General features: G+C 42.2%; 3 protein-coding genes across 5 annotated transcripts; 1 reads left to right on the plus strand and 2 right to left on the minus strand.

The window, feature by feature from the left end:
- Nucleotides 1-1,285: 1,285 nt before the first annotated feature.
- Nucleotides 1,286-19,450, minus strand: zdhhc2 (zDHHC palmitoyltransferase 2). Of its 2 annotated transcripts, none has more exons than XM_028008707.1 (13): nucleotides 19,130-19,450; nucleotides 14,735-14,761; nucleotides 13,686-13,780; nucleotides 13,184-13,304; nucleotides 12,965-13,034; nucleotides 12,818-12,850; nucleotides 8,912-9,032; nucleotides 6,993-7,125; nucleotides 5,794-5,920; nucleotides 2,947-3,039; nucleotides 2,709-2,800; nucleotides 2,336-2,400; nucleotides 1,286-2,259 (listed from the first exon to the last, which is right to left on the minus strand). In XM_028008707.1, the coding sequence occupies exons 1-12, from the start codon at nucleotides 19,254-19,256 to the stop codon at nucleotides 2,360-2,362; spliced, it is 1,080 nt and encodes a 359-aa protein (XP_027864508.1). In that variant the 5' UTR covers nucleotides 19,257-19,450; the 3' UTR covers nucleotides 1,286-2,259; nucleotides 2,336-2,359. The 2 variants fall into 2 exon arrangements, with proteins under 2 accessions (XP_027864508.1, XP_027864507.1); XM_028008706.1 differs by having other exon boundaries at nucleotides 2,685-2,800; nucleotides 19,130-19,448.
- Nucleotides 19,451-22,652: 3,202 nt separating this feature from the next.
- On the minus strand, nucleotides 22,653-44,602 carry micu3b (mitochondrial calcium uptake family, member 3b). 2 transcript variants are annotated; one of them, XM_028009011.1, is made up of 14 exons: nucleotides 44,224-44,602; nucleotides 40,009-40,156; nucleotides 37,519-37,550; nucleotides 37,315-37,393; nucleotides 34,596-34,643; nucleotides 34,427-34,509; nucleotides 33,996-34,067; nucleotides 32,919-32,960; nucleotides 28,796-28,884; nucleotides 28,513-28,684; nucleotides 26,650-26,758; nucleotides 24,862-25,019; nucleotides 24,603-24,671; nucleotides 22,653-23,569 (listed from the first exon to the last, which is right to left on the minus strand). In XM_028009011.1, exons 1-13 carry the CDS (start codon nucleotides 44,455-44,457, stop codon nucleotides 24,603-24,605), a joined length of 1,335 nt encoding a protein of 444 aa, XP_027864812.1. In that variant the 5' UTR covers nucleotides 44,458-44,602; the 3' UTR covers nucleotides 22,653-23,569. The 2 variants fall into 2 exon arrangements, with proteins under 2 accessions (XP_027864812.1, XP_027864813.1); XM_028009012.1 differs by lacking the exon at nucleotides 32,919-32,960.
- A 165-nt stretch (nucleotides 44,603-44,767) lies between these two features.
- Nucleotides 44,768-49,517, plus strand: fgf20b (fibroblast growth factor 20b). The gene is made up of 3 exons (XM_028009014.1): nucleotides 44,768-46,608; nucleotides 46,891-46,994; nucleotides 48,312-49,517. The coding sequence occupies exons 1-3, from the start codon at nucleotides 46,323-46,325 to the stop codon at nucleotides 48,555-48,557; spliced, it is 636 nt and encodes a 211-aa protein (XP_027864815.1). The 5' UTR covers nucleotides 44,768-46,322; the 3' UTR covers nucleotides 48,558-49,517.
- The last annotated feature ends 21,816 nt before the right edge of the window (nucleotides 49,518-71,333 follow it).

Consider the following 71,333-nt stretch of genomic DNA (forward strand, 5'->3'; position numbering starts at 1 on the left):
CCAAACCATGGACTGGAGCTGATGTCAGAGCACACAGACATCGGTCTTTTATAAAACCATTTTATACAATAACAGAATATTAATGTGCTTAACAGAACTTAAAAATAAAGAATTGAAACCAAAAGGGCTAAACATTTATAACCCAATTGTGTGATAATTCATGTAACTCATTGCATGGTTTCTATAGTAACAAAGATTATTATTACGTGGATCAAATTGTTGGTACGTCTCTATTAATGACAGAAAAGCCCACAAAGGTCCCTGAAATAACTTTGAAACAGACAAAAATAATCAATGACAATTTGCTGGAAATTGACCAATAAAAATGAGACGTTACTTTTCTTTATCATCCATTCTGACTCGTTTCTTATCATGATATGAAGTTTGGATTCATCCTTTTAATGATAAATTCCAAGTAATGTTTGAGAAACCCAAATGCTGTCCGACGAGTCTGAATTAATTTGACTGTTTTCTCCGCCGTTTGTTCAGCGAGCATCAGTAAATATCAATACATTATAGAGATGCATATCAGGCTTTACGTGTAAAGAATCACATTGCAAACGGAAATGTTTTATTACTGTTCAGTCACAGCCGTACAGTCAATAAATACTCCTTATCACAACAGCACCAAAAAATGTGGTGATACAACTGCAGAGTCCAAATCTCCTACTCTACTTATAATTTTTTTTATAAATATTAAGGAATTGTTGACTTAAAACAATTTTGGTCAATAGTTTGGTCTTATTTCGAGTGCAGTAAGGTGTTTGGGTAAGACTTTATTTGTTCTTAACACTGACATAAACATAACACTTATGAACACAAAGGACTTTTTATGAATGTTCATGACTGTTGTCATGGAGTGTCATAAATAATGACACGTTTAATGCAAAGTTGGCACTTTTAATGGACTTTTAAAGCAACTTTGCATTAAACGTGTCATTATTTACCGAATGACACTCCATGACGACAGTCATGAACATGAAGACGCCTTCGTGTTCATAACAGGGGCTATGTTGAAGCGTTAAGAACACCTCGTCAAAAAAACTGTTACTGTCGTTTGTTCTAGAAACCAAAAATACTCAATGTTTAATATTTCTGCAGTGTGTTTTAGGTGTTTTCTCACAGGACCTGGCGGGTCAAGATGGGCTCATACGGCAAAGGATTAAAGCTGCAGTCGCCAATCGTTGCTTTGGTGTAAAAGGAGCCCAGACCAAGAACCGAGTGCATGTACTGTAATGTTCAGTACATTTCTGATGAAAACCTTGAAATCTTCAAAACACGCCGACACAGAGGATGAGCTCATTTTATTCCCATAAGGCATCTCAACTGTTACGTCGCCTCACAGACAGAAAGATAGAAAAATAGAAGTCACAACGAAGCTTTTCAAAGTGTACATTCTTGAAAGCACTATTGAGTTACAGTTTAATAATGTAGTCATTTCCAGCCTAAAGTGACTGTACAAGACATGTTTTTTTGTTTGTCTGTTTTGTTTTTCAATAATTCAGCCAAACGCTGAACAGTCTCTCCTTGTCAACGGCGGTCGGTTGTCGCCGGTTGCAGAAACTCCGCGTCCAGGAGGGGAAACAGTCGGGAAGCGTCTGGGCAGCAGTTAGACGTGAGCTCCAGCAGATGTTTCAGTGACATCCTCACTCAGGCCACTCAGAGTCAAAAGAGCCCTTTTCTAACAACAACAAAGATTTTTTTTTACTAATTACTACAACTTCTTCTTCTTCTTTTTTATGTCGTTACCAGCATTGTGTTTGCGTCGACATCCTGAGATGAGAGCATGCGACTCTTTCACGTTTACAATACTCACCATGATGCGTGTGGAAACGAACAGAACAAACATTTCACAAGAGAAAGGAATGTCAGAGAGAGAGAGCGAGTCGATATCGCTCAGCAATTTTTAATTTTTTTTTTCTTGATGTGCCAAAGAATCAGGTAAAAACCAGCAGCAGGTGGTTCTTGAACGCAACAGAAAAGAAAAAAAGCTGAGTTGGAAAAGAAAATGCAGCCCTCTCTCGACTGCATCTCTGTGCTTATTTACATCCAAAGAAGAGCAGATGACTGGAATGCAATCTCCATTTTTTTTCAATTAATAATTTTTTTTTTCCACTCCACTTGACTTTCTGACGGCAGCGGTAAATCCCGGACTGCTCGTCGGTCGAGTCGCGTTGCGTGACGGCAGACGTCAGAGGACGTCGCCGCCAGTCACGCCGAGTTCTGATAGGCACAAACACGGAGGAGGGCAGCATTGACCTGGAGGATGAAAACAGTTACTGATGATGATGATGATCTGGGTTTAATCCTGGCTGTTGGGATTATGTTTACCTACATTTCTGGTCATGTGTGATGATTGTTACGCCTCGTTCTCAATGGTCATCACCGGGTTACTGGCACCTGAACACACACACACACACACACATAAACACACGTAAAACACTCCAGTGAGGTAAAACAAGTAGAAAAAGTTGCAGAAGTATTCATCCCCCTTGAACATTTCTGCATTTTTTCACTTAAAAAAAAAAGTTTAAAAATCAGACGAGCAGCTAAGATGTATCATTTTTGTGTTGGATTATAAAAATCACAATTTATTGAAATCTTGAGCTGCAACGTCACAAAATGTGGAAGTGTTAAAGGGGTGCAAAGAATACTTTCGAAAAAATCAGTGCCCGTGGCCTTGCCCTTCTTGTCCTTGTCTCCTGCACCTTCACTCTCTGGCCAGGAGGAGGTGCTGATGAGCAGTCGACTCTGGCTCTCTCGGAGCGGTTTGGACGGGAACTGGCGGCCCTCTGCTGCACTACAAAAAACAAACAGATGCCAACTAATAAAACTGTGTTTATAAGAAAATAGTTCTGTATGCTGGGATGAAACCTAAAGTCAGTTTTATTTCGTTATTTGTCTTTTTTCTCTTGCATTTTAAGTGAAAGAGGATAAAACAGTCACCTCTTGCTGGCTGAGCTGGATCCAGAGGGCGACGACAACTGTTCAGGGTCCAGATTCACCAGGCAGGTCGGGAATGAGCATCCGTCACCTAAACTGTAGAGACAACACAGGAAGGAGAGCTGCTGACACTGTACATAAAAATCAAATGATCTATTTTAACTCTGGTCTTATATTTATTACTTTCTCCCTCCTGGGCCGAACTCTCAAAAGAGCTCATAGGGGCAGCAGCAAGTTTTTAGGGAAGCACCAAAGACTTTGAATTTTTTGTAATGAATGTATGCTTTACATTGTAACTTATATGAAACTCGGCATACCATTATACGATGTTGTTCATGTATACAAACTCTCAGATATTTGAAAGTTCTGAACTTAAATTAGATCTTTATGGGACCAACATGGCGCCATCAGACACGGGACGTTTTAAACCTGCTTATGTGTTGTGGGCCAACCTATTAATGTACTGTAATTTGCATGAGTTAAACGCTTCCCCCCCCCCTTCTTTTCGGATAGGGCACCAAAACAGACTCTAGCCCAGGGACCCTTATCTTTGTGAATCCGGCCCTGTTCACTGCACAAACACACATAGATTGTGTTCTCTTCTCATTGCATATAAAGAAGCAAAGAGAGAAGTAGAAAATAAAAATGTCCAGATTTATATAATGAACAGAAGATAGTAAGAAAACTCTGAAAAAAGTAGGTAGCATTAATGATAAACAAAAGAAGAAACTCCCGTTTCCTGCAGCTTACATGTGCATGAAAGTGACAACAGGGTTCAGTATTTCGTCTGCAGCGTTGTTTTCACTTGCGAGAAGTTCCCCAGCACACTCAAATCATAGATTTTTACAGCCGAAGGGAAATCTAGACCTCCTGTCCGTCAGCAGTGATACAATCAGAGTGTTTCTCGTTCTGTCAGCAGGAATTAGTGAGATTGTGGAGCTGCAGCCTCTGTATTGATTTACAGCGGCGATGCTGCTGATGTGGCCGCAGCGCTCCGCCGGGACCTTCAGTCGGTTGAAGCACTTTGTTAGACAGGAAGTGGCCGGGCTCAGATAGCTCCAGGTTGAACACCGACTCCATTCATGCATGTATAAAATATACATCAGTTAGACTGTGTTCGACTTCCTGAAGGCGGAACTTCAGAACGAGGAGGTGCTTCTTAAAGAGACAGAGACCCAATTTCAAAGTGTTAAAATACAATATCAAATTTTATTTAAGTCATACTTGATATATACCAGTGACGTGCGGTCAGGGGAGGCAAGTGAGGCAGAGCCTCACCTGTCATAATAGAAAAATATGATAAAATAATTTATATTGCTATTTTCACCCTGGGGTTTGTACTATAAAGTATTTATTTTTTATTTACCTTAACCAATTCTGATTATTGTTTTCTTCAAAATCGCTGAATTTTCTTCATTTCCCATTCAAAAGCTTGGAAGAGCAGCAGGTGAGGCAGCAGCAAGCTGAGCCTCACCTGGGATTGATCAACCTCTCGCTAACTGCGCTGGCTGCCATTCTATGGGAGCATGATCCTCCTGTCTGTACATCTCCAATAAAATGGCTAAAAAACATTTATTATATGAACCGATTTTCCATAATTTAGCGTATGTATATAATGTACAGTGTTTTTTTGTCACCAACTGTGTGTGTCACGTGACTCATAAACGGCAGAGAACAGATTCGAGTTGAGGTAGGCAGTTCTCTCGCCTCATGGCAGGGGGCGCTCATGATCCCAGACATTGTGACTCCACAACTGCAGAGTAAGAGACAGTAACAGCGAGCTAGCCGCGGAGCTAGCCATACAGTAAAGTCAAGTGCAGCGATATATTTATAGTTTTCTCCTCTTACCACAGTAGACACTTGATAATCGCAAAATAAACATTAAGCCTAAAACCATACTACTGCAACAGACTGAAAGTTCTGCTCTTTGTGTGGGAAATATTTTAGTGTTTTTTTTTTTGTTTTTTTTTTAGGGGCGTTGTTGTCACTTGCCATGGCAACGAGTCTGTGTGTAGCCTGGCCAATGCAGAGAGCGAGAAAGACGGTTTTGAGTTGCACTTTAACGGTTTTTCCCTTTGCTGTGGAGCCCAGCACGAAATTATTCACATCTACATGTCCAAGTTTGATTGAGTTAACGGAGTTATTCTACGGCGGCAGCGCGGCTATGCATGACATGTTAAAGAATTGTCTATTTGCCCTCCAGCGTTGTCCGCATGCGCGACATTTCCTTATGTAAACAATAAGATGCAGGGGATCTATAATTGTAAATATGATTATCATTAAGTCAGCGCCTCACCAGCTTTGCACCTCACCGCACGTCACTGATATTTAGAGCATTTTTAAAGCAACTGAAGCTACTGTACTTGATTGTGTTGTAAAATGACACCGTGAGCCTCTAAAAAAACATAATAGTGCTATTAATAATAACAGTTGATGTTTCTCGAAGTGTAACAGTGTAAACTGTTTTATTTTTTATGTATGTTATTTGACCGTTGTGCACGGAAATGTTAGTCGTCTTCAAACTATAGTATACATTGGTGTAATTTGTTTTAATTGCATGTATTTGTGTTGTTTACTTTTATTCTTTGTGCCATGTGCGTTTATATTATTATTCTAGTTACTTTCATTTTTCTTTAAAATGATGCGTGGCGCACGTTGGCCCAGGGCACCAAGCAGGTTAGAGTCTGCACTCACACAGACTTAAAGACAAAAACAAACAATTCACTTAGCATTGTGGTTTTGTACTTTGGTTGGAAGCCAGAGTACCCGGGGGGGGGGGGGGGGGGGGGGAAGCATCACAAACACTTTTAAAACCGTTTGGCGTCAACCGGCTGTGACGGGTGATCTCACCTGGAGGAAACGGGAACAGGCCAGTATTTGGCCTCATCCCCAAACACCTGGAGGAAGTTCTTGGTGAAACCGAGGCTGAAGCCGTTCTTGTCCGTGCCGTGACGAAACACGGGAGCACGCACTGCCTCTGAAGCGATACAGACAGAGGAGAAAAGATGAGCGAACGCATCCCGGTGTTCTGACTGTCGGTGCTGCCTCGTCGGGTTTTCCTACCGTAGCACGGATAGACAGACGAGTCTGTCTGTCAGTGCTACGCGTCCAAAACGGCATCGAAACAATTTACATGTGACGAAACCACAAGAATATCACTTCTTTCATCTGAATATCCAACCTTTTAAGAATATTTTAAATACAGAGGTGTTTGTAAGAATAAAACAGTATCAGACAGGGAAACAGGTTTTTATTTTATCTAAATACAGATCACCGCAACTATTATTTTGCGCATTAATCCGTTGTATGATTATCTGATGCAGCGCAGCCACAATGTGTCCATCGAACTGCGCAGGTCACTGTCATTGTACGTTTATTCGGTTGTCAGGTTAAACAGGCATAAATTAATGAAGTTTGACTAACTTAATTCGATTGCACATGATATATTTTAATGTTGGCGCGACTTCCTCTTTCTTTTCAATACGCTGTAGCTCAGAGAATTAATAGACTTTGAAATACTTTTGTTATTTTATAAATCACTCAAATGCTCAGCACTAAAATACATTAAAGATCTGCTGTTGCTGTTTGAACCTTCCAGACCCTTCAGGTCTTCTGGTTCTGGTTCTGGTTCTGGTTCTGGTTCTGGTTCTGGTTCTGCTCTGCGTCCCCAGAACCAGAACCAGACATGGAGAAGCAGCTTTCAGCTTCTATGCACCACAAATCTGGAACAAACTTCAAAACACAGAGATCCTTGAAATCAACCCCTTATTTATTTAGAGCTGGTCTTTGATTAATAACTGAATCACTGATTAATATACTTAACATATATTTTCTGATTATTCTTGATTTTGATGATGGCATTTGACAAATTGCAATGTTTGTTTCTGGTTTCATAACAGGTTTTTGTGTAATATTTTTATCATGGAAAAACACAAATAAATAAATAAATAATAAAATAAAAAAGTGCCCCCCGCCCCAAAACCTGCGGCTCTGGGTGACCGCCCCGGTGTTAGGCTCAGATGGTGACTGTGGCTGGAAACAACACTCACCCAACGTGGATCTGTTCTTGCAGACGAGCCAGCAGTGATAAATGAAGAGGGAAGCCAGGCTGACGGAAAACATGGAGGCCGAGAAGAAGAGGAACAGGATGTGGAACTTCGCCTGGGTGTCCGGGAGGCCCTTCTAGGGAGGAAGACGGAGAACGTTACCATAAACCCGCTGGTTCTGAGGGGCAGAGGACTGGCTGGACCTACGGGAATTACAGATTCAGTGTCCTACAGAGTCCCTGTGGAAGCCCAGCTCCAAAAGGAAAAACTTTAATTAGGAGATATTATCTTTTTAAATATGAGCAACGAAGCCATAATTAAAAGTGCTGTTATTAAAGATTTCATAGTGATTACAAACTGACTGTCATGTTGCTGAGTCAAAGAGTTCCCATTGAGGAGTTTACATACAACCATGCTCCTTCTTCTGTGTAGAAGAATTCAATACAATTACTTCACTGAAACATAAAACAAGAATTGCATAAATAAGTTTGAAACCATAGCGCACTTTCATATTATACATACGGATTCAAATAAATACAAATTTTATACCAATGTCAAGCTAAATATGTGGTGTTTTTTTTTTGTTTTGTTTGGGGTTTGTTGCCCATCAATGAGTTTCTGGTAAAATTCTCACAAGACATTTGAACTCTCCTCTTGGCAGAAATGGTAGAGATGTCCTGTCAATGCTAAATACCTTAGAATTCAAGGTATTTAGCAAATGGCTAATTAGCTTAGCATATCTTGTGTTTAGTGCAGCAGTCCTGTTAGCCGTACGCTGGTTAGCATCCAGCAAAAGCTAAAGTTAGCTTTAAGCCACCGCAGCTTTAGCTTTTGGCTAACGTTGTGACTGAAGATGTTCGGCTCTGTCCTTTATTCTTCAATTTAAGGCAAACTACATCAGCATCACTGACCAGTAAGACCAGTGAGACTTAGAGAAGCAAATAGCATCATGTTAAACTCACGGCATCATTCACTACAAGCTAAATAAGGCTAGCATGCATTTGCTCACCAGCAAGCTACTACTTAGCATGTGCTAATTAGCCATCCGGATGACATTAGTTTTAAATTACTGCCTACTTATGTAAAAAAAAAAAAAAAAAAATCAACATGTAATATGCTAGTCTTCTTCTTACCACTTCCAAGCTCATTGTTAATAATTATGACTGATTACTGTCTTAAAACAGTCATTAATAATATCGTAACAGACTGTGATATCTAAAGCGTATGTTTATGATTAGAGCTCAGCATCTGAGAGCTTTGACAGTGTTTAATAAAAACGATCAGTAATAATTGTGAGATGCAGTCTCATAGTTATGGCATACTTAATAACTAGGTTGTTTTTTCTTTTAATTCCTTTAAATTGCTGTTGAAAATGGGCTTCCATAGAGCTCTTCACACAGTGACAGACAAGTTCGGTTCCCCTGAACAGAATCTCTTTCGCCGTCGAGCAGAACCATGCGCTGTTTCTGACGGGCCGTCCTGCCCTTTACTGTCAGCTGAAACAGGCGCCTCCATCTGTTTTCCAGATGGCGTGGCGCTCCCTTCCAAACTCGGCAGGTATTCGGTGAAAACCCCCCGTCTTCCTCTAGCAGAGAGACGTTCTCAATGTCACCGGCTGCAGCACAGCAACCGAAACGCAGCTCAAACAGGAAGCTTTAAAAAAAAAAGAAAAGAAAAAAAAGCAAGCTAAATATTTCAGGGGGAGCTCAAACTTTTGCGTGCCACTGTTTCTAGTTTCTAATTTAGTGCATCGCTAACCAGCCGCGTGGTTCGTACCAGGTACTCTCTCAGACGGAAATGTGCTCTACCTCCAGCCTTGTTAGAAAGATCAAACGTCACAATATGAAAAAAACAAACAAACAAACAAACAGTACATGCTTGTACGTTTTACAGGATGAATGTGCCGATTTATCTGTACTTACTGTCCAGAACTTGATGAAGTACCGGAGATCTGTGGCGGTAATAAAAAGGCAGTAAAGTAGCGAGTAGGCCAGGAAGAGCATGAAGAACTTGTAGTTGGAGAATCCCACGCAGTTGTTTACCCTGCAGACAGACGATGAAGAAAGGTCGTTAGAGTTAACCCCCCGAACGAGACGCTAAGCAACACATTTGCTATCCTGTTGTCGTTTTAGTTCATCCTGCTGGATTATTTGCTGGTTGGTGAGCAAACAGGGTGTCATCTGAACAATTGTTTTTGGTTAAAACTCAGCAGAGAGCAGATCACGTTCAGGTTGAACGATGACTCAGCTTGGACTTCTTCAGCAGACAGTCGATTCTCTGGCTGCGCTTGAATTATTATAATAATAGCGTGTTTACAAAAGTACCGATACGCCTTTTCCACATGTTGTCACAAGACAAGTCAGGTTCTTGTCACAGATTCTCATTTGAATTCAGGTGTGGACTTTGACTGGGCCATTTTGTGGCTTTATCGCAGGTGTTGTTGTCCTGCTGCTCGCTTGCTTCCAGGGTCGCCCTGCATTTGACTCCATCTTTATTCCTTTCAACTCCGAGGAAACGTCTTACCACAACACGTTTTCAGATTTGGGGATGTCGTATTCAGGTTTTAGCGTTTTTGGCCAAAAAGTTATTTTCTGAACACAGAAAATAACTTCTTCTTCCACATGTTTCCTCCCACTTGTGGCTCGCTGAAAACTGTGATTCTTCTGACTGTCTTCTTGCTAAAAGTGAGATTTTTGGGGTTCTGTTACCTTTTCACAACTTGTGGAGGTTTTTTTTCTCTCTCTAACAAATCTTTAAGAAGAGCTGGATTTACACTGAGGTGAAATTATTAGACTCCATTTTGGTTTAATATTGTTTAATGGTGTCAGAGAGCAGGGTTTTGGATACAAAAGCACCTCACAATTTAGAGTTTTATGAATTTTATTTTTTAAGAAAAGGAATAATGCATCTTTTCCTCACAGATTACAGCTATGTACTATTTTGTGCTTTTCTTTCACATACAAACACCAACAACATATATTGAAGTTTGTAGTTGCCAGTGGCGCCCACAAGTGAGGGGCAAAGGGGGGGCCGTCGCCCCTTCTTGAAAAATGTCAGCCACCCCGCTGGGCACTGCCAAAGGAATCATAGAAAGGCATGCAGAGTTATAATTGAGTAGTTTTTGGAAAATATTAAAAAACACAAAATATGGGGAAAAAATATATGGATTTTGGACTGAAACAAATTTTCCGATAGGGTGAAGACAAGGGGAATGAGGCAGTGGGAAGTAGCAGTGCAAGTAGATCGATATTATGCAGGTGTCTCAATTTAGCCAAAATACGACATGAGCAATTATGCTGTGAGGTAAAAATGAAAACGAAACATAAAACCCGATAAATAAATCCATAAAATAAATAAAAAATATAACTGTATATGTGCACACATATATTTATATATATATTTTGTTTTCTTTTTAGCCTTTCCCTCCCTAAATATTTTTCTGGCTCGGTCTCGTCACCGATATAAAAATTTCCTAGAACTGCCACTGGCAGCTGCAATGTGACAAACTGGAAATGCTCAAGGGGTGCGAACACTTTCACGAGGCTCTGCACACGGCGTTACGGAAAACTCCTGCTAGTCCGAACGCAAACGGAAAGTGACGTACCATAAATAGTGTCAAGAAAATCCGAGCTCATCCCACTTCCCCATGCTGGAGATTTTAGTTTAACAGTAATAATAAATAAAGTTATCTTTAAAATGAATCACTTAAGTGACATCAGGGCCCAACAGTAGACTTAAGTGTCAATAAAGTTGGTTTAACAGTAATAATAAATAAAGTTATCTTTAAAATGAATCACTCAAGTGATATCAAGGCCCAACAGTAGACTTAAGTGTCAATAAAATAAATCTGGTTGTGTGTGTTGTTTTTGTCTCATGCAAACTTTGCTTTAATTCTACTTTTTTCTATCTAATCATAAAAAATCATAGTCAGAGAGAGTCATTAAACAGGAAAAGCAGGTTTCCTGGAAAAAGAGGAAGTATGTTTCCAGCCTGCAGATTTATAAAAATAGCTGAGACTATTTTAAAGCATGAAAGTTTTAAAAAAATTAAATCTAAACATTTTGAGTAATTTGATAAGATTCAAAGTAAAATACTTATATTAATATTGATTTACTTGTAATAATACTTACACTTATATTTGTGAGAACACTTATAAGAAAAACAAGCAAATGTAACTTTGGTATCAAATAATTAGAATAATAGATTATTCTTGGTTTCTTTTCAGAAAACATCTGTAATAACTCACATTAAGATCATAATAAGAGTAACTAATAAGTTATGGTTATAAAATCATAAATGAATGATAGATCAGAGAAGCTGAAGAAAATAAATGTGATATAAGTTATGGTTATAAAATTATAAATGAATGCTAAATCAGAGAAGCTAAAGAAAATAAATGTGATATAAATGTGATTTTGACATTGAACTTGAAATGGTGTAAAAGGTTGTAAAACTGCAATTAAACATCACTGATATGTTGGAGGTAGATGGTAGGTGAAAGGTGACAGGCTAAGGGAAACAGGGGAACTAACAGGAGAGCAGAGATGATCAGCACCTTATTTGGACATAGGAGGTTGAGCAGCCCTGAGACATTGGCACAGACATCATGACATGATGTCTCTTAAGACAGTGACGGATATGAGATCATCTGTCTAAGCAGACAGATGAACCCTATATAAGGTGGGTGCAAAAGAGGAACCGTTCGTTGGATCCTCCGGGCAGCTTCGAGCCAAGAGATGGACAAAGAACTCTGCAGCTGAAGAAGAGCCGGGGCCACGGAGCCGGAGACTGTCCTGCACATGGAGACCAACCCGTCTGGCCCACAATCTGTGGCTTCGAATCGCACTTCTCTCATCGGCTGGGTTCTGACCCCAAAGACAAAGATGAAGACAAAGACAAGGAAGAAGAACTGGTGCCTTTTTTCCTGCCAGCACCAAGTCCTGTGTGACCTCACCATCCATGCGGAGAAGAAGTTCATCGGACCTACAGAGATCCCTGCCTTCGTCGATCAACTTCCTCCTCCTGCTGCCGCACCTTCTTCGTCGTCGTGCCAGGTCTGGGGTTCGAGGCGCCAAACTCCGTCCGTCTCGCTCTAAGGTTCCTTTTTTAGTTCTCAGTGTCAGCAGTAGGGAAAGATAGACTAGATGATTGATTGTACTTATTTGATTATTTCTGCTACTGAATTAAGCTGTACTGACCCTTGCAAAAATGCCTTACTAATAAAATATTTAGCATAAAGAAAATCTAAAAGATGTTGTGGACATTCAGTTAATGAGTCGCCTTAAAGTTCTTTGATGGTTGTAAAATAGCTGTGATGTTTGATTCTGGAGAGGAAAAAGTGGAAAATGTTTTTAGGTTGCTGGTAGCCCATATGTAAAACAACATCCTTGGGACTCGCCCGAGTTACTAAAACCTACTTGGTTCAATAACAAATGCAAGTTGCAAAATAGAGAACGAGCGACCGTTAACAGGTGTGCTCTGTGAAACTAGTTGGCTGTAGGCTGCTCAGTCTGGCTAATTCACAGGGGGAAGAAGGGTGGGACACCTGGATGTAGGCCGTCAGATAACCAGGCGAATCGTTTCTCGAAACCAGCTTAAACAGAGTTTACTTCAGTTCTGGACAGGGTAAATCCCAGCAGATTTAGGAAACTCAACGGACCCGTTAGACGGAGAGCTGGTAGCACATCTCCCCTCTCAGAAGAGGAAGTACGAGAGTGAGAGAGTAGAGACAGAAAGGAGGGGGGGGGGTGTTGCGCAACAACAAGTGGCGCCCGAACAGGGATTTTATTTACATTGCCGTCGGGGCGACGGTGCGGTGCGGTACGTACCAGGGGCAGTGGTGATCCATCTTCAGGATGCATCTGCAACACAGCACGAGTCAACATCACTGTAATTAAATTGGACTCCTCCTGTCAGCATGCTATCGTGCTATATTGTTATATGATCTGTGCTGCGGCGGTGCGGGGGAGGCGTACTTATCGCAGACTGAACAATGGTGGCATCGATCAGGCTTCAGCAGCTGGCAGCGGTCACAGAAACGGATCGCTGAGGAGACACAGTCAGTTCAATCACTCAGTAATCAGCCGCCGCGGCCTCTCTTAGCACTTGACCCAAAGAGGCCGAGCCGGGCCGGACTGAGTACTTTTTGGCAGTTACAGAACCCCGTAAGGCTTGTTCGTGGAGCGTGTCGTTACCTCCGGAGTTGGTGGTCGTGTAGATGGGAAGATCCTTGGCTATTCTCCTCAGGATCTCCTGCTGGGACTCTCCGCAATCTTCGCGCTCCAGTAGCTCCTTGTCAGAGTGGGACAGCTGGAACTACGCGGGGCAGAGGGGAGAGAGAACGCTCAGCCCGCTTGTGCCACAAGCGCAGAGCTGGCTGGACATTGCTGACAACCCCCCCCAAAAACTATGCGATTGAACAGTGGAAGCAAATAACCCAGATGATAATAACAGGCAGCGTGGAGAGAATTTATTAAGTTGGATGAAACCTCCACTGATCAATCCATTACGTCTCATAAGGAGGGATCTCATATGTGAGCCAATGCAGAGGTGAAATGTGTTCATGTGATCACTCTGCGGTCAAAATCACAGCCGTTAAACTGCAGCAGCTTTAGGCGCTTCTACCAGGAAGCATTATTAGTCTAAGCTGTAGCCCGCTTCCTGTAGCGTTTCATCATCCCGACCGGACGCACTCACCTCCTTCAGGGGGTTCATGGGTTTGGTGAAGATGGTCTGCCAGTACGCCCACACGAACATGATGAAGATGGCGTGGTAGGCCAGCAGGTAGACGACTGCAAGCAGACCGACAGGAACAACAGTCTGTGTGTGTGTGGGCGTGCGTGTGTAGGCGTGTGCATGTGTGTGTGTGTGTGTGGGTGTGTGTGTGTGTGTGGCTGTGTTCATAGTGGGAATTTCTACAGTGTTACCACGCCTTCTCCTTCATAGGAGAAACCTCAGTTATTACACTGTTATTAGCATTCAATGCCTGGTATTCATGGTGGCTGTTCACTGAAGAACTCACCGGTAACTCTTATAGATGGCTAATAAATAGTTTATATGTTATCCATGCCTCTATAAACACTTTATAAATCATTAATGACTGTTTATTATGCATTAATTAAGGGTGAGAAGGAGAGTATATGCTAAAGAATTATGTTTACAGGGTAATCCAAAATGTTTAACAACTCTATATAAATTATATTAGTGAACTATATATTGGCTCACAATTACCTTGGCAAGAAATGGGTAGATTTTGTCTCCTTCTCAATTTTCAATTCCAATCACATCTTCAATCAAATCAGGATTATAGTTTGAGCAAAACTAATAAAATTAGCCATAACAAACTAGAGAGATTTTTTTAAAGTTCTTTCAAAGAATTTTTTTTTTTCAGTGCATGATGCTGTTTGTTCTATGAAGTCCTCACAGAAATCGCTGTAACATGACAAAACGAGGAGATGTGAACAGGGTGTGAATACTTTGGGAAAGCTTCATACCTAAAGCTTTGTCGTGGCTAAACAACCGAAAAAAGAAAACAGGTGATCCAACCTAAATATGTTGTGTTAACTGGTCACAAGTGACAAAATTACGTTAATCCAAGTCAATTTATTAAACTGTCATGTTAGATAAATGTAAATAAAGTACGTTTGATCAATTTAATTAGTTGTGACTAACTATCACATTATTTTTGAAGTTGGAGCTCCGTTCTCTTTGTTCGAATGGAAGAATAGATCTCATAGATCTCTTACCCTTTTCTCCTGTGTCCTCGATGGATTCTGGAAAACAAACCATTGAAGAAAGACAGTCAGCGTGAGGAAATATGCTGTGGGTGAGCGCAGCGCAGCTGTAGGAAAAAAGTCAAGCGTTTTGACTTCAGAGCGGTGGAAGTGAATACGCGCTGAGCTGGTGGAGCCTTCGGTTCCTGAGCTCAGTGCGGTCAGACGCAAAATCAATATGCATTCGGTTTGACTCACTGAGTCTGTCGGAAAATGTGCCTCTGATATCATTCCCTGAGAAAACCCGGCGCAGACGCGCGAACGCCTCATTTGGTGGAGAGCTGCAGGAAGGAATAGTGGACGCGGTTAATCGAATACATCGGCGGAACCTCCGCAGCGAACATGTGGAAACGAAAGAAAACGTGTGTGAGGCTGAAGGGGTCAGTATCATCTAAAATCAACTCTTTTCTTAAGCTTTAAATCATGTTCTAATGTTATTCCCTGAAATGTTGCCTTCATTCTTTCCTGCTAGTTTGAGAAAGCCTTTAATCTCCATGGCAACCACTCAGCTGTGCAAAAAACGCCTGGTTGGACCTAGGCCCGCCTTCGAAGACGAAGCTCCTCCTCCTTCAGAGTTTCCCCTTCAACAGAGGAGCCCTCTCACGTGACTCTCCCACTCAGCTCCTTCAGACTAGCCAGCAGAAATTAGCAAACACCTGGTGGAACTGCTGAGCTCATCATAGAAGCTACTTCTCAATGCAACACCAGTAAAAACGTTTCATAAAGGGTTAATAGAGGAGCCATGTTGTGACGACTTCCTGAAGGCGGAGTTTCAGAAAGAGCAGGAGCTTCTTAAAGAAACAGAAGCCCAATTTCAAGGTGCTAAATTACAAAGCCAAATTTCATTTAAGCAATATTTGAGATAGCAGTTTTATAACAAGTGAAGTTAACATACTTGATTGCGCTATAAAGTGGCACCATGTGCCTGGTAAAACATACAATGCCGCTCCTGTAAAGGCAGTTGCAGGGATGTTACATTGACATGTCTGCAGGAGCGATACAAACGCGTTCTGTTTTTGGTCTCCGACAACCAAACTGCCACCTGATCTAGGCGCCCGGTTCAAAGGCTGATGCTGTTTGGTATCGCTATGGCGGAAAATGGGTCGACCGCAGATTTCTGGAGGCGAGTTATGCAAGCCAGACAATGGGATTAAGTGATCGGACGAGCATCAGCTGATGATACTTTCACACAACCGACTCTGTGTGTCCTGTCTGCTGCTGAGTGAGGGGGGGGGGGCGGAGCAGCTGCTTGTTGTTTTCATCTGTGTGACCTGAATGCATCACAATTTCAGTCTTGTGACGAGGCATGCGAAGGAACACGGTTTACAGAAGAAGAAGAAGAAGAAGAAGGGGGAAAAGAAGCCTGCTGATGGAGGGTTTATTTTGGATTTTCCTCCAGCGCTCACTGATCTGTAATAAAGGGTTGATTCTGTGAAGAAGGTTAATATTTCGGGAACAAGCTGTCAGAACATCCTCTCCTCTCTCATTAGACCGTCTCCATTTCATCCCCCCCAGTCCACTTTTTTCCTTTTTTTTTCTCTTTTGACTCTCCTTCCACGCGCTCTGACTTCTTGCTGCCAAATGGAGCGCGAGCGAGACATCCTAGAAAACCATTACTATCCGGGTCAACTCCGTAAACTCAGGAAGCCCGGTCCGAGCGCGTGCAGAAAAGCCATTAGGGGTCCGGCTTTTTGCCAGCAGATAATGCTGATTGTGTCTGTGCTGGTGGATATAAATTTGGACGGCGGGTGCGGGGTGAGCACACGAGCCTTGAAGCTTTCACTGTAAGACTTTAAGCTGGTGATGATGAAGTGGCAGAGGGAGAATCAGATGGTCTAATCTGTTTCTTATATCCTGTCACGCTGCACCGGTCGACAGGACACACTGGTTTATTGTCCTGCGGTTTATGTTTTTGCAACAGCATGTAAAACCGCAGATGCTAGCATATGACCGTCGTCGTGTAATGAAGGCGGTAACTGAATGTTGGGGATTTTTAGCTAACATTAAGCACTACCGATGAACTATTAATCGAAAGTACGCTGTCCAACAACCGTTAAAACCATTAAAAAGTTAAATAAATATCACCCCGCTCATTTTGATCATTGTTGGGGAAAACTAACAAGTCTTTCTGTTCCACATTACTTTTTTTTTCTTTTTGAAAAATCGGGATTTTGTTTTTTTTTTCGCCATTGAAATTCTTGGGTTTCCATAGTCAAGAATGACATCAGCACACCCAGAACCGCCATCTTGTTTTACAGATTCTATTTGTATTTGGACTTGAATATTAGGGTCAGGCTAAGATTTTCTTCTTTTTTTTTTAATTACAAGAAAGAAAGGCGTGACATTACAAGAATACAGTCGTAATATCGCCTGAATAAATTCGCAATTTTATGAGAACTCCAACATGAAAAATAACAAACTATTAAAATGAGGAATTAGGCATTTTGTGAAGTTATACTTTGGTATAAGTATACATATATGTACTTATACTTTGGTTCATATGATCCTTAATAGAACTACCTAACCTTTTAACCCATTAGCATCTAATTATAGCTAATAATTTGGAGTTTCAAACATCTGAGCAAACAATTGAGTCTGTTTTGAGCAAAGAACCACATGGACTGATGTCAGATGTTGACTGATGTATCTAAGCGTTTTTCCCTCAGAACATTCTGATAATTTTGTCGTTTGACTATATTATTGTAATTAATCAACAACAAAAAAAATTGTCCGACCTTAATACACCTTCAAACAACTCTCAGAAGAGATGATTTTTCAAAAAAAGCCACATTTTGAAACTATTCTCTGACATTTTCTTCTTTTAGGAACGAAAGCGAGAAAAGAAACACAGACTAAAATCGGACGCCAGACCTCGCCGAACAGCTTCGCGTTTTGTCACATCACAACTACGTACAAACTCGAGCGGACGGAGCTGGCCTTCATCTGAACCACGAGCCTCGCACAGTGTGAAGCTTGGTGGTGGCAGCGTCATGCTGTGGTGCGGCTTTTCTGCAGACGCGACAACTGATCGTGATGCGCTCTACGAGTGTGAACTTCATGGGATGGTGGAAAGAAAAAGTCCATTGTTGAGAGGAGCTGCATCATGGGGTTAGCCTTAGGGTTAAGGTTACCCTAACCTCTAATTGTACATTAGTATTCAATACAGACTAAACTACATTTTCCTCATTCTTTCTCCTTCCTCTATCAAAATGTCCCATACCCAACCTGAAAGTGAGCATGTGGTTTGAGGGCGGTAACAGGCACAAAGAAACATTGTCATGCGGAATATAAATGCAAAGCTCTGGAAATATATTCCATGAAAGATAGCATCAAGCTAGTTCTTTATGGGTGTGATAATAGAACTATGACATCTGAGATTTGCTATTTTGTCTCAAGCTATGCAGTAAGCAACATGTGGAGGAAGGTGAGAGAGAGAGAGATAGCTTGAAAGTAAGCAAAGCGGTGGCTGTATCATGCTGTGGGGACGTTTCAGGAGCGCTGGTAAGAGCTAAGAGGTAAATGCTGCAAAAGGTGCAGGTCCACCTTAAAGTTCACCGTCCAGTAGAACAACACCAACCATACAGTCGGACACACTACAAAAGGGATCTGTTATGAGAGAAAAAAAAATCCTGGCCACACTTTTCAGATTTTTTTCCTACAAACGTTTTGGATAACATTTAATCCCTTCCCTTACACGCCGCTGTCAGACACTACTTTCTGTCGGTCAATGAAAGTAAAAACCGCAGTAAAGCACATTGAAGGTTGTGGTTGAAATGCGACAAACAGCTCAAAGGGGCTGAAACGTTTTTCCAGGCGCAATTCTTAAGCCTTGAACTTAATATTCATTTCAAATATTCATTTCGAGGCTTAAGAAAAGACTAAAGATGGACCAGAATTGTACTCATTTTAAAATATTGTTTATTTTACTGTTGATCTTAACTTTAACGGTTCATTTTAATGAGGAGTGTAGTGAATTAGCTACGCCTATGTTCACTGTGACATACTTTCATATCTGTCAATATCAAATAAACAACGAAATAATTAAAACACTAAACTCTAATAAAAGGACATTTTAAATGTCAATTGACTGACTTTCATTACAGTATTATTGCTATTAAGACCCATCCCCTGTTGGGCTCCAGGGGACCTAAGCAGCTTTGTTTGCTTATGCCTTGGCCCCAGTTTGCGTCTGCACCATTAAAAGAGGAAAAACAAAACAGTTTTTGTCTCGGACCTAAAACAAAAATGAAACCCGTTTTTTCCTCCTCAATAACAAAAGAGACAAAATACCAGACAGAGGTATTCCTCCTTCTATATCCCCCACAGACACACACACACCCTCATAGTACCCAGACAGCCGGCTCTTACCTATGCAAAGCTGCAAGACATAGGCGTAGTAGGACCACGCCACTATGAGGGCGATGAACAGGACCGGGATCCAGTAGAGGACTCTCTGACAGCCCCGCTTGATGCTCCGTGGACCCGACGGCGCCATGGTCTACGACGAGCCGATCATCGTATCGTGCGCATTCGAGTGCTGCTCCTCTTCTCCCGCGGCGCGTGTCTCCTGCTTCTTCTCGTAGGAGCCGTCACTGCATCGTGTGGCTCCGAGTGCGATCATCAGCCTCACCGGGAGCTCAGTCGCAACATCCCCGCCGGGCTCCTCTGATGCCTCTCTGCCGCACCGCCCCCCCCTTCCTCTCTCTCTCTCTCTCTCTCTCTCCAACTATTAATAAGACGACATCAGACGGCTTGCCGCGCGCATTCTCACACATAAACACGCGCGCACACAGACGCAAGTCTGACTGAGAGCCAGAGCCGCGCGACACGTTGCCATGACGTCCACGGGATGCTGCAAGCCTGGCACATTTTTCTGCGCGCGCAGGAGATGGGTTCAGTGAGTTCAGACTGGATATATACGCACACACACACTCACATGTACTGGACCAGTTCGTCCAGTCGTAGTGAAGGCAGCCGCCTCCCATCATGCCCCGCGTTTTCACCGTTTAATATTTATTAGAAGCAGTCTCCTTCCTACGTTATCAAATGTCTGTTTTAATTACAATGTCCGTGTTTGCTCAATATTATGCGGTCAAGATATTTAGCCGGACTCTGGCCTTTGCTCTTCCGACCCAGAACGTTCGTCTCGCAATCGGCAGGTTACTGGTTCGAGTCCCACTCCGTCCGACGCTGTTGGCGCTCAAACATCCTATAATTCACCAGTATGTAAATAACTACAATTTACCACGTGGAATCAGTTGTCATCCACTAGCTATGCACTGTAAGTTTGTAGTTTGTCTCAACAGAAAGTGCTACGGGACACAGCATTGAGAAATTATTCTAACTAAAAACACTTTAGACATATTGAAACATATTTTGCTCAACCAGTGTTCGTTTCTGTTTTTATCCTTTAAATAAAGAAAATGTTGTTTATTATGTGTAGTTTCGATCAGTGGCAGTGTCTGATATAGTCGGCCTTGGCGACTACCCAGGGCGACATCTCATCAGCGGGCGGCATGAGACCCACTCACATGGCTATACTGAGTAAATGAACAGAAAATCAGATTAAATGTTTTACAATGTCATCAGATAGGCTAAAACTACAAAACTATGCTCTAATTCTTGTGTTTTAAAAACTAAAACAAAAGCATTACTGTGAATAAATAACACATTGACACATTTATGAGAGAAGGAAAACACCCAGGACTCATTTATCTGAAATGAAAATTATTTTATTGTGGCACTGATGGCTCTAATGCATGTTTCTAAAGGAGGAGAAATTTTTTTTTCTAAAATGAATCAATATTTGAGTTTGTTGCCAGTTATGCAGCTGAAATACCTGAAAAAAGACGTCCTATTGGTGTTTTTAAAAAGTTTATGGATTTAATTATTTACAAAGTTACAGATTTTTTTTGTAGCTCAAATTATTTGACATAACCCAACAAAGTGAAAGTCCTACAGCTGCTTCAAAATAAAAATGTCTGTCAGTATGGTGATTTTTGGAAAACAAAGTATTTACTGTGATAATAATAAAAAAAACTTCAGATCCACTGTCACAGAACATTATGTCTGTTGTTATATGACATATTCTACATCCCAATGTCACCAGTCCATCAGAGTGACAAACCAGAATAATGATTACAAGCCCTCCTAGGTTTAATTTAGAGCCGACAATTAATATATAAACCAGCAGTTCCTGGAGAATCCCCAAATACACAAAGAGGAAACACAGAGTACACTCAGAAAAACGTGCATAAAAATCAAATCAGAAACATTTTGGAGGTTTTATCCCCTTCAAGGATATTCATATAGATCCATAGTGATGTTTAAAATGGCTTTCATCGTGGAAAAGTGCTAAAAATATTACTACATGCCAATTCTGACTGCTTGTAAACCCCTGTAAATCATTACACATTTTTTTTCAAATCTCTGCAGTGGATTTTAACTCGGTCAACGGGACTTTATCCTGAAAGCAGCAACCTATTAATTCACGGTTTTTTTATTTTGTTTTTCTTAAGCAAACAAGTCTTTTTGAGCCACTCAGTCCCAGAGACCTACTTTATCTGCTGCGCAGCAAACAGTGTGGGCTGAAACCATCACTTTTGACAATTTCAGGTCAGCCGAAAGTGTGGCGTTTCTCCTAAAGCTCATTGACTCGAATGTTATTTTTAGCTTTGTGTGGTTGTCTGTCTCGGCAGGGTTTCTGTAGGTTTTATTAACTCAAATTTAAGACCTTTATGAGTGGAAGTTAATACGTTTATCCTTAAGTAAACGTACGAACTTCGTCCAGCCAACTGGCAATGAGTGCTAGCTGTTTGCTAGCTGGCTAGCTAGGTCATATTAGCATTGAGTGGCAGTGTGTGGGGTCGCAGTGAAGATGTCCGAGTGTCTGGCAGAAAGGTCCCATGACAAACAAAAATACACCAACAAAATGAAATAGTCACGTCAAGACAAAATTGAACACCTGTGATTAACGTATCTAAAGTCAACACTGCAAAACACAAATAATTTTGGTTTAGTTGCCAGTGCATATTTTTTAGTACACCAGAAATAATATAAAAACCAACTTGCAAATAACTTGTCAGCAAAATATATGAGCTTGTACCAAGTGAATAATTCCTTAAAACATCAGAAAAAAATTACATATTATTCCATTGGCAGATTATTTCTCTTACAAGACATTTTTCCCATGGTGTAAGTGAAATAATTTCCCAATGGAATAAATATTTTGTTTCTGAAATTTTAAGGAATTATTGACTTAAAACAAGCTCCTATATTTTACTGAAAAGTTAATTATAAAGTTAGCTTTGCGTTATTTTAAAAGTGTTGTAGAAACTGGACTAAAATTACTTGGTAAGATTTTGTGTTTTTTCAGTTAACCTTTAACTTTTTTAAAAATTAATTTAAGACTTTTTAATGCCGTAATTTCATATAAATGGATTTAAAACTTTATAAGGGTGCGTGTACAGAGCAAACACAAACTTTTAAAGATACAGTTACTGCTACTAACTATAAAATGCTCCCACTTATGCTAAAGGACTACCTACAATCGTTGTAGCATGTAAAATCTCTTCTTCTAGTGTTTGCACGTTGGGTGGGGAACCAGGTTGTGGGGAAATGATTATCCCCGCTGGATTAATCATTTAAAGATAAAAACAAGTTTCTGGTAAGTCTCGAGCGACCACCCAAAAACCCGAGTTTCCATGTGATTAATAACGTTAATGATTTTCCTTCAGGCTGAAGCTGAAACACACACACACACACACACACACACACACACACACACACACACACACACACACACACACACACACACACACAGAGGTAAAAACGTGCCAGTTTGTCACCCGACCTGTGTGAAAGTAACAAAGGAGAGGAGAAAAACCAGGAGTACAGTACGTCAGATTTATTGAAACGCATCAGTGGAAAAGCGTAACAGTCAAAGCCAGGCTTTACAGGAAACGAGGTAGAGCAACCAGTCGTCTCGGATACAGTCCATTTACTCTGAGTGACACTGTAGTGTTTTATTGTCCAACAAAGATCCTCAGATGTATACAGAGGGATCACTCCTCATCCAGAATCTCATTTAGATGTATTCCTTTGAAAACAATAATTTAAACGTGAAACACATTCTGGTTTTTTTTGTTTTTTTTCTGCTCATGCCATTTCTCTGTGTCAGCTGAGAAATGATTAACGGCGCTGGCTGCCCGCGGTTAAACAGTGAGCGAGCCTCGGATCGAGCGAGTGTGCGCAGGTCTGCTTCCTCTGGAGGATTCCAGCTGCGGCGCTCCAGAGGAAGTACAAGGACTCGGGGCGGGGGGTGGACAAAGGTAATTTTGCAGGGGCGGCGGGGGAGTAAGGGGGTTCTGCAGATAACCAAGGAACAAAGAATATGAGCATTCTGCGTCTGAAACAGAATCAGGGTTAGGATTCAATTGGAGCAAAGGAAGCTGACGGAGCAGGAAACTGACATTTTTATAATAATTGTCTCATCAATAAGCTAAATTGTTGGTTTTCTTTTTCAAAATATGTGTAGTTAGATAAATGAATAAATAAATAAGTATGTATGGTAATAAATAATTCCTATAAACACTTAAAATCTAACACGCAGTAAAGTTGTTGGGTGTTCCTTAATTTAGTTTCTGTGAAGAGTCGGTGAAGCTTCCCAGAGCTCGAGATGCTGCAGCATGCATAAACTTCTGCGTCGGCACGCACACACACACACACACACACACACACACACACACACGAAAGGGAAGGCACGACTCATCCGTACTGTAAGACATGCAGCGGCGACTGGCTCTCCACCTGGCGACGACACAAACACAATTATTACATCTTCCAGAAGTCAGACGTCCTCATCGTCAAAGTAAAATGATGCAAATAGTTTGAATTTCTGAAACATCCCTTCAAGCATAAGCTTCGGACTGGACAATGTTTGTCCAGTTTACCTCATAAGAGGTTTCTACATCTAACAGACGGAGTTGTCCACAGTGACATTGTTCTTTTGTTTTGCATTAATGCTTAAACTTTGTGGTTGTGCTGAAAAATCTAATCTATTGTTTCTTTGCAGACGGCCGGCAGATTCAGTGAGAAACTGGCTAATATTCTAATACGATATTTCTTTCTCTCGCTCTCTTTCTGTCTTTTATGGTTTATCAGATTCTTTGAAGCTCATGGGAGGAGTTGACTAAAGAACACTGGAGAAAAGGTTGAATTGTACAGGACAGACCTCACACTGAAAAGCGTTTGAAACTACCTTGGTCTCATTTATTTCTAACAGAAATAAAAAACCTGCCATTTAAACATCAACGTGTGCCCCTTGAAGAGCCACTGTACATTCACGTCTTCAAATGCAAGTACAACTAAAACATTTTCTTCTATTAAATCATCAAAGTGAAAATGTCAAATCTTATCTCCATTTTTTCTTCTCTAAAAATGATTTTGATTTCACTGAGCCTGTTTTTTTTTTGTTCTTTTTTCCCCCAAAAGGCATCAACCTCTTCCTCGTTCCTCACTACTGAGGGTGATTATTAAGCCTCCCCCCTGTGAGGTGCCTTCTCTTTGAAACACTTATACAGCTTTAAACCGCGCTGCTCGCTGCTCTCGTATGCAGACCTAAGCCGGTGTCCAGTGGCAGCTGTTCAGGCGTTAATATTACAGTGTAACTTAATGCTTCAGGCCAGGAGAGCGTGGGCCTCATCTCCAAACTACCTGGAGCTTTAGAAAACTGAGTCGGCCTTTTTTTTTACATTTTTTGTTTAAACAAGTTATTCTTATTTGTTTTACTTTCACTGCTTCGTTCGAATAAAAGTGGCAAAAATGTGAAAATTTTTCCTACCTATTTGCTTGACAGCTCCTTCTTCATGCAGGATTTGAAGGAGATGAACTTCTCCTCCGCTTTAACGCCCTGAGGACGTGTGAGATGAGAGTGAGCGAGCAGGAAGTAATGACATTTTGCCCCAACAGATGGCAGTAGAACCTCAAATCAACATCTAGCCGGTGGCGGCGTGATCCAGTAGCAAACACGCCACCGGCAGCTCCTCGAGGGAGGAGAGTGTCCCGTTTCGGCTTTGGGAGGAACATGGAGGGCGTCTCACCCCGTCTCCGCGGTGCAGGCGGTCCTTCATGACTCCGATGAACTCCTTGTGGCTCAGTTTGCCGTCGTGGTCCTCGTCGAAGATCTTGAAGACGGTGTTGACCAAGTGGTGGCTCAGCTTGATCCCAGTGGCAACGTAAACCGCCCGGGTGAATTCATCTGAGAAAAAGAAAAGAGAGCCATCATCAAGCGTTTGTTAAAAAGCAAAGAGGCATTAACACCACAAAATAAGTTACTAGAACAAAACAAAACTTCAAATTTGAGTTTTTATTTATTTATTTTTGCATAATGCCTATTTCTGAGGCACACTGAAACATTTTAGACGTTTCTCAGGATTTCTGAGACTTTTAAATTCTACTACTACTTTTGAATTCAGTCTGCAGAATGCTAATCATTCCTGGATGTTTTTTCCTGTTTTGTGGGGACATTTGAGGCCTCTTCGCCGGCCTGTCTGTCTCCCAGAAGTGGCTGATGTGGGTCTGACCAGCAGTCATATTGCAGGGGTGCCAGACTCATTTTCTATTTGGGCCTTATAAAGATCATAAATCTCCTCGAATGGCCGGTTTTGGTAGGATGTAACAATAAAATCACCCATTGATGAGCTGTTAAAATATGAGTATATGTCTCTGCATTCAATGAGAAGTTCTTGAAAATTCATTTCTAAAATTGTCTCACACTTTTGTAATTTGGCAGTGTATATACAAAAATGGCATTGATTTGATTATTCTTCAAAACAACGTAAGATTTGATGCAAACTGCCACCAGAACTGAAGCAGTTAAGTTAAAACTCCGTAAGTTCAAAATGTGTTTTTGTTTGACTGATGTGACGACTCCCATCTTCCCCTGATTAACTGTCTCTTTGTTTCCCAGGTAAAGTGGGCGTGGCTTGGAGTCAGTCCCTGACTGGGAGCACCTGGGCCAGCCTGGATGCTCCTCACACCAGGAGCTGCTCCTGCTTCCCACATAGCAAACAGTCCTGGTATTTTTGTTGGGTTTGTCATGTCTAATTTGTTTGCTTTTCTTGAACTAGTTAGGTCCTTGTGTTGGTTAGTGTCTCAGTTCTCATTTGGTTTGTTTTAGGTTGGCATTCTGCCATACTTTAGATCAGTTTGGTCTTTTTTTTGTTTAAAACTTACGTTAATGTCATAAACATTTGTAATTTTTTCCTTTAACATCGGTGGGTCTCCCTTTCTTTTCTTGTCCTTGTGGACCAGGTTGTGACAAATGATACCGGACGAGCCCCCATTTGTCAAACTCAATTTGAGAACATGAAGAAAAAAAAATCTGCACTGCGAAATCAAGTATTTAATATAAACTTATTTTTATAAACACTTATTTTTGCACAGTTTCCGGTGCAAATATCTTGGCAAACTTGAAATAAGACTAAACTAACTTACAAGTTACTTTTTAGAAAGATATAGGAGGTTGTTTAAGTCGATAATTGTTTAATATTCATGAGAGTTACACTGGCAGATTATTTCATTTTTAACAAGAGATTTTCCCATATTATAAGTGAAATAATTTGCCAGTGAAACCAGTAAATTGTCATAATTATTTATTTAAAACAAGCTCCTATATTTTGCTGAAAAGTTTGTCATTTTGTTCTCATTTTAAGCATACTAAAAGGTTTGCACAAGAATCTAGACTGAAATACTTGTTTTTGCAGACTGATCAATCAGTCGCATCGTTGCTACAGAAGCTGTATTTAAATTAAAAGAAAACTTCTAAAACTTTCAAACACATTTTCCTTAAAAACTGGCATTAAAATGACGATGCTGTGATCGTTTACCTTGACCGACAGAGCGGTGGGCGAAGTTGTACATCTGCATGGCGATGGTGAAATCCTCCAGGTTGTTCAGGAACTGAAAGAAGGATCTGAACTCCTCGAAGCTGATCCCCTAAAAAACAGTAAGACTCGGAAATTTTACCTGCGATTTTTTTTATCCGGGATGCAGATGATGGAGCGGACGAGCTCCACGTGTCAACACTCCTGCGAGAGGTCAGTGCCAAAATTCACACAAAACATAATCGGGCTCCTTTCATCTCTCCAAAGGAATCCCTTTAGTGTGTGTGTGTGTGTGTGAGGGACGTTTGAGGTCGTCAGATAACACACCCAAACAGACAAAGTATACATTGCTGGATTTTCCCAGCGCAGTATGGACACGCCGAGCTGTCAGCAGCGTGTTGATGCGGTGCGGGGGGGGAGAGGTCAGGCAGCTTGCAGACTTTTCTAAGGCAGATTAACCTGATACTTGAGTAAACAAAAACAAAAGTGATGAATCCCCAAACATCTCAGGCTCGGCTGATGACTCAAACGCTGAGCCCATTGATGTCCACTCAACCATCCTGCAGCTACTAGCCGTTTCTTACCGCCGGGGGCTCAGAGGGGTGGAGGCGCAACAGACGACACACAGCGCCTAACAAATGGAGTAATGACTAATCTGTGACGCTTTGCTGTTCTAACAATGCGGGGAAACATAAAATATCACTTAGCGTGACGACGAGTTCCACTTGATTGTCAATGGAGATCTAGCAACAGGCTACTCGAGGCGGCTGAGGGGCTGCCGGCAGCTTTTTCACGGAGGTCAGCGGTGCTGAGAGGAGAGGCGCATTAAGGCGGGAAATGAGGCCGCTTCACTCAACAGCCAATTCATGTTATCCAAAGAGACGGTGTTAAACGTTTCCACGTCCAGCAACACTAACACCTTTAGGAAACATTCAAATTAAAAAGGCAGAACGGAAGGAAATGCATCGCTTGTGTCTGATGAACGAAGTGGTCGGAGGTCGTTAGACTTAAATAAAAAAAAAAAAAAGCCGGGTGTTTTTTTTATGCAAAGATTTCACAGGAGTTCAGAATAAAATTTATTATCTAATAATTAGGGAAGCTGCTATGGTTTTTCAGCACTTAGATTTAGCCAGAGAAGGACAATAAATCAACAACAACATGTATAGCAACAGACACGTGATCAATATCAATAAATCTGATAGAATGTTGAATGACTTCACTGAACTCTGGTCCAGAGCAGCACAGCATTCTGGGAGATGTAGGCAGAGGAAAGGATTCAGCTGTTCAACTTCGCGTTGCCAGGCTAAGCAAAGATGGTGGCATCAGCAGCAGCGTGCGTCCCTTATGCGGCTTGTGGTAATCTGCAAAAACGACATCTTTTTCTCCCGCTTTTCCATAAATGCCAGATTCTTAGAGTTCATGTAAAATAGTTGAGGCTGAAGTACGCGCAGCTAGACTCTAATTACTGCTGACTTACGGTGGCAAACGGTTGCACTTGATTTTATTTAGAGATATCAGAGTGGAGAGGGTGGAATACATAACAGTGCCATTTTCCTTCTACTTCACAATTATGCAAATCTTTTTATTGGTCTATCACATAAAATCCCACTAAAATACACTGACGTTTACGATTGCGGTGTGACAATATGCGGAGAAGTTCACGGGTGAAAAGCACTGTAGTTGGAAATAGAACTAAGCCAGATATTGATTTTTAAAAATAATTTCTAAAACACATTAGTTGATATGATGGAGCCCCACAGAAGAGAGAAAACTCTGCTTATTACCTTGGATCTAATTTTTCACTTCTAAATTTGAGCGAATGAGGACCAGCAAAGTGAGTCTTGAAGAAACACAAAAAAGTCCCACCTTTTCATCCGGTATGCTGTTGCGTACGTTCTCCATGTACCCGCTGACGTCGTCCACGTTTGTGTAGCGAAGAAGAATGCGAGCAAAGTCTTCCTCCCTGATGGTGGGCATGCCTTTGGAGTAAGAGAGGAACTCTGTCTCGAGCACCTCTGTCTGCAGGTTGTCCATGAACCTGAATGAGCGCGACAAGTACTTAACAGAGACCGATTTATGGCCTTAGAGTGGATAAGTAGATAATTATTCTATCGAAGAAACGTTGAAGATTAAAGGTTTCTTAACTCACTTGTAGAAATCCTCAAATTTTAACTCGGCTTTGCCCTTTTTTCCAAAGAAGTGCACAAGCAGCGTCGTCTCCGTTTTCTCATCCACGTGCTACAAGAGGGAGTAGAAATGGTTTCCGCCAAGTATGGGTTTTAGATCTGGCAAAGCTTCGATTTAAAAATACAGCAGACCCTCACAGCTTTCAGCAAAGTCAACACCAAAAGAAACAGAGAGACTTTCTATACGGAACACACAAAATGAAGTATCATTTAACCTCGTAGATAGCCTAAGCATGTTCAGGTTTCACCAACTCAGGCTTTTTAAGATCATCATAAATTCAATTTAAGGCCCGAATCACAACAGAAATGTACAAAATAAAATTACATATTTTATATAGCACGGAAAAGCTTTTGCAGAGAATGTACGCGACATTGTATGCTTTGGCAACAGAAGAGAGGCAGTGAGAAAGATGAACTGACAACAAATCTACAATTAACCCTGATAGATGTACAAAAGCTAGTTAGCTAGCAAGGGTACAATAGCAGTTAGCAGTAGCTTCAAACGCCTCAGAACACAGTGAAGATGTCTGCATGTATGGAAGGCCAGAATGGACACAAATCATCACTTTTACCGGAGTATGACCTGGGGCGCTGCAAAATACAGCAGAAATCCTGTCAAAACGGCACTTTTTACGCCATTGTAAGATTAACTACTGAATGTCAAAAAACACCTAATTTATTCAGGTCAATGAACAGCACTTTTTTTTTGACAGAGTTCAAAGCAGTGTTCAATGACCCAAATAAACGCCATCATTTTCAGCCTTCACCACATAATCTTATGACGGTGTAAAAAGTGGAATTTTGATTTTTGCTGGATTTTATGGCATCCATCCATCCATCCATCCATCTTCTTCCGCTTATCCGAGGTCGGGTCGCGGGGGTAGCAGCTTCAGAAGGGAGGCCCAGACTTCCCTCTCCCCGGCCACTTCTTCCAGCTCTTCCGGGGGAATCCCGAGGCGTTCCCAGGCCAGCCGAGAGACATAGTCCCTCCAGCGTGTCCTGGGTCTTCCCCAGGGCCTCCTCCCGGTGGGACGTGCCCGGAACACCTCACCAGGGAGGCGTCCAGGAGGCATCCTGACCAGATGCCCAAGCCACCTCAACTGGCTCCTCTCGATGTGAAGGAGCAGCGGCTCTACTCTGAGTCCCTCCCGGATGACTGAGCTTCTCACCCTATCTCTAAGGGAGAGCCCAGCCACCCTACGGAGAAAACCCATTTCGGCCGCTTGTATCCGCGATCTCGTTCTTTCGGTCATGACCCAAAGCTCATGACCATAGATGAGGGTGGGGACGTAGATCGACCGGTAAATCGAGAGCTTCGCTTTTTGGCTCAGCTCTCTCTTCACCACGACGGACCGGTACAGCGCCCGCTTGACAGTAGACGCTGCGCCAATCCGCCTGTCGATCTCCCGCTCCCTTCTTCCCCCATTCGTGAACAAGATCCCGAGATACTTAAACTCCTCCACTTGGGGCAGGACACCCCCCCTGACCCGGAGAAGGCACTCTACCCTTTTCCAGCATTTTATGGCATCCTGAGTCATAAATCAGAATGTTTTTGCGTGATTTTTCTTAGCCATATGTGCAGCAGAAGTAGCGATTTGTGGCAATTTTGCAGTTCCATATGCTTGCCCTGACGGACAAGTTGTGCAAGAAAAATAAACGACATAGTGTGAGATCAAATAGTCATAATACAACAAATTTAAGAGCAGTGGTTAACATATTTAAGATCAACTTACATTTTTAAAAATTATTTCTCAGGGCCTTAATTTTGGATTAATGGATTTAAGACTTTTTAAGGATATGCAGACGCCTCTAGGCATGTCGAGTTCCTCATGCTGAACAATATAGTTAATAATTCAGAAATCAATCACTTGTGGCATTTTTTTTCTCATTTCATGATCCAAACACATGCCATGCAGCTGAACGTGCCACGCCCTGTGTGGATCCTGACTCAGCTAGGGAAACAATAATCTGCTTTCAGTATTAACTTTTACTCACAGAGCAGAAACATGAATTAGTCCAGTTTCTCTATGTGTTCATTGAATCTTAAAGAGACACCAGCTACCTCAGTGAGACCAGAGAACAGAACTGGACTCGTGGCGCGCCTGAGAACATCCCACATGCCCGGGGTCCCCACATGCTGGGCGTCTTTTTTTACAAACCTGTGACCGCAGTTGAAGCACAGCGGGTTAGGAGGACAAAACATGTCTAGTACATGTTAGCACTTTAGAGGAGGCAAGAGCAAAATCTGACGGAGCACAAAGTGAGACGCAGGAGAGATGAGGAGAGTGTTATTTAGCAATTTGCTAACAGTTAGCAATGACAACCTCCAATGTTTAATTCTGGGTTTTTACAAATCAGACCAACAAATAAATAAATAAATAAAAATAAGACATTAAGTTAAACCGACTGTCTGGACAGCCACCATGTTTCACTTTGTCTTCGGTTTTATGATGGCGCTCTATTTTATTTCAGGGCACCAGAGTAAGTGGAGATGCTTTGTCACACTTTAGCAGATTGTTTTATCTGTAAAAATGAGAAAAACACTGCATCATTTTTCCTCCCACTTTACAATGATCCGCAACGTTTTGGGAACCATTCGAGTTTGTAACAGTAGAAAAAATAATTCAAATACAAACAATTTTTGCATACGTTGTCGAGGGAGTGCGGGCTGCCTGTTCTCGGGGCACAGACGCATGCAGGAGCAGCGTGGGTCTGACACGAGCCTGTTCTGCAGCGATGCGTGCAGCCTTTTGGCCAGGCGCCGCAGCGCTAGCCTGGCTTAACACATGTCCGCACCAGACCTGAGCGAGGCTTCGTGCAGCTGAGCCCCGTCAGAGTCGCGATTGGATGCCGAGCTGCGAAGTAAATGCAGGTTGCAAAAAAGCCTTTCCATCTGGAGCGTAGCTGTGTGAAACGGGGTTATACTTGGAACCGCCGCATTGTTTTTGCTCTCTCGTCTGCGCCACAAGCCACTATGTTTTCCTCAGTGAAGTCATGAGAAATCACCTGGTTATTATGATTATCATTACAGTTCACTCGCTGTCAAACACAACTGCTGAAAAATAATTTGCCTGTTATTGTTATGTTGTAGAGTAGCTAATTGGTATCTGTGATCACAAAACTGTGATTTCCACACCAAAACAGTGTGTTTTGGATTCCCCCCCCCCCCCAACTCAACACGCACACACAGAAATCAGAACATTCAGCTGCGGCTTCCTTGATCTCGTAATTAATTATATTTGCGCATCCGGTTTGGATTCGAGTCCCTCGGAGCCCGAGGCGCGGTGCTGATCCAAACTAGCTCTTCCTCTGCGCCTCACAGCTTTTTAGCAGAGATTTACGGCGCAATCCCGCAACTAATTACGTCGCAACTCACTCTGTTGCCCCGATGTTGCCCCACTCCAACTCACCTAGCCCGACCCGAAACAGCTGTAATTAGAATATGCTGAGGGGAAAAACCCAACCGCAGCACCGGAGGCGGGCCTGTCACAGTTCTGGAAAAGACCTGACTGAACTCTGGAGAAGTGCCTAAAATAAAGCAGCAAGAATTAAAACCAAAGCCTGCATGTGCTGCTGATGCTTCCTCTTCTGACTTACTGGCAGCTTCGTGGTCAAACCCATCTGAAAAGGTAACCTGAACCCGAATGCCACGGTAACTGTGGAACATGTGGGTCCAGACAGAAACGATGTCAGTCTTCAGCAAGGGGTGAGGGGAGGTGGGGGGGGGGGGGGGTTGAAGTGGAATCTGTTGCCCAATGTTGTCGAAAGGTGAGAGCATAATTCATCTATATTGTATCTCCTGCTCTACCACACACACACACACACACACACACACACACACACACACACACACACACATAGAGGCGATATGTCAGGTAATATTGATGTGTAGGGTGTGACATATTTTAATTTCAGCATACGCAGCTGAGGTTGCCTTGTGTTAAAAGGGAGAAGTGCGAGTGGTGTCAGCTCGAGTGTTTTCTATCATTCGTTCAGATTGGGAAGAATGAATCCAAAAAAGTAAAAAAAAGCCATGCAACAAGCATAACGGTTCATTTTCCTTCACGGGAAAAGAACAATACATACACTGTTTGTCTGGGATTTGCGGTGACCGTAGAGCTGCCGGCTCTAAAATGCAAAGGAGAGAAGCAAAGTAAATACATTTGTCAAAACGCAAAAGGATGAGTTTACGACGCCGTCGGACCAATTTGACGGGACTTTAAACGTGAGCCGAGGTTAGAAACGGTCCCGAGTTTTCCTGAATCCACCAAAACCCTTCCGCTCTCTTGTTCCCAAATCTAAAGTACCCTTTCTAATGATCTTTTTGATACTTATACGGGTGTAAGATTCATTCTAGGCCGTCCAGAGATGCTAACGTTTGCCCTGGAGGAGTGAGCTCCGCGGCGTTGTTTGTTTAGCGCGATAAGACCTCAAAGAGTATCTCTTATCGCTCTGCTCAGCCCGTCTGTTTACATCCACCTGCATGTAGCATAAGAAGGCCTAAGGAGATGAAAGCCTCAGGCATGTTTTACCCTGTATGACCACAGTCACCCCAGTGCAGCCGCCGTTCCCTCCAAGACTGCTGCAAGTTGATGAAAGAACTGTTTCGGCGTGGGACCGTGATAGGATGCTACCTGTGCTATAAGTCAATTTTTCTGCAATGGTCTTGCACCTCAACAGTCAACTATTGTAACGTGGAAGCAGATAGGAAGCACAGCAACTCAGTCAGAGGATGGTAGCAGGGCCAGCCCAAGTCTTTTTGGGGCCCTAAGCCTCACCCCAGGCCCCCCATACCAACACCAGATGTTTTATCATTCCTAAGCTACTCAATGTGTGCAGCATACCTGCTATCATTAGCGTCATTTGTAATTAGCTTACATCATACCAGTGTATAAGTATGGCTATTGATTTTAACTTTACAGGAGTAGCAAACTAAAATAAAAAAATTCAAAATAAAAAGATTTTGGGATTTTTAAATACCGAAGGGTATTTAAGTGACAAACACTGAGTTTACAGTAAACACGTTTGAGATCTTATATTTCCCCAACAGTAGCAGCAGGCAATAAGAGGAAGAGATCAACCCATTATTTGTGTCCTGCCTTTAAAATCATTGTAGAAATTATTTTTCCATGTGTAATGGCACCAAAATGGACAAAAACTTACTTGCTCCTCCTGTCTTTGAACGTCATCAGCAACGTCTTTTCTATCCTTTTTCTTACGGAAAATTTCCTCCAGCTAAGAAAGGAAACAAACATCAAGGAGAAGTCGGTACAGAAGAGTTTGCCGTCAAGGTGAGGTCTATATGGAGCTACATTGGGGCCATAAAGTTTGTTAAAAAGAATAAAAAAGCTGAAACTACAAAACTTAAAATAAGATTTGAAACTGAAAAATTATTTTGAAAATTAAAAAAAGTTTGAAACAAAAATATTGAAACGGGGGGAGAAAAACATTGAATTTGAAAAGTTATTTTTGAATATTTTCTCTAGTTTCACATCTTTTTTCAATCAAGTATCTTCTTATTTCAGCTGTTTTGAGTGTTTTTTGTCCCTTTTTAACAAATGTTATGGCCCCAATGTAGCTCCATAGATTCATACCACCAAGAACTCCCGTTTGTCCACCATTTCGTTGCCATCTGCATCGAACATGTTGAAAGCGATCCGAAATCCTGCGTGGGGCTCTGCCATTGAAAAGAAACAAACACCTTAAAGCATCGAGAGCTTTGTCAGCATCATTGTGTTGGACTCGGTTTGGGTGAATACTGACTTGTTAAAATGCAGAGCAGAAACAGATACTCTGTGTAACTGATGGCACCTGGAACAAAGAGAGAGAGAGAGGGGGGAAATGAGGCTAGGCATGAAACAAAAGCCAGAATGTTCCCCCTTATTTTGCACCCGGGGCGGCATCGGGTGGCATTAATCGGTTAGCTCAAGGTGTTTACAGATGTTCAAAGTGAGTAAGCCGTCCACAGAAACAAGGGCACACCTCCAGACGTAAGTAATCTCCTGATAACATCTTAAAAGGTGCCTTTTACCTCACGCTCGGCGTTCCCCTCGCACAAACAGGAGGCTTTTTACAACCGAGTCGACCCGTCGTCACGGCAAAAAGAAAATCCCCAAACAGGTTCTGTTGGGCGACGCGGTGCGATACATTCTCGGGTGATCAGTCACCGATTGAGAATGGCCGATTCGGGCCTTTGTTGCGCGACACGGAGGCTGGAAGAGTGAAGTGTCTGGGAGACATCTCAGCCGACTCGGGGAGGCTTCTCCCTCCTGCCTCTGAAAGCATTCCCAAGCTTTTGTTTGCTGGGGATGATAGAGAATCGAGCGCAGATAGTTCCGGGTGACTGGCCGGGGTGTTCTGGGAAAAGAGCTCGGGAACGGGGAAAGACAGAACACCCAAGAGAAGAAACGACAATACAAACAAAATATGTCATTTGGGGGAAAAACAGTGTTGCTGTCAGACGCTTTTATAAAAGGTTTTCAGCTTTTAATTAGGCAAATTTTAGTTTATTTTTTAAAACTCTATTATAGTTCCTCTAATTCAACTGTCACAGGCTTTGGAGCTTAAACTTCAGGAGAAATCTTTTAAGATTCCTGCCATGTCTCCATACCACACACCTTCACTCCGCCTCTCAGCTCAAGTAGATGTTTTCAGACAATACAAAGACAGAATTCCTCAGAAACACTTCATACGGAGTGGCAGTCCCGGAGATGTAATCCAATGCTATTCCCTGGCTTCGTAATGTCCGCGGTGGCCGACGGGACGTGTCTTGACACAGCAGGGTTCAAACAGCGAACCTCATTCTCTAAAGCAGCGCTTTGTGCGCAGATCAATCCAATTTTTTCTTTTTTTTTTTTTTTCTTTTTTGGCCTGACAAAGCTGTAGTGTTTAACAGCAGCAGGATTAAACGTCCCAAATCCCGGCATCGGCACTTAGCTAAAGCAACAAGGGAGAGAGCGGAACAGTTCACCTGAGACACGGAGGATGACGGGGGGGGAGTGCTTAAAAGGAGTTTCGCTCCTTTTACTGCTGAGTTCATGCAAAGATACTGTGACAACCTGCATGGAGGGGAAACTGGCTTCTTTCCTGTGTTACAGAAATGCCTTTGAAAGCCATGAAACCAGATTACCGAGGACGTTTATTGACCCAAAACAATCGAAATCCAGAGACATCATGGCTGCCAATGTCAATGAGCAGAGCTGGGTAGTAAATGACTTGCATTAACTCAATTACATTAACTTTTTTGGAAAAAATTTACTTCTATAAGTATATTTAATGTACACTGAACTTTTTTACTGTTACTTGAGTAATTTTATGAAGTATTGTAACTTTTACTTGAGTAAAATCTCTTAATTTTCTATCCGCTGCATGAAAAAAACAAACATGTTTTAACCAAAAATTCCAATTCAAAAATTTAGTTTTTGTTATTTTTTTCAATAAATAAGAAGAAAAAAAAAATCCTTTGCCCGCTTGTTTTTTGGGGGGTTTTTTTGGTCCTATAAATACAAAAATTGTCTCTTAACTTTATATTTTGATCTGTCTGATGATGTAATATTTAAATATGAAATGTTTGATCATTTGATCAGTTATTCAGTACGCTAGTGCAGCAACATTTTAGGGTCAATGTTGACAGAAGGGGAAAAAAAGGAGTTAATTTTCACCAAAAAACTCAGAAATTCCAAGACTCGCCACTCGTCAGATTATCAATTGAATTTCGTTTTTGATTTTGCCTGGGCTCTTCTATCGCTGTCCAGGGCCGTCGTGTCCTGAAAGATGAACCTCCGCGAAGGCAGTTCCATTTATTATATTTAGTGGCATCAAAGCAAAAGGGGCCGAAACAAACGCAAACACCATGTTTTTCACACCTTTATGCTGAAACTCATGTTTCAGTTATTTTTCTTCCTCTTCACTATGCTACATGTTAGCAACCCCAGGTGGCGCATACTGAAAATGTGAAACAGGTCGAGGAGTATTAATACCTTTCCCAGTTGCTGTGGTAACGTAGCAGGTGGGTAAAATGAACAAAATTCATCATCATAACAGTGAAATATAGTCTACACGCTCAATTGACGAGGTGTTCTCTTGTCTTTTCCATTTTGAAGAGAGAACTCTTCCTCTGTTATTTCATCTTTAGACTCCTGGGAAACAGAAAAGTCCTTGATTACAAATTAAAACCTCTCAGTCTAATTAACCTAAAAAGAGAAACCATGTTTAAGGACTCTTCGGTTGATTTGGTTTATTTCAGTTTTTCTATACTTCATTGTTGTGCATCTTAACATTAAACCCTTTGCTTCTTTCATTCAAGAAAGAACTGATGGAGAAATAAGACAACGTTCTGCTGTGGATCCCAGTCATGTACGACAGCAGAGACATCCTCTGAATGAGGCGACCCCGAGAGCTTGAAAAAAGTGCAAACGGGAATTATTTACATTGGAGGGATTTGTCTCTGTAGTAAATCAAGCGAGAGGGGTGGGGGGTCTACCTCTTTCTCGTAGGTTTCTGAACAAATTGGATGATCCTTTCCAAACAGGCGGAGTATCCAACAGCACCTTGTCTAACTCCTGGGGAAATAGAAGAAAATCCCGGATCCCTGAGTAATCCCGACGTTTGTCTGCATTACAGTAATTACAGCTGCTTTGCACAAATAAAGAGGAGATTCAGAAGCTTTGATAGAGTGAAAACTCACCTTTTTAGTGAGGGACTTCCATCCTCTCCTACCTGAACAAAGAAAGAGTCAAAGTTAATGTTTCGGGTTGCAGAGGAGGGGAGGAAAAAAAGTGAGGGTTATAAAGAAATCTGTGAAGCAAAAGTGAAAACAGGTGTTTGCATGGACAGAAACCTATGCTGCAGATCACGATGAACACATTCCAGTGGCCTGTAAAAGCAGCAGATAAGAGAGGTGTGTCGCTATTAAAAAAAAAAAAAAATCTGACTGGGAGGTAACTTTTAATAACATTAACAACAACCTTCCAGGGAAACATTTCAGAGACGGAGTCGATTTCTATCCTTGTTTCCTAAGCTGAAAAACATTATGAATGTGAAGAATTTAGCGACAAAGGTTTCAAAAGTTGTCTTGTGATTTTCCTTTCCCTCCGTCTGCTTCGCCTTCCTGAACACCCGCCGCAACACCGCCGTGAAGCGCCAGAACTCTCCTTTTACGACAAATGAGCAATTAGCGACGTGACGATAATGGGGCCTTACGTGTTATAGTGCTGTTTGCTGTTCGCCGGGGAAAAGCCACGCCCAGCACATTATGGCCGGCCACACACCATACATCACAGGGCAACACTGTCTTATTGTGACATTTACGGCATCCGCGCAGAGTAATTCGGTCTCTGTGGGTCCCTGCAAGTTTGTTGCCACATAAATGAGCCATAAAAGTAGGGTTGCTGGTAAAGATGTCTATCTTTATGCAGGTGTTGTGACTGAAGCACTTCAAGCCCTGACTTATTGTCCGACGACACTTCAGAGGCTCTCAGCAGCAAGAATGTTCCAGGAAGCAGCGTTTGGTAAAACTGTTATTAAAGCGTTGCATAACTAAGCAGGGTTGGGATCTGTTGATAGAGATATAATTAGGCAAACGGGAGTTGACAGTGGATACTTTACAGCGCCCTGCTGCAGTATCCATGCCTCTTGAACTTTTAGAACATATTTTAAAGAGGCAGTGTTGCGTAAAATTGACTTTTTTTTTTTAGCTTTACATCATGTTATAATGTTGTTCTCTCATCCAAAACATTCCTGGACGGTTGCTTTGATTCTTTCGTGCATGTTTGAGAAATCCTTTAATCTCCATGGCAACCATTCAAAAGCATTGGTGGGACAGATCAGCCCTCCCCCGCACCTCCCTCACTCAGCACCTTCAGACTAGCCAGTAGCAATTAGCTGAGCATCAGCTGAGCTCGTTATAGGAGCTACTTCTCAGTGAGATGCTGGTAAAACATTTGACAGGATTAATAGAGGAGCCATGTTGTTCTGCTCTTTCTGCTCTTCAGAAAGAGCAGGAGCTTCTTAAAGAGACAGAAGCCCAATTTCAAGGAGTTAAATTACAAAGTCAAATTTCTTTTACATTATGTTTGATATACAGTACAGACCAAAAGTTTGGACACACCTTTTAATTCAATGAGTTTCCTTTATTTTCATGACTATTGACATTGTAGATTCACACTGAAGGCATCAAAACTATGAATAACACATGTGGAAATATGCACTAAACAAAAAAGTGTAAAACAACTGAAAATAGCCCTTATATTCTAGTTTCTTCAAAGTAGCAACCTTTTGCTGTGATTACTGCTTTGCACACACTCTGCATTTTCTTGATGAGCTTCAAGAGGTCGTCACCTGAAATGGTTTTCACTTCATAGGTCAACCTGCCCTGTCAGGTTAATAAGTGGGATTTCTTGCCTTATAAATAGTCATGAAAATAAAGCAAACCCATTGAATTAGAAGGTCTGTCCAAACTTTTGGTCTGTACTGTATATAACATTGTTTTTAATAACAGAAGGTAACATAATTGTGCTACAAAATGGCACTATATATGTGGCTGGAAAACACTGAATACTGCCCCTTTAAAAAAATTTTTAAATAATTTTCAATTACATAAACTGTTGCAATCATTGCTTTGGTGTTCAGCAACAAGTACTGTTGCTTAATATTCAGTATCAATGTAAAACTTACCCTCCACTTTGACAGTTGTGTAATGCAGGATTTACATCCTTAGACATGCAGTAAGATATGAAATAACACTGATTTGCACATGGATAAGTCTGGCAATCTTTTAAGCCATACTTGATATATGCAGCATTTTTGTAACAACTGAAAGTGACACAGTTACTTGATTGTGCTACAAAAAGCGTTATGTGGCTGGAAAACGCTAACAGCCCCGTTAGCATTACAACCAACAGAAACAATGTATTTTAATTGAGATTTTTGCTAAGGCTAACCTACAGTAGTGCTTGATTGGATGCCAGCCAAACAGTTCAACTTCTTTTTAATTTTTGAACTCTGTATATGAAATGCTACCACCACGTTGTGTTAAATGAGAAGAAGAGTTTACTATCAGTGAACAGAATCTCTATATTTGACTGAGGGCTAGATGAGTCCACATCATTTACATTTTAGCTGACTCCTGTATTTAGTTTATCAGTGGGGATGAACTGAGTGCTACAGGTTTACTCACTCCTTGGTTCGTTCAGAGTGACGGACTCAATGAAGTTTAGAGGAGTCATGTAGAGCTGGCCTTCACACTCCACCGAGCTGAAGAGCCGGAATCTGTTTTCATAGGTCGACATGTAAACGTCCCCATCGTCGAGGTCGTAGGTCTTCGCCTGGAAACACACACACAGTGGGGAACATAAGTACCTGATAGGCTGCTGGTTTTTTAAAACTTCTCTCCTTACAAAGAATGGAGAGGTTTGTGGTTTTCATTGTATGTACACAGAAAATGTCGTGCATTTTATTGCATGAAATATGTATTTGATCTCCTACCAACCAGAAAAACGTCTGGTTCACACAGACCTGCCCACACTCTCAGTCAGTCAGACTCCGACCTCTACACCAGGTGTCTCCAACCCTAGTCCTTGAAATCTACTGTCCTGCAGATTTTAAACAGAACCCTGCTCCAACACATCTCAATCAAATGAATGACTCGTTTGACTTCGCCAAAGTTGATTCCATTCTGAAGACATAATTCAATTGTCTGATTCAGTTGGATTAGAGCAGGTATACATCTAAAACCTGTGGGACAGGAGATCTTAAGAATAAGGGTTGGAGAACCCTGCTCGACTTTAAGGGCAACATCAACGAGTTGCCTAAGGAAAAGCTGTAGACCTGCACAAGGCTGGGATGGTCTACAGGACAATGAGCCAACAGCTTGATGAGAAGGCAACAACTGATGGCACAATTATTAGAAAATGGAAGAAACTCAAGAAGACTGTCATCAGTGTCCCTTGGACTTGAGGTCCATGTAAGATGACCTCCCATCTTGGATACAGAAAAGACTCATCTTTCCTGTGTCAACAACCACAGGAAAGATGAGGGATCAGCCCAGAACTACATGGTAGGACCTGGTTAATGACCTGCAGAGAGCTGACCCCTCAGTCTGATAGGTTACCATAGTAACACACTACAACGTTATGGACTAAAATGCTACAGTGTGCGCAAGGTTCCCCTGCTCAAGCTGGCACATGTCCAGATATGTCTGAAGTTTACCAATGACAACTTGGATGATCCAAATGAGACCAAAGTAGAGCTTTCTGGTATAAACTTCACTCGCCATGTTTGGAGGAAGAAGAAGAAGAAGAAGAAGAATGAGTACAGTCTCAAGACCACCATCCCCAACGTGAAGCATTGAAAAGTCACTTCTGAAGCATGACTGTTCTGATAGATGGGAGCGTGTACCATAACATTCTGGGCAACAACCTCCTTCCCTCATTGCAGATGGGTTGTGGCTCAGTCTTCCAGCATGACCCAAAACACACAGCCAGGGTAACTCTGGAGTGGCTCCGTAAGACAAAGGTCCCGGAGTGACCTAGCCAGTCTCCAGACCTGAACCCAACAGAAAGTAAGTCTTTGGAGGGAACTGAAACTCTGGTTTGCCCTGAACGCTAAAAGATCTGGAGGAGATGTGCAGGAATGAGCCACAATCCCTGCTGCCGAGTGAAACCTGGTCAAGAACTACTGGATATACCTAACCTCTGTAAGTTAGTATTTACTGCCAGCAATAAATACTAAGTTCTATTTCTCCATTGTACCACATTCAAACTAACTATTCAAAAATTATGCATTATTTTCACGTTTTTTTCCCCAACATTCTGTCTCTCAAAGTTGTCGTATATCTACAATAGAAATGACAGACCTCCATTCTTTGTATGTGGGGAAACTTGACGCATTCCATAGTGTTTCAAATATTTATTTTCCCCACTGTACATAGAAACACTGACTCGTTTCAGTGATAATGCTGTCTGAAAGATCCACCTTGCAAAATCCCCTGAAGCTTTCCTTGTCACAAAATGCCTCTCTTGGTCCAGTAATGGGCAGCATGCCTTCTTTTTCATCCCAGTACAGTAGATAATGTCCCTACAACTGCTCCGACCCAGCCAGATCAGACGGCTGGATTGGTGAAGACAGAGTGGATCTCTCTGTCAGGTGGCCCACCGCCAGGTCCACTGGCAACACCTAGGGAATGTGTGCCCCCCTCTGCTTAACCATTAAACCCCCTTCTCTAACCACCACCCACCCCGCCTCTTCAAATATCAGGCCCTCTGCCAAGCCAGAGTGTCCAGTTTCTTGTGTCCCTGGATAGCTTCTGTGTAAGGACACCGGGCAGCAATCCCCGGCTCATACCGACTAACATCCAACAAGGAAACTGTTCCTCTGCAGGGAATTAAGTGTGCATGCTTTGTTATTCCCCGAGCATTTTCAGCATGTGCCAGAGCTATAGAGACTTGGTGGATCTTATCTAATTACGCAGCTACATGAGTTTGGGGAAATAGTGCAAAGAGTTCAAATAGAGCTGGGGAGCGCTGTGTAACGGTTTTAAAGATGGCCGAAACAGACTGTACGGCTGATGTCACCACTATTTTCTTCCGTTCATGTGTGCATAAAAGGCATTTTCTGAAAAATCTGGCTTTCAGCATAAAGTTAGGTTTGTATATTGGGAGGAAGGACGCTGGGTTTACTTTGTTACTGAATCAAGGTCAGTTTTTTCATGACATTTTTGCTTACTTTTCCTACACAATGATAATACCAGGACCGTCTTAGGCTGAAATCATTACGCTGTAAAACAACAACCACCTGATGACCATCTAGCAAACACTTGATTGGACTCAGATTTAGGATATTTGGAGATTAACCCCACACTTCAAACCTGTCGTTTTGACCCTCTAAGCATTGCTAAAGCCATTTTTCTCTCCACTGTGGCAGGTTGTATAATCCTACTGAAAGAGACCACAGCCTCTAGAGATCAGTATGATCGGTCTGGAACTACGCAGACCTATATGGAGCGAAACTCCATGTGCTGTGTATTCTGATTAGGCCTGTCACAATAAATCATAAATCAGTTAGTCGCATGATAAATTAAAACAAGTTCAGTCATTTGCATAATTTATCGTTTTCCTCTTTCTACTAAAAACTGGATGATAAGAGTCTTCAATCTAACTAGCCCCCCCTTTTTTTTGAAGGACCATTTTGTTTACACAGACTTCATAATGCACTTATTTGTTTTTTTCCCCCCTGTTGTTTATTTTGGTTATTTGAAATGTCTGCCAGATGCAGTATTACATGTTCATTAAAATTTAAAGTTTATCCGTCTTTGAGAATATGTTCTTGTATTATTTTACCATTATATTGCTTGAAAATTGTCTCAAAGCAACAACATTATCGTTTATCGCAATAACTTCAGGGACTATTTATCGTCCAGTGAAATTCGGGCCTAATTCTGATGTTGTTTTGACATATGCCGCACTAGGTTTGTCAGTGTCCACCTTCTTACAGACACAGTTTGTCTGCTTCTGAAACACCAACTTTGAGGACAGAATTTTCACTTCCTGCCAAAATTATCCCGTATACCATCATGTAAGGAGACAAACCCGTCAGTGGTCATAATGCTGTGTCTGATTGGTGTCAGTGCAGTGCATACTTAAGAAAGCTGAGAAACATCAGTAGTAACACAGCGATGTTTCGATTCGGTCTGGACCCATTCAGGGTACTGACCGGCTCATCTGACTAGTTGTTTCTTGGGGGAACTGAACCTAAAGAACTAAAAATGACATTTCAGCAGCTCTTTACGCAATAAAGGGCAGCTACGTTTTTTCTAGCTGACAAATAATCAAACGTCTATTTACACCAAATAGCTGTGCAGTCGTTTTGTGTTAAATAGTTGCTCCAATTATTGCGTTCTCCTACAGCAACAAGTATGTTCATTATTTAGCATCAATGTAAAACAGTTATGTGATGCAGCATATCCGTCCTGCAATGAAATAACATGTTTTGTATATTGATACATCCGGTTCGGAAGATCTTTTCACTTCGAGGGATTAATGTACAGTGCGTCGGTGTAAGTCTGAAACATCAGCAGTGTCTCCGCATGTCATCTAGTTGTGATGTTTTGTCCATTTCCGGTGTGAACAATGTTTACAAAAAGCGACACAGATTAATTTTTTTTTTTTTTTAAACAACACTTGGTCACGTGAGTTCGGACGACCGTTTAGTCTTTTCAGCACCAAAGGTCGCGGATAGCTCCCGAAAGGAGACAACAACCAGCCTTAGAAAAGTTACCCTCATCTCCTAAAACGTGAGCGATAAATAGCCGGTGAAGTGCTGCTGTCGGCGTCCGACTCCCGACTGTTTCGAAAGCTGAACGTAGCCAGCTGCGTGACGGGCGTCCTCACCGTACCTTATCGGCAGCAGAGACGGTCGGCAGCGCCAGATGTACGAGCCGAGCCTCGACGCGGCTCCTCGGTCCCACACGGACCACCGAGCCGCAGTAGAGAGCCGCAGCGCCGGCCGCGGCTGCGACACAAGCGCCGGCTGCGGCCGCTGTGAGCTCTCTTCTGCCGTTTGACGGTGTTCGCTGGGGAAGCGCTCCGTTCCTGAGAGGAGCGACCAGCCTGCGCAGTGCGGCGGCCATGGTTGTTTATTCTGGCTCTGACATCGCGAGAAACGGCGGGGACGCTGATGAGACGAGATGAGGGGCGTCATGTAGAGTCAGCGCTCATCTAAAAGCGCTATTCCACTGCTTTTAGCGACTCTGGACTACCTGCTAATCAAACACTTAGAGTTAAACTGGAATTATTTGATGCCATTTAAAAGGTTATAGAAAAGTCAGTGTTTGATTTCTAAAAATATATATTGTGAAAATGCTAAATATGTATATTTTTTTATTTAATATTTATTGTCTCATTGTGATCTATTGTGGTAAAACAAACTAAATAATTACAAACATGGCAAAAAGTAATTAAGAAAACAGACTAAATTGAATGATAATGTTCTAAATTTAAAGGCTTTTTTGCTGCTTTGAACATGATCCAGGATGGAAAAACTACAAAGCAGGACTGGTCAAATCTGGATAGTGTTATTCTACACTCCAGGTAACTTCTATGAAACATAGTTTGTGAGTTTGGATATGTTTATTCAAATATCATTTTTAAGGCTTTTTATGTCTTGTACCAGGATTCAGCTTGAAAATGAGGTGAGATTCAGATCTCTCTCCCCCCCTGATTCCCACTTTTTGTGTTTTAAATCATGTTTATATTTAATATCTTTACTAGATTCTAGAGGAAGAATGGAAGTCACAGAGCAAAGTTTCAGCACCACCTGCTTGCGTTGGTCCATTGGTTTTTTTATTACAGAACATCAAATCTTAAAGGGCTAACTCACTATTGTCAACTCCACTCAGCTGTCGGACGGTCTGACTAAAGTCAGTCGCCTCAACATCTTCACACTTTATACATCCAAACGAGTTCAAGTGGTTACAGATTCATTTCCAATATGTTGTTTCTCTGTGTGAACCAAAGACCAAGACAGAAAGCCTTTAAATATCCCGCACCTCATTACTGGAACCAATTGCAGAAGGATCTAATGACTGAGGCTACGGTTTCATCGAATAGTTTCAAAGGGCTCTGCAATCACAAAGGGACAGAAACCACTGACTGTAGATGTTTTATGTGATTTGTTTTTGTTAGAGTCGTGTTTGAAATTGTCTTGTTTTCATCTGGTTTTGCTGCTGGATATCCATCCCAGGACACTCTTGTAAAACAGACTTTCAAAATCGACGAGTTTCACTTTATGGCAAAAATAAGGGTCACAAACAAACAAAGTTGCAGAACATGATGACTCCTGGAGAGTTAAAGCTTTAGAATCAAATATATTTTTGATTATTTTATAATTTGCTGAGTATTTTCTTCTCAGAATTCAGAATAAGCTCAGAATCCTTTTGGTTTTTTCCCCCCTGTGGCCCCAATCTTCTTCTGTACAAGAACAGTGTTGGTTGAGTCCTAAACTAATGTCGATGCTTGGTATAAATTTAAGCAGCTGTAGTGTTTTTTCCTCCCATATCTCCCGTGTCTCTTCTGCTCCGTGCCTCAGGAGAAGGGGGGGTTAAAAATCGCCTGCCAGGGCACGCCCATCACTAGCGCTGTGGTTTTTACACCTGCCTCACCAACCCAGCCACTTTGAGCTCAGACCTCCAGGGATTGCTTCACCTGCAGCCAGCACCGACCGCTTCCTCCGAGGCGTACCGCCGGCCGACGCTGCGGACAGGTGTCCAAACATGAGCGCCGACGGCCGCTGACTGCAGCCCGCCTCCATCCGACCAACTCTCTCTGCGGCGGAGGGGAAGCGGCGAGTGTTTTCCCCGCGCCACCGCGGGGGGACGTGCGCTAAGTGACGGAGGACACAAACATGCAATAGGCGGCATCCCGGTCCGCCGCTACGCCAGAGCGCTCCCACCGGACCTGCTGAACTTTACCCCTCCACCCCCCCGCCCCTGACGCGATGGCAGCCGCCACTCTCGGGGAAGTTGGAGGCGTCCTGCACGGCATCGACGGCGTCGTTCACGTCGGCTCCCATTTCGTTCTCACGCCTCCCGGGTACGGGCCGACTCTGCTGGGGGAGCCCCACCTCGCCCCCGGGGACAGGCGGTACCTGCCGACCACGCCGGATCTGAAGCACTTAAAGGGCATTCTGAGGAGGCGGCAGCTGTACTGCAGGACGGGGTTTCATCTGGAAATACTTCCGGACGGCACGGTGCAGGGGACCCGAAAGGACCACAGTCGCCATGGTAAATATTCAAATCCATATCGGCGTTTTCAGAGCGCTGTAGTTCACGGTCAAACGTCAGTCAGGACTCTTTACGCGACACTTTTCTGTTCAAGTCGATCGAGTCGGTATAATCCAATCACGTAGACGACAGGTTCCAATTTTAGCCACGTAAAATTAACGAAAACACAAAACAAGCCGCGGGGATATTCTGACCGGATTCAGTCAGAGGAGTCGCAGCTGAAACCAGATTTTTCCGAGCTTCTTTGATCATGCGCAGAACAACTGTGTTATTCTTCTGCAGGTATTTTGGAATTCATAAGCCTCGCTGTGGGACTGATAAGCATAAAAGGAGTGGACAGCGGGCTTTACCTGGGGATGAACGACAAAGGGGAGCTCTATGGCTCTGTAAGTACCGCGTCTCCTTGGATGAATGTTGACAAAAACAAAAAAAGGAAAGTGAGGATGACTTTTCATATCTTGAACTTGAAATCAGAAATTCTTCCTTCTGTCGAGAAAACGTGAGATGCAGTTAAACAGAAATGTTTTATAACGATGATACTCTTTAAACTTGAATATTGGTTTCCGCTTTACGCTAAGTTTGAACACATTCGCATTCCAGCTGCATTTTTGTGTCGCATATAGAGACATTTGATGTTGAAGAATTCACCTATATATTCCTGCATCTGTTGTGAGGCGTGACTGTTGGATGTTTAAATGATTGTATTAATTATTATTTGAATGGTTGTAGTGCATGTCAGAGATGATAAAGTACATGTGAATCGTGATAAGTATTGCATTTGCAGTCCCGAGCTTACAACTTATTTTCAAAAAAAGACTTGAATGCGCTTTGATTCACAGTCCTCTCAAAGCTTGTGCACCTTTTTCTAGCACAGTTTTTCCTTCCACTCAACTTTCCATTGATATATACAGTACAGACCAAAGGTTTGGACACACCTTTTAATTCAATGAGTTTCCTTTATTTTCATGACTATTGACATTGTAGATTCACACTGAAGGCATCAAAACTATGAATAACACATGTGGAAATATGCACTGAACAAAAAAGTGTAAAACAACTAAAAATAGCCCTTATATTCTAGTTTCTTCAAAGTAGCAACCTTTTGCCGTGATTACTGCTTTGCACACACTCTGCATTTTCTTGATGAGCTTCAAGAGGTCGTCACCTGAAATGGTTTTCACTTCATAGGTCAACCTGTCCTGTCAGGTTAATAAGTGCGATTTATTGCCTTATAAATAGTCATGAAAATAAAGAAAACCCAATGAAATAGAAGGTGTGTCCAAACCTTTGGTCTGTACTGTATATATATTTATTTATTTTTGGTAAGGACACTTTGTGACCAGCTAGCAGCCGTACCAATGACATTTTTCAGCGTCCCTACTTTTGGAGGGACTGTCTGCTGAACAACTGTTTCGTCTCCATGACTACGAAGGCCATGACTTGACCCTAGCGTAATATTTCTGTGTTGAAACCTTCTTTTTTTCAATTTGAGTTTGGAAATTGACCTAAATTACCAGAAATAAATAGATGTTTGCAATTCATAGAGACCCATCAAACTCTTTATGACCCTTTGTTCCCGCCGTTTTCACCCCTTTAAAGAGCCGTAACAGGAGTTTGGTTTGTTTTTGCTGAGACAAAACCTCTGCTTTTTTTTGTTTTGTTTGTCTGTCTGTCTGTTTGTTTGTTTGTTTGTTTCTTTTTAGGAAAAGCTCACAGCCGAATGCGTCTTCAGGGAGCAGTTTGAGGAAAACTGGTACAACACCTACTCGTCCAACCTCTACAAACACGGGGACAAAGGGACACGTTACTTTGTGGCTTTAAACAAAGACGGGACTCCAAGGGACGGGACGAAATCCCGACGGCACCAGAAATTCACACACTTCCTGCCCAGGCCCGTGGACCCAGAGAGAGTGCCAGAACTGTATAAGGATATCCTGGGACACAGTTGAGACGCCAAAGTCCCGGATCGGGGAGTAGCTGCTTTAACGCCCCTGTTCGGCAGGGAGCGAAATAATAACAAAAAAGAAGCAAAAACAAAAGCGAGGCCGAGACGATGCCGGGCGCAGGCATGGCGGACCATGACAGGCACCGGGGGTGGGGGGGGAGAGAAGGGGAAGGAGGGGGCATCTTGTAGGAATGCACAGTGGCCATCTCTCAGCGGCCACGAAGACAGGCTAGAATGCCTCGGCATGAGGGGCTCGTTTGTTCTGGAGGCCGGAGCATCCCGTCCCAAGATGAGTCCAGGGGGGACGAGCAGGGAAGCGGAGCCCAGGAGTCCCGCTGCGGATTTGCCTGGCGATCCTTTTCTTCGAGCGAGAACCTGCCGTTGGTTGAGAAGGACTTTGAAGGAATTCGTTTTTGTTTTTTTTATTTCAGACCTGTGTCGAGACATTTTGAAAAGTGTAAAAGTCTATTTATTCTTTTTTTTTTTTTTTTTAGACACACATATTTATCTTTATATATTTATTTATTGGAGAATATATTTTTACAGGTAGAATCACGCCATATAGAAAAGAAAAACAATCCCCACTTGGAACCATGTCATTTTATATTTTTTTGATCTTTATACCTGAAAAATAGGTATAAAGTGATAGAGTGATACCCAGTGATGCTATGTAATTTGATCCAAATTGTAAAACTTTTTGAAAATCTCTGCGAATTTGACATGTACTCTCTCCCAGCTTTTAATTGTATGTCTTTTTTAATTAGTAATTATGGCCATGCTATTGTAACGCATCAGATAGGGACGCCACGATGCAACACTGAGTAAAAATTAAACACTATCACAATATTTACCACAAAAATGATCCAAATCGATTTATTAGTGCAAATTTTAAAACAGAATTATTCTTCCGACCTTGAAAATAATGTGACAAATCTTTCAGGTGTAATAAAAAGCATGAAACAAACACACGCCTAATTACTTTTTTCAAGTAAACGTGCTAATCGTGCTAAACGACGTCGGTATGAAAACTGCAACGGAGTGACGGGAGTCGTCATTTTAGGCTTCACCATGACTGTGGTTTTCACAAATTGCAAATATTTCCAGTCAACTTTTTTTTTTTATGAGGAAATGATGTGGCAGCATTCTTTTTCTGCCAGCTGACCACCAGTGCTCAGCAACAAGTGAGGGAGGGGGGAAAGTGCTGCATTACTACTATTCCTACACCTCCTTCTCTGGCACCTGAATAAAAGGACTTTAAGCTGTATTGATGGCTTAATGGAAACTTTCAAAAACTCAACATTTTCCAGCATTAGCATGTAGCCTGATACCGGGAATATATTATGTAATGTACACATTGGTGAGCTCTTTATATGGCTTTGGAGATTTCTGAAGGCAAATTAAATGCATTGGATTTTGTTCAGGTGTATTGAAGTAAAAGGAGTTGAATTCAAAAGCATGCCACACTATTCAACTTTTCTTCTTCTTTTTTTTTAGCATTTTATTTGCAGTTTGCATCCCAGATGATTCCCTGATGCAGGCCCTTCACTCAGCCTGTTAGCTCAGGCTAACAACCATGTTGTGCTACCCTCTTTTCCATTGTCGGTTGAAGGATTAAACATCACTCTTAGGGGATTCACATACTTGGCTGTTACCTTATAACACCGGCCTTGTTTTAAACTCCTCCACATCTTTCTCCCTGACCTATCTAACCTGTGTTTGTTGATGTTCGTGAAGCTTTTTGTTCACTAGAGTTCCCTGACAAACCTTTGAGGCCTTCACAACGCGACTGGATTTACGTCGAGATTTAACATCTTACCAAGTATGGCCATGTCTGAAGACAGTTTGTATTAGAGGTTGATTACCAAATACACAATGCATTCATTTTTATCTGTAAACTAAATGCCAATGTTTATACATTATATATATATATATATATATATATATATATATACTGTATGTACACACACCAGGTACTCTGACTTCCTCCCACATTACAAGAACAAGTCATGTCTCTCTAAATGTGCATACATATTTGTCTGACCCGTGTTGGGCTGTGACCTGTCCATGGTGAGCCCCGCTTGTTACCCATTAGCTGCGTTTCCATGACAAATGTGTGTAAAACTTTGTCAATGGGGGCTGGGAGGGGGGAACAGTTGCCGTGTTTACATTTAATAAGAAACTCATTCAAGATCACAAGTGAATAAGTTTGTCCAAGAGATAAAAAAAAAAAACCACCCAGCGCCATTATCCTCCTACCACTTCCTGTCGTCTACTTCTTCTTCGTGGTTTTCTCCTGTAGTAACATCCCGTTGTTGATCATGCGACTCTTGTGATGCGGGAAGAAAATAGTCATTTCTAATTCAATTTCGCAAAATACACTCATTTCAATACAGCCACCTCGTCCTAGTGCAAAAACTTTATCAACAATAATAAGGTCTTTTTTTGTTGTTTTTCTTTTTCAATTGCCGTATTTCCATTAAGCAAATTTATTTCCGTAAATCCAATTCGCGCAATTACACGGTCAGTTGAAACACTGACGGCTGGAGATGAGCAGCAGATAAAATATATGTGGCATTTTTCTTCGCCTTGTAGCACTTTGTCAGTTAAACAAGCAAATTCTGATGTAAGAGGATTTCAAACCATAACTGTTTAATTACAAACTGACCCCACAAAACTGGCCTGTGCCTTTTGAAAGTGTCTGAAGTAAAAAAAATAAATAAATAAATGACTTAAACAAATTTTTCTGACCAGAAGCCTCCATTTAGACCAGAAATGATTTTTTTTCTTCTTTTCTTTTCACTGTTTGCCCTCTAGTCTGGAATTGACACTGTTGTCAAAATACCAAACCTTTTAACTTTTAACAGACTTTAAAAAAAAATAAAAACCAAACAACCTCCTCCCCCTCTCTCTGTTTTAGTGGTTGACTTTGACTTTCAGAGTTTAAACATGTAAACCCGCTTACGAGATCAGTGTTGTCTTTCTTTATGGACGCTGTTATGCCGACAGACTCGGCGCGAACGTAAAAAAAAAAAAAGAAAAAACTTCAAAGCAGAAAGTTGTGGCCGGAGAATCCGCGCTACAGCCGATCGGGGCCAAATAAAACCTGACCTTTAACTGAGGCTCTGCAGCGTTAAGCAGATGAATAAAAGTGGAGGTCAGAGCGATAAGGATTAAGTGACCGGGTTAGACGCCACTTGTTGACACATCGTATTAAACAGTGGAAGCAGAGGCAGATGAGACTCTTAAGTAGGCCATGTTTGCCTCTCTCTCTCTCTCTCTCTTTTTTTTTTTTTTTTTGTTATCTACATTTCTGAGAAAACTTTCCAGAATTTGTCATCGATTTCCCCCCCCCACAGCAGGAGCCACGCATTCTCCACGCAGGTTTCCTTCACGGCTGACGGCAGACCTGTGCTGGAGCATGAAAAGCTCCGTGTGCGATCTGTGACTTTGTGAGTCAGTGGGGTGTCTCGATATGGGCCGGGGGGGTTAGGGGGGGGCTTTCCCCAACCCGCACACACCTCACAGCTCCGGCGGCTTGCCGTCGATTAATGGCAGCACTCAGGAGTATATTACAACCCGAGCGCTCTTGGACATCCCCCGTCCATCGTCTAAGCATGCAAAAAGAAAAATATAAATAGAAAGGGGGGGGGAGTGGAGGTGCGTCTGGTGTTTTTGGACAGTTGTTTTCACTACTTGTTAAAAAGAAGGGGGGGAAAAACGCAGTTTTTATTGCAGCTTTTCAAGTTGATGAGTCCTGCATTAATCACAGCCTTGTGTTGTTGTTGCTTCTTCTTCTTCTTCTTCTTCTTTCTTCCCCCCTCTGACAAAGTCTAGAGTTACACCTTGTGAAAAGTGTGCAAATCAAAGCGTGTTAACACACACACACACACACACACACACACACACACACACACCTCACATCCCCACCTCCCCGGTGTTCCCTTTGACGATTTTCAGGGTGATCTCTCTCTAAACACTGCAAATCCTGACCTGTGATACCTGATGCCCACAAGTGCTTTTTGGCACCTGTTTAACTGGTGTTTTTGCTTTTCAGATTGCTTTTCTTTTCTTTTGGTTCCCCACATTACTCCTCCTCCTCCTGCTACAGGTGGTCTTCCACTGCTTCTCACAGAAAAAAAAAAAACACTTAAACGGACGATCCCCGACTTTCAGCGCCTCGTCAGACTCTCGAAGAAAACGAACCAAGTGTGTGTGTGTGTGTGTGTGTGTGTGGGTAGGTGTGTGTGCGTAAGTATCAAAGGCGTATGCGGCGTGGGACAAACGGACAGGTGTGGAAGTCAGTGATCTTCCTCATCCATCTTCACCGCCCCAGCCAGCCAACGCAGGTGTTCCCCTCAGCGACTCCGATGTCGGGCCCTGCTGTTTGCCAGCTGGAGATGCGACTTAGCAGCAGCAACACAAGAGGCGGTGGAGGAGGAGGAGGAAGAGGAGGAGGGTGGAAATATTGCTGGCTTTGTTGTCTGCCCCCAATTATCACGGAGCATAATTTCTATATTTAGAGAGCCTCGCTGGGGAAAGACAGGGGAGGTGCCGCGCGAAGCTCACCTGTTGCTTTAAAGCGAGGGGCCCCACTTCTAAAGAGTGTGTTTTGCGCAGAGGGGACGGCGTCTGCAACTTCGTGTCGTCGCAATCCTGCAACTATTGATTTCAGGCTCTTTGTTGTTTGTTTGTTACTTAGTAAAATTGCTGTGCGCACAAATTATTAGCTGCACGCGTGTTTAACGGGATTACAGCGGGCAGAAGTGTAAGTATAGAGCTATCCACTTGGATGGCTTCTCCAGGCTGTTAATGAGAGTCCACCCAATCAACAGCGTCAGTTTCGATGTTTTATTTGTTTGTTCCGTTTCGTTTTCTGCTTGTTTTCGTGTGGCCAGAAGGAATGTAAGCTCCACGCGTTCCTGCTTCTGGGGTTTATTCAATTTACTGTGTCAAAACGCCTGGAAGATTTTCTTTCCTTCTTCTGTTTTTTTTTTTTGTTGTTGTTTTTGTCGTTTGCAAGTGGCAATTACAGCAACACACCTGATTCACTGACAGTCCGCACTGCTAAGCTGCCAGCTGTGGTGGAAAATACGCTCCTGTTTGCGTCTCCATGGAGACTTTAGCAGAAAACAGCGACGTCTAGGTGCTGCTGAACAAAAAAGTAGAAGAAGATATATTTTTTTAACAAAACATTTATTGTACAGTAATTTAACAATAAAAAAACATTACATAATCAGGACAAGGAAACTAAAAAAATATATATATATTTACATTAGCAGTTTGTTATATTTTAGTTCTCCCTGATCAGAAATGGTGCACAAAACCCTCTTCAAACCCCACAGTTCTTCTAAAAACCCTTCAGATCCCCGGTGAGTCTGTGGAAGTAAAACTCCAACCTCATCCTGGCCTTGATGTTAACCTTCCACAGAGCCACCGCATCAAGTTCAGGTCCAGCTTCCTGCATTTTGTCCCCTTGAGTTAAATAAATAGCCATCTTTGCTTCGTAAATTAAATCATTTAAAATCTGGGATTTAAAACTAGTGGTTCGACTGTAATGTACACCGTTGATAAAAACGGAATTGGTGAAAACCAAACCAAAGAGGTTAAAAATGCTCATTAAAAAATTTTAAAAACGAACTTAACCGTACACAATCCATAAAAACATGAAACACACTCTCAGAGAATTTGCAAAAAGGACACTCATTTAAAACCCCAGGACTGATGACCGATGAAAACGAGTTTGTTGTGATGGCGCCGTGAAGAATCCTCCACTGCAGGTCACCAGTCCGTTTTTTTATTGGCGGCTGGTATAAAGTTCTCCACTGAGGTTTTTGTCCTCCGAGTTGGTCGCTCCATACAGTCACTGCTCTGTTGTGGACAGTTCTCTTGGTCAGGAGTTTTGTACACCATTGGTTCAGTACTTTTGGGTTCGTTTTGCATAAGTCCATCCCTGAGTACGTAAAGTGTAGCAGGGGACCGCTGTCCTCCTCAAAATCCGGATCCAGGAACCTATCTGGGAACGGGTCATTCGGGTCAGGCAGGCACTTTTCTGTGATGTATAGCTGCAGGAGTCGCCTCTCCTCAGCTGCCATCCGCTCCTTCACCCGCTCCAGGAAGCGCCACACCAGTCTGGCGGACCGGACCCCAAGCAGCGGGCCAACCTCTTGGACGTTAGAAAAATCTGGTCCAGCCACCTGCACCAACCGCCGCAGGGTCACCGTCCTGGACCTGGACAACGCCTCAGAAAGGCCCGGCATGGTGCTGTCACGGAGGTCCAGTCTTGCTCCACAGACTAGTGGTTCTTCTAAAAGCCAATGCAGAGAATTCTGCGTTTTCGATCTGCGCAGTTTTAAAAAAGCACAGGATTTAAAAACACTCTGATAAAACTGAGGCAACCCCTTTAACTTTAAAAGACTAAAATCAGTTAAAAACAGAGCAGCAGCTGGCCACATCCCTCCACACAGGAGATCCTGTCAGGAACTTCTGAAGAAACTGTAAATGAAATGTTGCTGTTCTGCTGGTCAGGTGGACAAGGCCCTGGCCCCCCTCCTCTCTTGACAAAAACAAAACAGACTGTGGCCCCCAATGTAGACCGTTCCAGAAGAAGTTGACCGTCTCTGATTGTATTTTTACAGGTAAACCAGATGGTGGGTCTAAAACGGAGAGCTTGCGCCACAGCGATAAGATTATTTAAAACCAGCACCCTGCCCCGGTATGACATTTGGGAGTGCAACCACTTCCACTTTGCCAACTTGTTTGTTATTTTTTGCTCGACGTTCTCCCAGTTTTTACTTACAATGTCTTTTCTGCCTAAAAACACACCAAGATATTTAAAACCATCTTTCTTCCATACAAGACCTGGAGGGAGAACTGGGAGCCCAGCAGACCACTCGCCGTCGGCCAGGGCTTCGCTCTTTCCCCAGTTCACCCTTGCAGCAGACAAGACAGAAAACTTTTCTGTGATCTGGGTTGAAATAGTGACATCTTGCTGATCTTTTATAAAAACAACAACATCGTCAGTGTAGGCAGATAAAACCATATTGTTCTTAAAACCAGGTAAGACCAAACCATAAACACTCGAGCGTATTTTCTGAAGGAGGGGTTCCAGGGAGAGTGAGTGGAGCATCCCTAAGAGCGCGCAGCTCTGTCTAACGCCTCTACACACCCTAAAAGGAGCACACAGGCTACCGTTGATCTTCAGCATACTCTCAATGTCACTGTACAGCACCTGGATCTTGGCAATAAGACCCTCGCTGAACCCAAACGCCCTCATGGTTTTCCAGAGGAAGCCGTGTTCAACGCGGTCAAAAGCCTTTTCATGATCCAGTGAAATCAAGCCAGTTTGTAAACATAATAAACCGGAGACCTCCAAAACGTCCCGAATTAGGTAGATGTTAACCATGGACCTGCTGGGGACGCAATAGGTCTGATCCCGGTGGATGACCTGCTCCATAGCTCTTCCCAGCCTCGTGGCCAGAACCTTGGACAGGATCTTGTAGTTGGTGCAGAGGAGGGACACAGGGCGCCAGTTCTTGATGTCCTGCAGGTTCCCCTTTCTTGGTAGCAAGGTGATGACTGCCCTGCAGCAAGACAAAGGGAGTGAACAGTGTGCAGACTCTCTTTGAAGACACCGAGGAGGTCTTGGGCCAGAATGTCCCAGTAGGCCTTGTAGAACTCCACAGTGAGCCGTCAATGCCTGGAGTCTTCTGGCCCTGCATGTTGAGGAGGGCTGTGTTTAGTTCCTGAAGCCCCAGGGGGCGCTCCAGCTCGGTGTTGGTCTCCTCGGAGACCTGGGGCAGTTCACTCCAGAACTCCCTGAACAGTTTCTCGTTCTCTTTGTATTCACTGTGGAACAGAGAACGGTAAAACTCCACAGCCCTCCTCCTGATCTGCCCTGGTTCACTCAGTTGCTGCTCTGTGTCCGACAGCAGAGAGTGGATCTGCTTCCTCTGCCCGTGTTTCCTCTCCAAGCCGAAGAAAAAGCCAGATGGAGCCTCCATCTCCGTGATGTTCTGGATCCGGGACCTGACCACTACGCCTTGGACTTTATTTTCCAGCAGGTTTGCTGAAACTAGCCTTTTAGATTTGAGAGCTTCAATGTGCTCTTGATTTCCTGTGGATTCACTAAGTTGTTCTAATTCCATGATGTTCATCTCCAGATCTCTGATAGATCCGGTGATGTCACTGGTGACATTGAGAGTGTGCTGCTGACTCAGCAGTTTTATTTGAACTTTCCCATAGTCCCACCATTGTCTCGGACAGGTACAATCAGACTTCCTCTGTCTAAAACCAGTCCAACAATAACTTAAAATCTCTTTAAAACCTTGATCATAAGTTAAAACTGAGTTAAAATGCCAGTAAGCGCTTCTGGGTAAAATGTTTCTGATAAAAAGACCTAAAAGCAACGAGTGATCCGTAAAAGCCACCAGTAAAATCTGGCATGTTTTAAACACGTTAAAATGGTGTTTGAAACAATAAATACGATCAAGACGAGCTAAAGAGATTCAGTTTTCCTTAAAGTGGGACCATGTGTGCTGCCTGGAGCCTGCATGCATCCTCCTCCATACGTCCACCAGGCCGTGAGACCAGACCAGCTGTCGCAGAGCATGTTGGGCTGCTGGATGCGGCTCTGCATGATTACGGTCTAAAAACTCATTTTCAGTACAATTAAAATCCCCGCCTATAAAAACATAATCCTCAGACCCACAATCACCCAACCTTTCCCCAATTTCTTCAAAAAAACGCTTTTTCTCTGCATTGGTAATGGGAGCATAAATATGAATAAAAACCATGTTAAAACGATCAAACTTTGCTTTGACTAAAAGACTCGTCCCCTGAACGACGTGTTCCACTTCGGTAGAGTTTGGGCTGAAAGCCTTAGAGAACAGGAAGCCCACCCTGCACTCTGGGAGGACCGTAGCTTAAAAAATGACCTCCACTCTCTGACCCAGTCTGCTTCAGCTAAATGAGTTTCTTGTAGGTAAATGACATCAATTCTCTTTTGGTTCAATGTTTGATAAATCAAAGCACGTTTCTCAGCTTCCCTCGCCCCGTTAAGATTCAAAGATGCTACTTTAAAAGAATCCATATTGGGTAAAACCAACACACCAAAAACCTATAAAACATATTAAAGTGTTAATGTGCATCATTCTGATCAAAACTGTTTTCTGACATTGCCAAAGGTGTGTAACAGATGATGTTTGTGACTCCACATCACTCGGACAGACACCTGGGAGTTTTCCTTGTTGCTTACCATTTGTGATTTTAAACAGTGAAATATCTGTAACATTGTAATGCCCATCAGTGTGAATACATACCACCTGCCCTAGCCCTCATGTTCGATTGTATGTAATTGTATGTTTAAAAATTGAATAAAAATAAAGTAAAAAAAACAAACTGTTTTCTGACATTATTTTCTTTAACCTAAAAGCTTCCTGATCCGATAAACCTGATGCCTCTTTGTTCCTTTGATATCTTGCTGAGAAATAAAATGATCTTAAAGTAGGAAAATAACTTTTGATTTTTATTCCTCTAAATCCTTTAGTTTGCTGTAAAAATGTTCTGAAAGATTCTACAGGGCATCTTGGTTCTTTACTGCTAGTTTGAGACACAGAAACCTCACTGGTGTCAGAGAACCAGCTCTCAGCGTCGCTGCTGTCCGACAGCTCCTTCCTCTCTGCAGCCAGCTTGCTGATCTGCACAGCAGCCACCACATTCCTCCTTTTTCTTCGCCTCTTAATCGGGGCAGAAGCCTCCAACTCCATCACCTCCTCTGCCTCACCTGTCTCTCCCTCCATTCCAGCTCTAAAAACCGACTCAACACTGTTCTTTCCTGAACGTTCATTCTGTCCATCTACCTCCACCTCTCCTCTCCCTCCCTGATCTCCACACACTAAATGCTCTTCATCGCCCCTCACCCTCCTCCTGCTCTCCCTGCACACCATCTCTCTCCCCCACTTCACTTTCACCCTCACCCTCATTCACCCCATCACCACACAACACCGGGCTCTCATCCTTCCCCACACATCCACTCATTTTCAAAGTTTTCTCACTGTCCACTACTGAACCTTCATACCTTCTGCGGGCTCCTCACCAGGTGGGCCCCCACCTGCTCAGCAGCACCGGCCCGTGGCCCTCCTGACCACAACCCAAACACTTCATGTTAGAAGACGTAGCAAACAAGATTTAATCAAAATCATCTAATCTAACACGAAAGCGCAAATTAAGTTCCTCATCTCGTCGATTTAACAACATGAACAGTTGTCTCCTGTGAGAGACAACATGTTTCAACAAAGGTGATTTACACCCTGACAGAACTTTTTAAATTGGTGACACCACCTTCCCGTGCCGAGACAGCTCTTTAATCGAAAACTCGTCACTTATGAGCGGAGGCACGTTTGACAGTGTTACCTTAGTTGCAGGTAAAGTCAGCGACGAAACCTGCAGAAACAAACCATCCACAGAAACGCCCGCTTCCACCGACTGTTGAGCCTGCTCCACTTTCTCCACAAACAAAACGACAGCGCCGCTCATTCAAGCTGCTGACTTGATGGACCCAGGTCCGATCACCTCCCCCCACAGCCAAACACTTCCTCCACGCTGCATGGAGACGCTCCACGCTGCACCCACCTTGATGCCGTTCTTCTGTGTCAGCATGAAGAAAGCCCCATCACCAACCACCATGCCTGACGGCCACACCCGAACCCAAAAAAACGCCTTAAAACGTGACAAACTGACACAAAATCACAACTAAACAAGTAACATAAACACCCAGTGAAAAACAGTGAGAAAGAACCAAAAATAGAAAATACACAATCGCTCTCTCACTCGCTCTTCTTCCTTTCTTTCACTCTCACCCTCCTCTCACATGAAGAAGAAGGAGAAAAATAAGAAGAAGAAGAAGTCACGCACACGTCAGTGTCTCTGCGAACAAGACAGTGACGTGTTTGAAGTCGTTGGTATTGAATGATGGTAGCTGCGTTTCCAAATTTAGAAAGTAAACTCGCTCAAAGGAAACATACCAATTTTGGAGGGGGAAAAAAGTTTCGGTGCCAAGTTTGCTTTTTTGTTGTTTTTTTTTTGGTTTTTTTTGCCATATTGAAATTTGTTAATCGCGATAAAGCTGCGACAGAAGCGCTAATTTCACATCACACGAGTCACATGATGTGAAATTGCCGGTTCCGGCAACCGGAAGTCGTCACTGGCACCAACCAGTTTTACTTAACGTTACTTTCTTTCCAGATTCAAAGTTTGAACATTTCTTTACACATCTTACTGAAACTAAATCAATTAATGATGACCAAAGAAATATATGTGATATATATATAGTCAACTATCTCCTGCTGAAGTCCTGTCTGCCATCAAGCACCTAAAACTCAATAAATAAATAAATCCTACATCACCTTTGCAGAACAACTGGCCCCGTTCCTCCACCCGCTGTTTGCAGAAAGCATCGATAACCAAACTCTTCCTCCCTCTCTGTGTCAAGGCCTTCTGACTTTAATTCCCAAACCTAGAAATGACCCCCTTCTGATTGATAATTGGCGTCCGACTATACAACGACTATAAAATACTAGCTCGAATTTTTTGCGATGAGGATGAAAAGTGTTGTGAACCTTATAATTGATGAAACTCAAAATGGTTTCATGACACAAAGACATCCAGCTAACAACATCAGGCTTGTGTTGGATCTGATTGACTATGCAGATTTGTGCCATGATGACAGCCTTATATTATTTTTAGATTTCCGTAAAGCTTTTGACACCATTGAACATAATTTTATTTTTCAAACATTAGAGACATTTGGTTTTGGCCCTTACTTTTGTGCAGCAATCAAAACCATGTATAAAAATGCTAATTGTTAAATCAAGCTTCATCCTGGTACCTCTCCCAGATTTGATCTAAAGCGAGAAGTCAGACCAGGTTGCCCGGTTTCCCCGTACCTCTTTTTGATGTGCTCTCTGTTACTTTCAGATTCCATTCAACTCAACTATGAAAGGTATCACTATTGCTGAAAAAGAGATTATAATTAGCCAACTACCCGACGATACCACCTTATTCTTAAAAGACGCTTCTCAGGTTTCTTTAGCAATTATTACAGTTGAGAAATTTTCTAGAGCCTCTGGACTCTACCTTAACATTAGTAAATGTGAACATTTAGCCCTTAAAGTTGTGACAGATCCTCCATTTATAATATTCCTGTAAAAGACTCTGTCACCCATCGCGGCATAAAGATCAACAAAGATCAAAACTCTAGAAGTGCTCTGAACTTTAACCCGATTATAGAAAATGTACAAACCAAACTAAATTATTGGCTTCAAAGAAATGTATCAATTCAAGGAAGAATTTTGTTAGCAAAGGCAGAAGGTATCTCCCGTTTAACTTGTCCAGCTTTGTCTCTTTCTGTAAATAAACAAACAACTGACGTCATTGATAAAATGCTTTACAGATTTGTATGGAAAAATATGATTCATTATATCAGGAAATCAGTCTTGATGAACTCATTTGAACTTGGTGGCCTGAATTTTCTTGATTTTTCAACCTTAAACATTACATTCAAAGTAAATTGGATTAAACAGTTTCTTAAAAATTCATCCACAATCTGGAATTTTATACCTAACTATTTATTCTCAAAACTTGGTGGCCTTAATTTTATTCTCCTTTGCAACTACAACATTGGAAATCTCCCCATAAAGCTACCTAATTTCCACAAACAAATGCTTCTTTCCTGGTGTCTAATTTACAAGCACAATTTTTCACCCCATCGATATCATATTTGGAACAATGGAGACATTCTGTACAAACATACATTTTTATTCTTGGAAAATTGGTTTGAACATGGAATCCTCTTAGTTCAGCAGCTTTTTAGCTTTTTATATCTTATTCTGAACTTCTAGAAAAGTTTGGTCTTCCCATCCCACCTAAGGAATGTGCTCTTGTTTTTGATGCCATCCCATCTGTGTCATGTTCTGTGTTGTCTGTGTATTTATTTAGAGTTTTCCTTGTCCTTGAGTCTCTTCGTTGTCCTGTCTTCCCCTTACTTGTTCCCAGGTGTGTCTCGTTCTGTGATTACCCCCGGTGTATTTAACTCCACCTGTGTTCCTTGTTCTTTGTCGGGTCCTTGTCGTTACTTGCCGCCCTTGGCGTTTGTCGTTCCGTTCCTGTGTGCTCTGTCTATTTTTCGTTCCTCGTTTACCGGTTGCTACCGGCGTCAAGCCCTGGCTTTAGCTCGGCCGTGCTGCCCGGCTTTGGGACTGTTTTGGACTGTGTGTTGCCTAATTAAATTCATTATTCATCTTACCTGGGTCCACTGCATCTGCCTCAACACCGCACCGTTTTATGACAATCTGGTGTTATAATGCTTCTTAAGTCTTCTGTAACTTCTGTTTTGACTCCGCCAGGTCTAGACCCTGCTGACACTAATGTTGGTCAAATCTGTTTTTCCACTACAAAGCGAAAGAACAACCGTGATGTACGCGCCTTATTCCAGAAGGACATCGTCGCTGTTCCAAATGTTACCTCTTATTGGAATAACTTTGCCCCCAACCTGAACTGGGGCAAAAATCTGGTGTCTTCCATCTAAATATTTGATTATTAATAAGATCAAAGAAGTGTCTTTTAAGATGATCCATTGCTTTTCTCCCTGCAAGTTTTTCCTTCAACGATACAAAAAAGACATTGACACAAACTGTTCATTCTGCCAACTCTATGAAGATCTGTCATTTACTCTGGTCATGCAACTTCTCATGTATTTTCTGGCAAGATATTTGTACGTTTATTTCCCAACCAATTCTTGATGACCTTTTCCTTATTTATATGAATGTGTTGTTTGGATTCTTCTCCTATCCCACTAATAAAACAAAACATTTTTATGTTATTAATCTAATTTTATTTGTCGCCAAATATCATATACATAAGTCTAAATTCTCAAATCGTAAACCTCGCTTTTCAGCCTTTTAAGAGGAATTCAAACAATATATTAGATCTCTCCAGAATTCAAAAAATAGAAAAGCCCTTAAGATATGTGCTCTCACTTCAATATCTTTCTGAGTTAACTTGTTATTTATTTATTTGCCTTTCGATTTGTTTGTGCTTGCTATATAACACCCTGGCATTATTGTCTTGTCTGTTTTGTTACTCTTTTGTGTTGTTAATTTTGCTATTTTGTAAACCCCTTTATTATCAATAAAGAAAAAGAAAAACTTTACTTTCTTTCCTTTTCATACCAGCTCACATTTACATGTCTACAGTACAAAATTCGGACTCCGGTCCCAGTTCAAGAAGCCTAATAAATAAATAAATGTAAAAATCAAGTAGCTATAAGAGAACTAAAAATTGATACAAACTTGAAATTAGCTTTGCTAAATGCTACATACACATATGAATAGTCCCTAATATTGCACCAATACATAAAGAAAATACAGCACATTGGGGGATAAACTGTTTTAAGTTTCTTCATCCCATTCATAATTGTAATAATCATTTTCCTCTATGGCACTTGCAGTGAAGAAAATATCAGAAAGTTTAGGCTTTTAAACCTGCAGTTTAAAGATTAAAAATGGATTTGACATGTTTTTGCACCACTTTGTTCTGCAGTCAATAATCATAAGTGGACAGTGATGCCGAAAGAACTATGACCGAAAATCTCTTAATACCCTTATTGTATTGTTAACACAATAATAAATTGCATTAAACAAATTCAGTTTTAGTAAATAGTAGCGGATAAATCTTGTACGCTGTGTTGCTGTCTAAAATAATAAAGGTACAACTGGAGGCTGATAAATGCATTTGATTAATTTCTGGCAGACATTTGATTGGACCCCGCTCCCCTCACGCCTGCTGACCCAGTCTGTGTGGGAGTCTCTGCAGAGCTGCCGTTTGGGCTTTCCTCTGGGAAATCTGAGCTTGACGACTAAATGTGGTAATTCCCCACTAAATAACATCAGGCATCAAACAGACCCTCAGCATAATGACAACTCATCCCTACAGGGGATTACGACTGAGCTGGTTGGTTCTAGTAGGACGCACACAGCACGCAATGTCATTCACAGATATGATCTGTTGAGGTTTTATGTGGTGATAATCACAAATTTGATGAGGCCACTTTAAATAAAAAGCAATCATCTTGGAAAAACACGCAACTGTGTGAAATTCTGTTTTTCTGCTTGGTGCTGAGATATCAAGTAGAAGAAGTCCGAAGGCTCGTCAAGTACAAGTGAGTTCAAGAATTCGTTGTTGTAAAAGTCGAAGGGTGTTTTCACACCTGATAGTCTGGTAGACTCGGACAGGGGACCAAAATGCAACATTTGTCACATTTTCAAGCAAACTAATTGAAAAGCGGTTCCCCTCCTCGCCTGTGGTGGCGCTGCACCAAAAACTATGGAGAGAAAAACCATAAAAACCTCTGAAGAAGACACTCAACGCTACTTCCTTCTTCACAAAATGGAAACAAAAATGGAGTAGCGTTAGATTTCTCCTGTCGTTGGCAAAGGCCCACAAGCCATTTCTCCCTCTAGGGTTAGACACTCCCGTTTGTTTTGGATGTATTTACCCAGAATGCCTTGCACTATAGTCCGCTTCCTGATTCTGGAGTGGCCTCTGGCCTGCTTGGTGTTCACATGTGCATTCAAACTGCACCAGAGTTTTCTTTAATCAAACCAAAAGCTAGAGTTTTAGGCGGACCAGAATTGACTTTTTGGTCCACATCAGGGTTCGATTGCACGTTCACACCAACCCAAAATGAACCGACTTGTTTAGCCAAACAAACCAGAGTTCCATTAAAGCAGCCTAAAAGCGCTGGTGTGAATGCACTATAAGTCTAGTTGAAAACCTTTTCTGTCATTAATTTTGTGAGTTAAGGCTGACTCTTTTCCAAGTCACTTGACTAAAGTCCACAAAAGACTTTGGTTAGAGGTTCACTTTCCAACAGGACTGTAACAAATACAACCAGAGCTACTATGGAATATGGTTTAGATGAAACCATATTCAAGAGTTACAATGTCCAGATCAAACTCTAATTGGCGTCATGTGACTCAAGGGATGAGTTAAGTTCAATGGTATTAGCACAAACCGCCAGATAGATTTGGTAAACCCAAACGGGTGGTAAAACGTGAGCTGGTGACGTCTGAAGACTGAGGTTGTTACAACGATCTTCAACTCACACCTCTGGAGAGTTTCTCTAATGTCCAGAGAGACGTTGGAAACGCGGGATCAGAATGGGACATTGATCGTCTTTTGATACGCCTTACAGCACTAACAGGTAACAGATAAAGATAAAGTCCAGGCCAAGAAGAACCTACATAATAAAATTGGAGCGCATGGGCCCCTAACAAGCAAGAGCAATAGATGATCTTCATTGGTTGACTTGAATGGAACCAATGAAGAAACAGTATTTTGTCTGTTGTTGGAGACAATAAACAGAATCTAACAGATGAAATCGTTTTAACTAAATCCTGACTGAGACTGGATCACCTTATAGTAGCCATAGATGTCTTTAATATTTGTGTTAACTGCTGCAATAAAGGCTTTAATGTACAGAACAAAAACCTGCTTTAAAAGTCAAGAAAAATAACTCATCAGCAGATGAGCTCACTCTGTGAAATCAGACTTTTGTTTGTCTTGATGCTTCACTCCGGTGTAGTAGTCTATTTTCACCATTAGGTAACCAAAGCCAAAAGGCTCGCTGTCCCGGTTTAACAGCGTTCTGCAGGGAGACTGTACTTTGGCACCCTGACTACCGGTGAAAGTGGAAATGTGCTTTGTTGCCCCCCAGTCAGGCGGAAAATTGCGAACCCATTTGTCTTTGTGTGCCAAGATGCAGAGGTCAGTAAATGGATTCCTTCATGACAAGTTTGTAGAATCGAATGTTTTTCCACGGCCTCGCCCTTTCACACCTGCACCTCCCAGGTAAAAAAAAAAGAAAGAAAAGGAAAAAAAACAAGGGGAGAAGGAGAGAAAAGAGGGCTTAGAGTGAGAGACTTAAAGGCAGGGGAGAGAAAAACGATACGAGAGAAGAATTCGCCATGAAATCCTGCACTTCTGCTGGCGATTTCAGCTCGTTTGAACCCAAATACGTTTAGCTAACTGTGGCAGATGAAAATGCTGGTGTTGGCCACCATCCAGACCCGGGAGAATACCACTAATTATTTCTGCGTGTGACCGCAGAACATTCTTACAGGCTTAAAACGATGTCTTCCCAGACTTGAAAACACCAACTGCGTGATTTGAGATAATAACAGCAACATTTCAACGTTTTTTCACTGCTTGATTGACTTCTCACCCTGGAACAGACTCCAAGCTGTCACCGTTTCTCACAACACAATTTGAGCGTTAGTGCAAAAGGAGCAAACATGCTCTGAAGGCTAAGCATTTACCAGCATCACGCAACATTTTTGTGGATCTTGTATGTGAGCGTCTGCCAATCGCTAAATGCCAGATTAATGAGATTCTTCAATGAACATTGTTTTAGTAAGTCATTTTGTCAAGGATTGTTGTCTGTACTTTCTTAAAATTCAAACATTTCTAGACATCTCCTTAGTGTTTTGTAGAATTGCCTTTGAAACTGTGTCAGACATTTCCAGTATCCTAGAAACTTCTTTCAATTGTTTGTTTGTTGTAACTTTCCTGCGTTATCTACTGCAATTAAATCTTTTATCTACAGTTCTGATTGGTTCAGGCCACTGTGAAGAGAGAAGAGCTGAACTGAACCTGAACTGAACCAGATGCCTGTTGATGTCACTTCGATGTTTGGAGGCCAACATGGACTGAATGACTTCGTTCACTCCCTCTGCTGCCATTCACAACTCTAGAAAATCATCGTCATTGTTCACAACCTCTCCTGTTCACTGATCGGCCTGGTCGAAAGTCTACTGAAATCCATTCAATGGGAAAAAGTCCAAACGGTGAAGAAAAACGAGAATTCAGCAGAGTTGTGCAGCGACCAGACATGAACATGGCCATAAAAACTGACCATTGTGCAGACTTGTCCCACGAGCGTTGAAAACGCCTCGAGTACACCTGGACCTCTGTGGACTGACGCACACCTGTGTATTTGAGATTTATGTTGAATCATCGCTTTCCTCTTGTTATCCCTTATGAAATATTGAATTGTTTGGTATAGCCGTCTGAACTGCCATGCTGTTTAGTTTCTTCAAGATTGGCTCATTATTTACCTACTTCAACCAAACACCCTTGAACCGTCTGCAGGCTATACGTTTTCTCACACGTCTCATAACCTACATAACCCGATGTCTCCAGCAGGCCTCTGAGGTCATGTGACCAGTAGTTGATGGTCCAAGACTTTGACTTTGACTCAAATCCAAGACTTTGAGCTCTGCAGACTGAAAAGTGTCACGTAAATGAAGTTTTGTTGACTAGTTGCTAGGCTTCAGACAGAAAGTGGAACATAGCAGAGTAGGTCATGGTCAGGGTCAAACGCTGAGACAGGACTTTGGGGTATGTTCAACATTTGACAACTCACACTTTATCCAAACTGCATGCTGATTGCAGATTGGATACTTTTTGAGCCACTTTGAATACTAACTGAGCACACTGTACCGCATTATAGCTAGGATCAATTGTAATGCATGTGTGATTGAACTGAAAATATTTTTTTAGGCAAAGTACCTCGAGAGAACATTTGTTGTGAATGGGCGCTATAGAAATAAACTGAACTGAACTGGATTCCTGGAGCCTGTCTTGAAGCATCATATATTTTGTTATCTAAATTAAGTAAACCCACAATTTACAACGGGATTATGTAACAAAAGAGCAAGAAACTAGCTGTTTAGAGCCTCCGATTATAAGAAAACATTGCTTTTCGATTATTTAAATAAAGAATGAGGTTTTTTTATATAGATTTATATGTTTATGCCCCTTCAGCAACAGGACAAATAAGCCCCCTACAGGCCGCTGGATAGAATGCAGCTTAGAGTCACTTTAGCTTTTCTCTCAGGAATCTTTTTAATTTTAATTTTAATTAATTATGAGACAAAATGAGTTTGAATAATTTTATGTCTTGAGTCGCTTTAAACCCACATGTCTTCAGTTTTAAATTTTTGTCGTAGTCAAAGTAAACAGAATGATCCGTTTGGTACAATAATCTGTAGTTCTCTAAACCACATTGTATAAATCACAGGGCTACACCAGAACAAGTCCTGGCGAGTTTGAGGCTTCGATTCCCCCCCCCTTTTTTTAAAGGAATAAAAACAGACAAGCGAACCAAATACTTCAGTGTGATACATGTCTTACACTTCACTACAAATGCCATGATATCTTTCTACATGTGTGTTGTGCAACGTGCATAACACAGCAGCTGGGTGAAACTGTCAGGATGTTCTGTAGCCTCAGATTACAGTGATTGTTTAATTAAAACAGAAGGAACTCTGACTTAGTGGTGTGTGAGCTCACTTGCACTTTGACTGCTCCGCTGTGATCTGTGGGAGTGTTAGCGGGCCGTAATGTTGTGGGGAACATCAAACGGGCTTTGCAGCAGGGCTTAGATCCTCCTCCACAGTAATAACTTTGAGCGCTTCTGGAAGAAGGAAATCCCCTGGCCCAGAGAGAGAGAGAGAGAGAGACACATCGTTCCACTACCGAGGCTACGCCAAGGCTGGTTTAGCGCAGCAGCCCGCAGACAGCTTTACAGGGCAGGTTCAACCAAAGCTGCCTCAGATTTAAATAACCCTAAACGCAAAGATGAAATGTAATGCAGGTAATCTAAAACAACAGATTTTTAAAAGGCATCCAATTTGGATGTCCTTTGGTACACGTGTGACAGGGCAGTTTGGGGTTGGATTTGCAAAGAGCTGGCCCATCTAGAACAGACACCAGGTGGATGAAAAGTGATGGAGGGTAGAGTTTAGATTGGGCTCAAAACGTCCAACCCGACCCGGCAGGAGGCTGCAGGCTGTGTCTGAGCCCGATCCGACCCAACTACCCTCAAAGGGGCACACAGTGCCATTTAATAGCCCAAACAAGTAACTGTGTTGCCTTCAGTTGTTATAAAAATGCTGTTTATATCAAATATGACTTAAAAGAAATTTGACTTTGTAAATGAATGCCTTGAAATTGGGCCTCTGTTTCTTTAAGAGGCTCCTGTTCTTTCCGAAACTCCGCCTTCAGGAACTCAACACAACATGGCTCCTCTATCAATTCTTCATCAACGTTTTTAGTTCATATAATGAGCTCAGCTGATGTTCAGCTCCACCAGGTGTTTGTTAATTGCACCTGGCTAGTCTGAAGGAGCTGAGTGTGGGAGCCGTGAAAGCTACAGGCCCATGGAGGAGTTCTGAGACCACCATTTCTGTAAGCAGTGTAACTTCTTCTGTTTTTAGCTTTTGTTTAGCGTTCTCCAGCTCCATTTTGTCGCTTGTTGTAACCGCAGGTTGGGTCAAGTGCAAATCATCTGGGATGAATGACTGACTGGAGCGGAGCTGCATGCAGAGCCCTGCTCTTGTTACAGTCTGCACCCTACTTACTTTCTTTACTTCCTCAACAGGTTACACTATCGGCTCATCTATTTACACTTTAATACATAGATTAACACAACTTCATATCGTGTCTTCTCCTTTGGTCTGATCCGGCCCGAGGTTCGGGTCGAGCTCAGGCCATGAGTCTGAACTCCAGCGGAGGGGAACGTCGCAGGCGACTGCTGGAACGTCCAGCAAAATCAAAACAGTTAGCTTCCTCACGGCTAATATACCACAACTTTCCCTCTGAGGAGAATGTCATAGGAGAAGTCAGCAGGAGTAATGACAGGGCCGATATGCCAGGGGGTAACATACACCCGGGCCGCTGAGAGCCCGTCACAGTTCACTGACCGGTCTAACAAGAACACACAGATTAGCGGTTGTTGGACACAGAGGGGTTGTGTTGAGGCTCTGGCCTCTACCTCCTCTTCCTCCTGCTCACAGACCATGCATACCTCTCCACGTCCCAGTAACTAATCACCCGACAGATCTGGCCTGGAAGAGAGGAGCTGAGTGCACAGGAAATATCATATTCAGGTTTTCTAGAGCTTCACTCGAGCCCTTCAAGATCTCCCCCCGCGCTTTGCCCGGGAAGAAGGAATATTTGAGTTTGCGATAACGCGTTCCTCAAGATCTGGAAGTAGGCAGAGAGAAGGAAGGACTTCTTTGGATGGTTTTGGTATTTACGAATGCAAACTGAACGTTACATAAGCCAGGTAAATATTTTTCCTTGCAAACTGAATATTTACCCTGCAAGCTAAATGTATGGCTTTAATGGCAAATACTTTCAATAAATATTTCGTTTGAAGCAAAGTATTTAGTTAAACAAAATATTTAGCTACAAACTATTTGCACCTCTTTACTACTTACATTATAAAATAAATATCTAACTTCAAACTAAATCCTGAGTTTCTAGATATTTAGTTTCAACTAAATGCTTATCTTGCGATCTAAATAGTAAATAGATGTAAAAAGTTAGTTTGGAGCTAAATATTTAGCTTGCAAGCTAAATATTCAGGTAACCAAGTTACACGCACAATATTTCACAATACTAGTAGATTTACTACTTAAATTATGTTTGTTTTTTAAAAAAGTTTTTTTTTTAAAACAGTTTCTTTCTGCATATTTCCACTGATATTTTTTACTGTTCATCTTTTGTAATAACATGAAGGTCTCCGAAGTAGAAAGGGCTCCTTTCCATCACCCTAATCTTCTAAATGTTGCCACTGATTTTGTTAGTCAAAAGAAGCAACTTGGTAAAAGAAATAAGAGATTTCTTTAAACCTAAATCTCTCAGAGGTTAGGATCGATTTTGGGTCGAACTCCTTCTAGAAAGTTCCACTTTTGGCTCATCGCGACGTCATCAGGATGTTTTTGTGAAATTTTGTTTGGGCATCAATATGAACGTTCCAGATCAGTCTCTGTTTATGCAACACTTTCCTAATGATACTGACGACTCGAATCGTTTTACACTGGAGCCACATTCACCTGGTTGCACTCGCCAACCAGCACACATCTATACACCAACAAGCAGAGCAGTAGGTCACTCAGGGTTTAGTGTTTACCCCTGGAAAAACAGAAGGAAAAACACCAAGCAGTCTGACTGTATAAATCCTAAACGTTTTATTACATTGAAACCGACTTCAAGAGCAAAACTCAACAACCTTTCGGGTTCAAACGAAGTGAAAAATTAACCGAATCCTCCATCAGGAGAAATGAGCCACGGAGGTCCGTAAACCGTGTGTCAGCCGGCGTCTCCCACCTGCCTGGTGGGATCAAAGTATTTCTCCTTGCGCATTAGGGAAACACGGGGGGACTCGTTTCCAGCCCTCAAAGGGCCACATCGACGCTTAGCCACGCATTCCCCATGTCAGAGGCAAACAAAGGAAGTTTTCTGTAAAGAAGGGAGGCATGCCGTTTCCCTCGCAGGCCTCACCTGTGCTGACCAATCACGGTGGCACCTACAATCCCAGGCCCTGGGGGGAGATAGGCGAGGGTTTATGTTGTCATTGGTGGACGTTTTGCAATCTGGTGTAATACGTCTCGCGGTTAATGTTTATTTTCACAGCGGCTGCCTCGATCCTTCAGTGTGGCCCCGGAAGACGCAGGTATTCGTTCTGCAGACGGTTTCTTTGCTTTTGGTAAGAAGCAAAAAAAAAACCTCCAGAAAAAACACAACGAACGTAGCAAACATGGCAACGCTCATGTAAAGGTTGGTCACAAAGTTAGATTGTGACTTGACTGGCTGGTTTAGATTGTCAGCTCAGTGGTTAGCTTGTGACTGGTAGTTGTGGAAAACATTTTATTTGAAT

This window comes from Xiphophorus couchianus, chromosome 23 (assembly GCF_001444195.1).
Source record: "Xiphophorus couchianus chromosome 23, X_couchianus-1.0, whole genome shotgun sequence".
Lineage (NCBI taxonomy): Eukaryota > Metazoa > Chordata > Actinopteri > Cyprinodontiformes > Poeciliidae > Xiphophorus > Xiphophorus couchianus.

Bases quoted from the DNA above. Each gene is read 5' to 3' on its own strand.
- zdhhc2 (XM_028008706.1), bottom strand. From the start codon at position 19,256: ATGGCGCCGTCGGGTCCACGGAGCATCAAGCGGGGCTGTCAGAGAGTC. The intron at 14,762-19,129 runs GTAAGAGCCGGC...TTTGTTTTCCAG, and splicing joins TGTCTTGCAGCTTTGCATAG to AATCCATCGAGGACACAGGA. The intron at 9,033-12,817 runs GTACGTACCGCA...GTCTGTCTGCAG, and splicing joins ATGGATCACCACTGCCCCTG to GGTAAACAACTGCGTGGGAT.
- micu3b (XM_028009011.1), bottom strand. From the start codon at position 44,457: ATGGCCGCCGCACTGCGCAGGCTGGTCGCTCCTCTCAGGAACGGAGCG. The intron at 37,394-37,518 runs GTGAGTTTTCAC...CTATTTCCCCAG, and splicing joins GGAAGTCCCTCACTAAAAAG to GAGTTAGACAAGGTGCTGTT. The intron at 32,961-33,995 runs GTAAGTTTTTGT...TTTGCATTTTAG, and splicing joins TTCAAAGACAGGAGGAGCAA to AGCCGGCAGCTCTACGGTCA.
- fgf20b (XM_028009014.1), top strand. From the start codon at position 46,323: ATGGCAGCCGCCACTCTCGGGGAAGTTGGAGGCGTCCTGCACGGCATC. The intron at 46,609-46,890 runs GTAAATATTCAA...ATTCTTCTGCAG, and splicing joins AAAGGACCACAGTCGCCATG to GTATTTTGGAATTCATAAGC. The intron at 46,995-48,311 runs GTAAGTACCGCG...GTTTCTTTTTAG, and splicing joins AAGGGGAGCTCTATGGCTCT to GAAAAGCTCACAGCCGAATG.